Below are 72089 nucleotides of genomic sequence, written 5' to 3' on the forward strand. Positions count from 1 at the left end.
AATATATGTATTGCACACAAATAAATTAAAAAATTAAATAATTTCTTAACAAAAAATATTTAAGGCATGACCCGATCCAATTTATTTAAATCAGTTGAGTCGAACCGAATTTAAAAAAAATGGTTAATCGATTACTGATATTACTAATCACAATGTGACACATAAATAATTTAAAAAAAAGTATTTTAGACATTTTAATGTGAGTATTCTCCTTCTTTGTAACGCGTTTAAAAATATGAAGAATGAATATGTATTTTCAATGGTAAAAAATTACTTTATCTTTAAAAAAAATCAAAAATGTATTTATCCTTTGTTAGAGAAAAAAAAACGAGTAAAACAAAATATTTTTTTCACCTGTTATACAATTATCATTCGATGAATTGCGTCAAAATCATTAGAACCACTTCAAGTCAAACACTAAAAAAGACTTTTTTTTTTCATAATTGTATTTCTATAAAACAAAATTTAAAATATTTTAAAGACGCTCGTTACAGAATCAAATGAGATTTTTTTTTTTTTTTTTTTTTTTTTGTAAAAAGTACCCCAAATGTCTAACGCATTACGAATTAAATTCTTTCCTTATATTATTTTAACCATTATCATTGAAAAAATTCATCCTAAATATCAAGCATTCCCCTACTACTAAAAAAATAAATAAATGGCGGGAGTAATTCGGGAACTATTGTGCAAAGACCAAAAGTGACTCTTTGATTGGTGGATAAGTCACTAAATAATTACTAATAATAAATAAAAATAATATTTCAATTTTTTTTGTTACTCCCAGTATGATATGTTATAGATAAAAATTTTATTTTAAAATTTATAATAAATTAATAAATTACTGTATATACAAAATAAAATTCGAATGGTTGATACTTGAACAATACAGAAATTAACTACTTGACTAATCTAAGTTAGTTATTATATCCTAAAAAAATAAACTACTAAAATAGTACTTCAAAGTTTATATTATTAACAAAAAGAGCTCAAAAAAATGCTAATAATAAATAAGTCTTCAAAAAATTTAAAAGTATGATAAAAAAAATTAAATATTAAATATATATTCTAAAAAAATTTTAAAAATTAGATTTTGATACAAATTTTTTATCATTAGTAAAAAAATAAGATTTTTTCATCTTTAAAATTTGATAATTTTATGTCAAGTGAATTTTTTATTATGAATTATCATATTTTTTTAAAAATAAAAAATTTAGAGATTATATTTTGTTTTGAATTTTTTTGTACATTTTTTAAATATTTATTTAAATGTTATGATAAAAATTCAGATGAAATAAATAAGTTGTTTGTAACAAATTTTTTTTATCACTTACAAAAATTATAATAATTATGAGTTATCTTTATTGCATTTTTTAATAATTTACGGCCTATTTTATCGATAATATCTTTTAATTTTTTTGTTAATAACTAAATCTTTTAAGTATTAAATTAATAATTAATCCTATTCTAAAATTGAAACATTAGGATTAGAATTTAGGACCCAATTGAGCCATGAAGGGTCAACCAGAGTCCAAAAGCCACATCACAAAAAATTAATAATAAATGAAACTAGTTTATTACCTCATTCTCACTCTCACACACTATATTATAAAAGTGAGCATATTGCTTAATGTGAGTTTGAATTAATGTTTGTCAAATTGGAGTTTGAATGAAAGTAATTTTATATAATTAATTTTGGATAAAAATGAGTTTGTGTCACTATAATTTATGTTTGGCAACTTTACAGCAAAATTGATTTTGATTAAATAAATATTCTTTGGATAGTATTAATTAAAATCATTTTTAGATAGATATTTATTAAAAAAGATGAAATTTTTAAATAAATAAAATAAATATTTTATTTACCAAAATAAACAATTTGTAGCGATTTGACCAAAATACATTGGATCACTTATCATATAATTTTATCTCGTTTACACTGTAAAAGAAATAAGAGTGGAGGAGGCCTATATATATATATATATATATATATATATATATATATATATATATATATATATATATATATATATATGCATTTCATCTATAGCCACCTTCAAGAGTTTTTCACTTTTATTTTTTGGCCTTTTCTCCCACTTTTACCCTTTTTAAATCATATTTCCAAATTACTTAAAGAATATGGCGCGCATTGATAATCACGATGCAGATATTAACAGACTGAACACGACTTGGCACATTATAGGGCAGTCCACTTTGAGGTTGGTGTTGTTTTTCGTTTTATATTTATGTTAAAGTATAAATGTATTGCCATACTTATAGTACTTTTATAGAAATAGTATGCAGTATATGTTAGGTGAATGAATATATAGTCACGAATGGTTTAAATGTTAGGATATAATGTTAAGCATACTTTAAAATGAATTTGTTAGTTAAATAGTTGTTTAGGTTTATTTTTCTTTAATCTAAGTTATTATTAAGCATATGTTTATTAATTTAGTTATTAATTTGGATTATTAACAATTTATAACAAATTTAATTAAGTAGCAAAATGTTTATGTTTCTATTTACTAAATATTTAAGTAAATAATTTTTTCTTAAATTTCTTATTACCTAAACTAAGTTATCAAGTTGATAATATACTTGTTGGTTATTCAAGTAAATATTTTCACTTAATCTAACTTTTGAAGGAGATGCGAAATAAATTTTGTTATTCACTATTTAACTAAATAATGTTATCTAAATTAAATAAAATAGACGTTTCTTAGTTTAGTTATTATTTATCTTACGAAATATTTTTATTTGCATTATATTATACAGACATTTAAATTAGTTATTTTACTAAAAATTTTCATTATTTAAGTAAATTTTTTATTTAAATAAATTTATAATTTAAATGTTTGTAGTTATTTGTTAAAATAGTTTACTTATAAGTCAAATTAATTCATTATGTATACGTTTATCTATAGAATGTTTACGTTGAAATTCTTATAGTTTTATATGTTTACGCATTCTTGATTTGGTTATTTTATTGTTTACCAGAGGCCTTGCCTGCTTCTTTCCAGGAGAGTGAGTCACACACTCCCACCACCGAACGCCATTGTCCTATACCTGAGGGAAGCTAAGTTCGGTGACGTGTTGCCACTCAGGGATTTTGTGTTCGACAACTCCCTGATCACAGCATTTGTTGAGTGATGGCGTCCAGAGACCCACACCTTCCACCTGCCATGGGATGAATGTACAATCACCCTCTAGTACGTTGCATACAACCTCGGGTTACGCGCTAATAGAGAGCTCATGGGTGGTTGCTTTCGTGATTTCCATACATGGTATGGGACCGAGGCCTGGAAGTTGGTTGAGTGGCTACTCGATGCCAGGCCTCCTATAGTCCAGCAGTAGGGAGCGCAAAGGAAGGAGTCTTTCTCCCTAAAGCTGACATGGCTTCGGGAGCGTAATCGATAGATGTCGTCCGATACTAATGATCCAGCCACCCTCCGATAGTATACGAGGTGCTACATACTGTTGATGATCAGGGGTTACCTGATGACTGATAAATCCAATAATCAGGTTCATCTCTGGTGGTTCTCACTACTAGACGACTTTCAAAAGTGCCGATCTCTGTCTTGGAGATCTACGGTGCTAGCATGGACGTACCATTCTCTATGCTCTGCAGCACACCGCTCCACCACAGTCATCACAGGCTGCTGTCCTCTGCTGGTATATTGGATATACCAGAGGTTTCCTAAGTGGTGTCTACCTGAGTGACAGATTTACATGTACCATATGGATGCAAGGTAACTGTCTAGTTTTGTTTCACTATTCTTCATTTTTCGAATAACAATATTATGACAGATTAACTGAATGGTTGTTATTCTTGCAAATGTCCACAGGTTGATCGGCATGACACAGCAAAGCAGGAACCAGCATAAGTAGTGAGTCCTGCGATGGTGTCAGGAGTTAGATCAGTTACTGTGGGATGAGGTAAGCGAGTTACCCTTTTATTTGGTTTAACCTGTAGAGATTACTCAAACTTTTATAGCACTGTCACTGATCATTCTTTCACTGCGTCCATTGTAGTTCACGTGGACACTGTACAATGACCCTGCACTGCAGGATATCTGCTCGCTATGGTTGAAGGAAGAGGTAGAGTGGGGGACATAGATGTCTGTTGTCCCCTTCATCTGCTTCAACATAGTTAAATTCTACCATACCAATTGGGTGAAGTGGCATTTCAATGGCAAGCAGCCAATGCCAAGGGACCCAGTTAACGTCAACAAGTTCCTGACTAGCACGGGGCGGAGAGAGGATGTTTAGTGGCCTACCAAGCTTCGTGAGTGGTACGACCGGTGAAGGGATCACTTTGGGGAGCAACACCAGATATCTATTCAGCCATGCTTGGACTATCGGCCAACGCGGAAGCACTGGGATTGGTATCAAATGGCTTGTCGTGTCAGACATTTGTCAGGGGCAGGATGTGCTTGATGACCCCAGGTTGTTGGACTTACTAGGAGACGTGCAACCTTCTGCCAACCAGCCAAGGGATGTCCTAGACCTTCTCCAGGATGTCCCTAACCGTCGTAGGCGGGCTAGGGAGGATCGTTCAGACACTCGAAGGCCTACCAGGCAAGAAAGCGGTGTCAAAGAGGTGGAGGTGCTACAGGATGCCACAGGGAAAGGGTTAGGTCCCGCAGAGAGCGCTTGGATGTGCAGTCCGAGGAGGAGGCAAAGTATCACCGATAGGGTCAGGCTCACAGGCTGGTCGGGATGATTGGGACGTTGGCCCCTGGTTGGCATGACCTCGGTGCATCCAGCATTCGTCAGGAGGCATCGTTAGTCGATGAGATAGACTCCAAAGAAGTTTTCCATATTCACACCGCCGACTAGCCCACCATGTAGCACATTGTGGAGCAGTTCCACACAGGTAGGAAGCAGAGCATGGGTCAGCCATACCAGCATTCGTTTGCGCCTATGTCTGCCACTGTTTTAAGTCCCACACATTTCCTCGGGTTCTGGCACATACTTTGGCACACACTTCCAACCCGGTGCTCAGTATGCAATACCACCGTTGGTGGATTATGGCTGATTGATGACGGCGTCCCAGCCGATGCTTGCACCACCTCTTCCTCCGCCTTACCACCCTCCATATCCGTTGGTGACCTACTCGAATAGTTATACTATCCCATACCATCCGCTCATGGGTCAGCCGCCTACTCAGCCATAGGAGCCCTCTCGTCACCCACAGCCTCCGACAGACCCACGTCCTAGTAAACCTCAGCGATAGGCACAGCCTTTGTCATGTGGCACTGGCCATCGGCGTCATTTTCCGAGTGATCACCGTCAATGACATCATTATTATTGTTGTATGCTGTTATATTATATTTTACCGTTGATGTATTTTGATGTATTTTGATTAACTATCAACAGTTATATCATGGAAGAATATTATAGTTATATTTCAATGTATTTTGATAAACTCTCCATAGTTGTATTTTGGAACAATATTTATGTTATATATTGCTTGTATTGTGCATGTTTCATGTCACAAAGTTAACCTTAGTGAAAATATCCTTAGTGAAAATAGCATAAAATTAACCAAGACTTGTACCACATAAACACATGAACTACGCAAACATAAACCCCAAACCAAACACATACAAAGTAATACCCGTAAACTAAGCCTCGTCCGTTTGCTGGTTTTGACAACCTCTTTGGGTATGACCGATTTGCCTGCATAGACCACACCTTTTCTCTTGGTGCTCGCCCTCGTCCATCTCATTACGAAACCTGGTGAAAATAGGTCTGCTAGTAGACTTTCTGCGCATGGCACGGTTAGAACTAAGGTGTGTCCCATACTACTCCGGCCAAAGCTTCTCATCTGGTATTGGCGGAAACTCCAACTCATACACCTTAAACACAGCCTGCTACACGTACACTGGATGGACGTATGGACCCCATTCGATATTCGCGGCAGCACAGGCGGCAAGTGTATGACGACATGGGAAATGGAGTGACTGGAAAAGGTCACAGTCACACGTGCCTGCTGTCAAGCTGGTATGCGAAATTGCTACTCAGGTTGTGAATTGTTGTTCGAAATTGATTCCCTGGCAATGGCACCAAAAACGGATGCACAGGACCATGGTCTAAACATATCTTCACAACTTCACATAACTAACCAGCAAGTGCACTGGGTCGTCCAAGTAATACCTTACGTGAGTAAAGGTCGAATCCCATGGAGATTGTCGGTATGAAACAAACTGTGGTCACCTTGTAAATCTCAGTCAGGCGGATATAAAACATTAATGGGTTTTCGAAAATAAATAATAGAATAGGGATAGAGGTACTTATGTAAATCATTGGTAGGAATTTCAGATAAGCGAATGGAGATGCTTTTCGTTCCTCTGAACCTCTGCTTTCCTGCTATCTTCATCCAATCAGTCTTGCTCCTTTCCATGGATGGCTTTATGTGATACATCACTATTGTCAACGGCTACTTTTAGTCATCTCTCGGGAAAATGATCCAATGCCCTGTCACGGCACGGCTAATCGTCTGGAGGCATCACCCTTGTCAATGGCTTCATCTTATCCTCTCAGTGAAAATGATCAACGCACCCTGTCACGGCACGACTATTCATCTATCGGTTTTCGATCATGCTGGAATAGGATTTACTATCCTTTTGCGTCTGTCACTACGCCCGGCAATCGCGAGTTTGAAGCTCGTCACAGTCATTCAATCATTGAATCCTACTCGGAATACCACAGACAAGGTTTAGACCTTCCGGATTCTCTTGAATGCCGCCATCATTCTAGCTTACACCACGAAGATTCTGGTTAGGAGATCTAAGAGATACTCATTCAGTCTAAGGTAGAACGGAAGTGGTTGTCAGGCACGCGTTCATAGGGAATGATGATGATTGTCACGTTCATCACATTCAGATTGAAGTACGAATGAATATCTTAGAAACGAAACAAGATGAATTGAATAGAAAACAGTAGTACTTTGCATTAATCTTTGAGGAACAGCAGAGCTCCACACCTTAATCTATGGAGTGTAGAAACTCTACCGTTAAAAATACATAAGTGAAAGGTCCAGGCATGGCCGAATGGCCAGCCCCTCTGATCTAAGAACCAGGCATCCCAAGATGGTCAAAAAGACTTCTAATACACTAGTAAAAGGTCCTATTTATAATAAACTAGTCACTAGGGTTTACATGAGTAAGTAATTGATGCATAAATTCACTTCCGGGGCCCACTTGGTGTGTGCTTGGGCTGAGCTTGAGTGTTGCACGTGTAGAGGTCCTCCTTGGAGTTGAACGCCAGCTTTTGTGCCAGTTTGGGCGTTCAACTCTGGTTTTAGCTCCTTTTCTGGCGCTGGACGCCAGATTTGGGCAGAAAGCTGGCGTTGAACGCCAGTTTGCGTCGTCTATTCTTCGCCAAAGTATGAACTATTATATATTTCTGGAAAGCCCTGGATGTCTACTTTCCAACGCAATTGGAAGCACGCCATTTCGAGTTCTGTAGCTCCAGAAAATCCACTTTGAGTGCAGGGAGGTCAGAATCCAATAGCATCAGCAGTCCTTCTTCAACCTCTGAATCTGATTTTTGCTCAAGTCCCTCAATTTCAGCCAGAAAATACCTGAAATCACAGAAAAACACACAAAATCATAGTAAAGTCCAGAAATATGAATTTAACATAAAAACTAATGAAAACGTCCCTAAAAGTAACTAGATTCTACTGAAAATATACTAAAAACAATGCCAAAAAGCGTATAAATTATCCGCTCATCACAACACCAAACTTAAATTGTTGCTTGTCCCTAAGCAACTGAAAATCAAATAGGATAAAAAGAAGAGAATATACTATAAATTCCAAACTATCAATGAAATATAGCTTCAATCAAATGAGCGGGACTTATAGCTTTTTGCCTCTTGAATAGTTTTGGCATCTCACTTTATCCATTGAGGTTCAGAATGATTGGCATCTATAGGAACTCAGAGTTCAGATAGTGTTATTGATTCTCCTAGTTCAGTATGATGATTCTTGAACACAGCTTCTTTATGAGTCTTGGCCGTGGCCCTAAGCACTTTGTTTTCCAGTATTACCACCGGATACATAAATGCCACAGACGCATAATTGGGTGAACCTTTTCAGATTGTGACTCAGCTTTGCTAAAGTCCCCAATTAGAGATGTCCAGGGTTCTTAAGCACACTCTTTTTTTGGCTTTGGACCTTGACTTTAACCGCTCAGTCTCAAGTTTTCACTTGACACCTACACGCCACAAGCACATGGTTAGGGACAGCTTGGTTTAGCCGCTTAGACCAGGATTTTATTCCTTTAGGCCCTCCTATCCACTGATGCTCAAAGCCTTGGGATCCTTTTTATTTGCCCTTGCCTTTTGGTTTTAAGAGCTTTTGGCTTTTTCTGCTTGCTTTTTCTTTTTCTTTCTATTTTTTTTTTTGCCTATTTTTTTTCTGCAAGCTTTGTTCTTTGCTGCTTTTTCTTGCTTCAAGAATCATTTTTTATGATTTTTCAGATTATCAGATAACATGTCTCCTAGTCATCATTCTTTCAAGAGCCAACATATTTAACATTCTTAAACAACAACTTCAAAAGACATATGCACTGTTCAAGCATACATTCAGAAAACAAGAAGCATTGTCACCACATCAATATAATTAAACTAAGTTCAAGGATAAATTCAAAACTCATGTACTTCTTGTTCTTTTGAATTAAAACAGTTTTTTATTTAAGAGAGGTGATGGATTCATAGGACATTCATAACTTTAAGACAAAGTTACTAACTACTAATGATCATGTAATGAAGACACAAACATAAATAAGCACATAACATAGAAAACGAAAAACAGAAGAAATAAGAACAAGGAATGAATCCACCTTAGTGATGGTGGCGTTTCCTTCTTGAGGAACCAATGATGTCCTTGAGCTCTTCTATGTCTCTTCCTTGTCTTTGTTGCTCCTCCCTCATTGCTTTTTGATCTTCTCTTATTTCATGAAGCATGATGGAGTGCTCTTGATGTTCCACCCTTAGTTGTCCCATATTGGAACTCAATTCTCCTAGGGAGGTATTGATTTGCTCCCAATAGTTTTGTGGAGGAAGGTGCATTTGAGGCATCTCCGGGATCTCATGGTGATGAGCTTCATACGCCTCTTGAGCTCCATGAATGGGCTCTCTTGCTTGCTCCATCTTTTTCTTAGTGATGGGCTTGTCCTCTTTAATGAGGATATCTCCCTCTATGTCAATCCCAGCTGAATTGCATAGGTGGCAAATGAGGTGAGGAAAGGCTAACCTTGCCATAGTGGAGGACTTTTCAGCCACCTTGTAGAGTTCTTGAGGTATAATCTCATGAACTTCCACCTCTTCTCCAATCATGATGCTATGGATCATGATGGCCCGGTCTATAGTAACTTCAGACCGGTTGCTAGTGGGAATGATTGAGCATTGAATGAACTCCAACCATCCTCTAGCTACAGGCTTGAGGTCCAATCTTCTTAGTTGAACCGGCTTGCCTTTGGAGTCAATCTTCCATTGAGCTCCTTCTATACATATGTCCATAAGGACTTGGTCCAACCTTTGATCAAAGTTGACTCTCCTTGTGTAGGGGCGTGCGTTCTCTTCCATGTTTGGCAAGTTGAACGCCAACCTCACATTTTCCGGACTAAAATCTAAGTATTTCCCCCGAACCATTGTAACATAGTTCTTTGGATCCGGGTTCTTACTTTGATCATGGTTCTTGGTGATCCATGCATTAGCATAGAACTCTTGAACCATTAGGATGCCGACTTGTTGGATGGGATTTGTTAGAACTTCCCAACCTCTTCTTTGAATTTCATGTCGGATCTCCGGATACTCATTTCTTTTGAGTTTGAAAGGGACCTCAGGGATCACCTTCTTCTTGGCCACAACATCATAGAAGTGGTCTTGATGGGCTTTGGAGATGAACCTTTCCATCTCCCATGACTCGGATGTGGAAGCTTTTGTCTTCCCTTTCCCCTTTCTAGAGGATTCTCCGGTCTTAGGTGCCATCAATGGTAATGGAAAAACAAAAAGCTTATGCTTTTACCACACCAAACTTAGAATTTTGCTCGCCCTCGAGCAATAAAAGAAAGAATAGATGAAGAAGAAGAAGAAATGGAGGAGAGGGAGAGTGGGAAGTGTTTCGGCCAAGAAGGGTGTAGAGGGGTGTGTTGTGTGAATTTGATGAAGAATGGAGGGCTTTATATAGGGAAGGGAGGGGGGAAAGGTTTCGGCCATATGGGTGGGTTTGGGTGGGAAATTGGTTTTGAATTTTGAAGGTAGGTGGAGTTTATAAGGTAGGTTTATGGGGAAGAGTGGATGGATGTGAGTGGTGAAGAGGTGATGGGGAAGAGAGATTGAGGTGATTGGTGAAGGGTTTTTGGGGAAGAGTGTTTATGGGGTTGTGTGAAAGAGAGTGGTGAGAAGAAGTGAGTGGAGGTAGGTGGGGATCCTGTGGGGTCCACAGATCCTGAGGTGATCCTGTGGGGTCCACAGATCCTGAGATGATCCTGTGGGGTCCACAGATCCTGAGGTGTCAAGGATTTACATTCCTGCACCCATTAGGCATGTAAAATGCCTTTGCACACAACTCTGGGCGTTCAGCGCCAGGTTGGTGCCCATTTTGGGCGTTCAACGCCCATTTGTTGCCATTTCTGGCGTTGAACGCCAGAACCATGCTTGTTCTGGGCGTTCAGCGCCAGAATGCTGCCCATTTTGGGCGTTCATCGCCAGAACCATGCTCTGTTCTGGCGTTGAACGCCAGGCAGATGCTCCTCCAGGGTGTGATTTCTCTTCTGCTGTTTTTGATTCCGTTTTTAATTTTAATATTTATTTTGTGACTCCTCATGATCATGAACCTATAAAGACATATAACTAAGAAAAATATAGTTAGATAAATAAAAATTGGGTTGCCTCCCAACAAGCGCTTCTTTAATGTCAATAGCTTGTCAGTGGGCTCTCATGGAGCCTTATAGATGTTCAGAGCATTGTTGAAACTCTCCAACACCAAACTTAGAGTTTGGATATGGGAGTTCAACACCAAACTTAGAGTTTGGTTGTGGCCTCCCAACACCAAACTTAGAGTTTGACTGTGGGAGCTTGGGTTGACTCTGCTTTGAGAGAAGCTTTTCATGCTTCCTCTCCATGGTTGCAGAGGGAGATCCTTGAGTTTTAAACACAAGGGAGTTCTCATTCCATTGAAGGACTAGTTCACCTCTGTCAACATCAATCACAGCTCTTGCTGTGGCCAGGAAAGGTCTTCCTAGGATGATGGAATCATCCTCTTCCTTTCCAGTATCCAGGACTATAAAATCAGCAGAGATGTAAAGGCCTTCAACCTTTACTAACACGTCCTCTACTTGTCCATATGCCTGTTTTCTTGAATTGTCTGCCATCTCTAATGAGATTTTAGCAGCTTACACCCCATAGATTCCCAGTTTCTCTATTACAGAGAGGGACATGAGGTTTATTCCTGAACCAAGGTCACACAGAGCCTTAAAGATCATGGTGCCTATGGTACAAGGTATTATGAACTTCCCAGGATCCTGTCTCTTCTGAGGCAATGTCAGTTGATCCAGATCACTTAGTTCATTGATGAACAAGGGAGGTTCAACTTCCCAAGTATCAATGCCAAATAATTTGGCATTTAGCTTCATGATTGCACCAAGAAACTTGGCAGTTTACTCTTCAGTAACATCCTCATTCTCTTCAGAAGAGGAATACTCATCAGAGCTCATGAAGGGCATAAGGAGGTTCAATGGAATCTCTATGGTCTCTAGATGAGTCTCAGATTCCTTTGGTTCCTCAGAGGGAAGCTCCTTATTGGTCACTGGACGTCCCAGGAGGTCTTCCTCCTTGGGATTCACGTCCTCCTCTCCCTCATTTGGGTTCGGCCATTTTGCTTATGTCAATGGCCTTGCACTCTCCTTTTGGATTCTCTTCTGTATTGCTTGGGAGAGTACTGGGAGGGATTTCAGTGATCCTTTTACTCAGCTGGCCCACTTGTGCTTCCAAATTTCTAATGGAAGACCTTGTTTCATTCATGAAACTCACAGTGGCCTTGGATAGATCAGAGACTAAGTTTGCCAAATTAGAAGTATTTTGTTCAAAGTTCTCTGTCTGTTGCTGAGTGGATGATGGAAAAGGTTTATTATTGTTAAACCTGTTTCTTCCACCATTATTAAAGCCTTGTTGAGGCTTTTGATCCTTCCATGAGAAATTTGGATGATTTCTCCATGATGAGTTATAGGTGTTTCCATAAGGTTCACCTAAGTAATTCACCTCTGCTATTGCAGGGTTCTCAGGATCATAAGCTTCTTCTTCATACGAAGCCTCTTGAGTACTGTTGGATGCAGCTTGCATTCCATTCAGACTCTGAGAAATCATATTGACTTGCTGAGTCAATACTTTGTTCTGAGCCAATATGGCATTCAGAGTGTCAATCTCAAGAACTCCCTTCTTCATAGGCGTCCCATTATTCACAGGATTCCTTTCAGAAGTGTACATGAACTGGTTATTTGCAACCATGTCAATGAGTTCTTGAGCTTCTGCAGGCGTTTTCTTTAGGTGAATGGATCCACCTGCAGAAGTATCCAGTGACATCTTTGATAACTCAGATAAACCATCATAGAATATATCCAGGATGGTCCATTCTGAAAGCATGTCAGAAGGACACTTTTTGGTCAGTCCTTTGTATCTCTCCCAAGCTTCATAGAGGGATTCACCTTCTTTCTGTCTGAAGGTTTGAACATCCACTCTAAGCTTGCTCAGCTTTTGAGGAGGAAAGAACTTGGCTAAGAAAGCCTTGACCAGCTTATCCCAAGAGTTCAGGCTATCCTTGGGTTGAGAATCCAACCACACTCTAGCTCTGTCTCTTACAGCAAAAGGGAAAAACATGAGCCTGTAGACTTCAGGATCTACTCCATTAGTCTTAACAGTATCACAGATCTGCAAGAATTCAGTTAAGAACTGAAAAGGATCTTCAGATGGAAGTTCATGAAACTTGCAGTTCTGCTGCATCAGAGAAACTAATTGAGGTTTCAGCTCAAAGTTGTTTGCTCCAATGGCAGGAATAGAGATGCTTCTTCCATGTAAATTGGAATTAGGTGCAGTAAAGTCACCAAGCATTCTCCTTGCATTATTATTATTTTCGGCTGCCATCTCCTCTTCCTGTTCGAAAATTTCTGAAAGGTTATCTCTGGATTGTTGTAATTTAGCTTCTCTTAGTTTTTTCTTCAGAGTCCTTTCCGGTTCTGGATCTGCTTCAACAAGAATGTTCTTGTCCTTGCTCCTGCTCATATGACAAAGAAGAAGGCACAGAAAAATAATAATAATAGAGATCCTTTATACCACAGTATAGGGGTCCCTTTGTGAGTGGGAGAAAAGAGGGAGACAAAGAATGTAGTGTAATGGAAGAAACACAACTGTGAGGAGGGTAGAGATGTGAGATGAGATGTTAGTAGATGAATAAATAAATAGAGTAAGATGGGAGAGGGAGAATTTTCGAAAATAATTTTTGAAAAAGGGTTAGTGATTTTCGAAAATAGTTTTTGAAAAAGGTTAGTAATTTTCGAAAAATTTTGAAATCAAAAATAAAAATAATTAGTTAATTAAAAAGAAATTTTGAAAAAGATGGAAGGGATTTTCGAAAATGAGAGAGAGAGAGTTAGTTAGGTGGTTTTGAAAAAGATAAGAAACAAACAAAAAGTTAGTTAGTTAGTTGAAACAAATTTTGAAAAGATAGGAAGTTAGGAAGTTAGAAAAGATATTTTGAAATCAAATTTTTTTTGAAAAAAGATAAGATGAGAAGATATTTTTGAAAAGATATGAGAGAAATTAGTTTTTGAAAAAGATTTGAATTTTTAAAATCACAATTAATGACTTGATTCACAAGAAATCACAAGATATGATTCTAGAACTCAAAGTTTGAATCTTTCTTAACAAGTAAGTAACAAACTTGAAATTTTTGAATCAAAATATTAATTGTTATTGTTATTTTCGAAAATTTTATATAAAAATAAGAAAAAGATTTTTGAAAAATATTTTTTAAATTTTCGAAAATAACTAAGAAATTTGAAAAAGATTTGATTTTTGAAAAAGATTTTGAAAAAGATGAGATTTTCAAATTGAAAATTTGATTTGACTCATAAGAAACAACTTGATTTAAAAAATTTTGAAAAAGTCAACTCAAATTTTCGAATTTAATTAGAGAGAAAAAGGGAAAGATATATTTTTTTTGATTTTTTGAATTTTTATGATGAGAGAGAAAAACACTAAAAAGATGCAATGCATGAAATTTTTAGATCAAAACATGTGATGCATGCAAGAATGCTATGAATGTCAAGATGAACACCAAGAACACTATGAAGATCATGATGAACACCAAGAACATATTTTTGAAAAATTTTTAATGCAAAGAAAACATGCAAGACACCAAACTTAGAATTCTTTAATGCTTAGGCACTAAGAATTCAAAAATGCATATGAAAAACAATAAAAGACACAAAACAAAAAATCATCAAGATCAAACAAGAAGACTTACCAAGAACAACTTGAAGATCATGAAGAACACCATGAATGCATGAAATTTTCGAAAAATGCAAGATGCACATGCAAATGACACCAAACTTATGACATGACTCTTGACTCAAATAAGAAACAGAAAAATATTTTTGATTTTTATGATTTTCTAAAAATTTTTGGATTTTTTCGAAAAATTAATTGAAAAATGAAAAATAAGGATTCCAAAATTTTTAATATGAATTCCAGGAATCTTGCATTCTTAGTCTAAAGCTTCAGTCCAGGAATTAGACATGGCTCACTAGCCAGCCAAGCTTTCAATGAAAGCTCCGGTCCAAAACACTAGACATGGCCAATGGCCAGCCAAGCTTCAGCATGTAATTCAGACATGACATGCATGACATACCCTACAGTCGTATAACAGCTGATGGTTGGAAGCCTCAGTCCAAAAGAATTTAGACATGGCTTTACAGCCAGCCAGGCTTCACATGCTTCATGAAACACTAGAATTCATTCTTAAAAATTTTGAATCTAAAATTTTTTCGAAAACAGGTGAGAAAATTTTGAAATATTTTTGAAAATTTTTTGAAAAGAAAACAAAAAGAAAATTACCTAATCTGAGCAACAGGATGAACCGTCAGTTGTCCAAACTCGAACAATCCCCGGCAACGGCGCCAAAAACTTGGTATGCGAAATTGCTACTCAGGTTGTGAATTGTTGTTCGAAATTGATTCCCTGGCAATGGCACCAAAAATGGATGCACAGGACCATGGTCTAAACATATCTTCACAACTTCGCATAACTAACCAGCAAGTGCACTGGGTCGTCCAAGTAATACCTTACGTGAGTAAGGGTCGAATCCCACGGAGATTATCGGTATGAAGCAAACTATAGTCACCTTGTAAATCTCAGTCAGGCGGATATAAAACAGTAATGGGTTTTCGAAAATAAATAATAGAATAGGGATAGAGGTACTTATGTAAATCATTGGTAGGAATTTCAGATAAGCGAATGGAGATGCTTTTCGTTCCTCTGAACCTCTGCTTTCCTGCTATCTTCATCCAATCAGTCTTGCTCCTTTCCATGGCTGGCTTTATGTGATACATCACCATTGTCAACGGCTACTTTCGGTCATCTCTCGGGAAAATGATCCAATGCCCTGTCACGGCATGGCTAATCGTCTGGAGGCATCACCCTTGTCAATGGCTTCATCTTATCCTCTCAGTGAAAATGATCAACGCACCCTGTCACGACACGGCTATTCATCTGTCGGTTCTCGATCATGCTGGAATAGGATTTACTATCCTTTTGCGTCTGTCACTACGCCCGGCAATCGCGAGTTTGAAACTCGTCACAGTCATTCAATCATTGAATCCTACTCGGAATACCACAGACAAGGTTTAGACCTTCCGAATTCTCTTGAATGCCGCCATCATTCTAGCTTACACCACGAAGATTCTGGTTAGGAGATCTAAGAGATACTCATTCAGTCTAAGGTAGAACGGAAGTGGTTGTCAGGCACGCGTTCATAGGTAATGATGATGATTGTCACGTTCATCACATTCAGATTGAAGTACGAATGAATATCTTAGAAACGAAACAAGATGAATTGAATAGAAAACAGTAGTACTTTGCATTAATCTTTGAGGAACAGCAGAGCTCCACACCTTAATCTATGGAGTGTAAAAACTCTACCGTTAAAAATACATAAGTGAAAGGTCCAGGCATGCCCGAATGGCCAGCCCCTTTGATCTAAGAACCAGGCATCCCAAGATGGTCAAAAAGACTTCTAATACACTAGTAAAATGTCCTATTTATAATAAACTAGTCACTAGGGTTTACATGAGTAAGTAATTGATGCATAAATTCACTTCCGGGGCCCACTTGGTGTGTGCTTGGGCTGAGCTTGAGTGTTGCACGTGTAGAGGTCCTCCTTGGAGTTGAACGCCAGCTTTTGTGCCAGTTTGGGCGTTCAACTCTGGTTTTAGCTCCTTTTCTGGCGCTGGACGCCAGATTTGGGCAGAAAGCTGGCGTTAAACGCCAGTTTTCGTCATCTATTCTTGGCCAAAGTATGGACTATTATATATTTCTGGAAAGCCCTGGATGTCTACTTTCCAACGCAATTGGAAGCGCACCATTTCGAGTTCTGTAGCTCCAGAAAATCCACTTTGAGTGCAGGGAGGTCAGAATCCAACAGCATCAGCAGTCCTTCTTCAACCTCTGAATCTGATTTTTGCTCAAGTCCCTCAATTTCAGCCAGAAAATACCTGAAATCACAGAAAAACACACAAACTCATAGTAAAGTCCAGAAATATGAATTTAACATAAAAACTAATGAAAACGTCCCTAAAAGTAACTAGATTCTACTGAAAACATACTAAAAACAATGCCAAAAAGCATATAAATTATCCGCTCATCACAAGCGAACACAGAACAACCCCTGCGACCAACCTTGGAAAGGCTCCAACTCATCAACCAGGAATACAGAAGCCCGTCTGTTGCAGTGAATGACACGCATCTTCGAGATTCCTCTCTGTTTTTCTCAATAGCAGCTATCAGCCATTGTGAAAACTGATTACCCGCCACTAGCTATGGGTGTGCCTCCCGACCCTTCTTGACGAACAACTGATGTAGCCTCTTGTAGGTGCATTGTACGATGGCTGATATCGGTAGATAGCTTGTACCCTTAAGAATGGCATTCATGCACTCGGAGAGGTTCGTCGTTATATGTCCAAACAGACGACCGCCATCGCAGTGTTGTAGACAGATCTCTTTGTTGAACCTACTAGCCTAATATGCCATCTCTTGCGACAGCAATGTCAAAGCATCCATGTACCGCTCGTACTCAGCCCTGCTTGGATTATAAGCAGCATTTATGAGATACCACTTTTTCTTAGCAGACTTGAAACGAGACATGAAGTTCACTGCCATATGCCGGACACAGTAAGCATGAAATGCTTTAAGAGGATGCCAACCACTATCCTCAGCTCTCAGTGCAGCCTTGATCGCTTGAGATCTATCAGAAATAATTAGCAGGCATTCCTGTGTGGTGACGTGTTACCTCAAATTGGTAAGGAAGAAAGACTGTGATTTCGTCGTCTAGGACTCAACAATTGCAAAGGCTACATGAAGGATATTGTTGTTACCATCTTGTGCCACTGTAATAAGCAAAACACCACTATATTTGCCATAAAAATGTATGTCATCGACGGAGACGAATGGCTTGCAATGCTTGAAAGCCTCCACACAGGCAGGGAAGACACAAAATACCTTGTCAAACATGCTGCAATCACGCACCATGAGGTGTCCATCATAGTACGGTACAACACTAATCTCACCCATCGATCCGGGACAACAACTCAGCTGGGCTTGCAACAACCTCGACACCTTATTGTATGACTCCTCCTAATCACCGTTTATCTATGCAATCACCTTTTGCTTCACCATCCAAACCTTTCTGTACGAGGGTTTGAAGTGATAGCTTTGCCTAACTGCACCTTGTAGGCCAGAGATGCTGACGGACGGGTTGGATTGTATCAACGGAAAGATGATATGGCAGATGAGACTGCTGTCCAACTGTTGGGGGTCCTGCGACATGGTGGGTGCTAAACACGTGTGCGCTCCTTCCACCCTACGCACCTCCCTAACGAAATAAAACATCCGTGGTTGACAGGTACAACAAGCATAACAATGACAATTGAGAATATAGAACACAATGGAACTTCAACTTACCAATATCCAAGATTCTGTCAGAGAGCAATACGGAGACTCCAGGGGCAGCCTGCTTCATGTTGTTGGTGATGCACATGGTACTTTAATCGATCTGACTCCACTACTCGATATTCAGCACTTCTACGAATGCTGTAATTCTTCACATCCTGCATTACTGCATCTCTGCTTTTGAATCTGTGGCCAACCCAAAACTTCACATCATCGTCTAAGTTGTAATCGTCTTCACTCGTGTTGGAAAATGGATTCTTCTCTTATATCGCGTCCAGATCCAACGTAGCGTAGTGACTGGGTACAGATGACAAGACCTGAATTGGGTCCAGGGCAGGCAAAAGATACCGACATGATGCCTCAACGGTCTCTAGTATAAACTCCTCCTCCTCATCATCCTCAGAGAAACCGCTCTCGTTGCTATCCACAACATACTCCTCATTGGAGTCCTTATCGTCAACGTCTATGTCTTTCACTGGACTTGCAACGTGCAGTGGTTTGGGTGCGAGAGGTGGGTCATCCTGGACGAAGTCTGATTAGCCAGATCTACTGCTACTGACGTCACCAACCTCCGCAAAAAGCTCCATCACTTGTTCCGCTATGATTTTCCTATGGATGTCAAACATTAGGCGGACATGCTTGTCGCCATGGAGTAAAAACAGACGAAAACGAAAAATTTCATTTTTTGTCGGTGCTAGCAACCTATAACCCACCCTTTCGATCTTTTTTCTCGCGCTACCACTGACACTACTCAATATCAGATTCTTCAACTCAGATAAATAACTTACTCGCGCGGGTACACCACAGAATGGAATTTTCACACTCAAATATTACCTCATTATCACTATTTCTCAAACGGCAATTCGGATTCACACTTACAACCAAATATCCACTACTACTAGACATTTTAGCTTATTTTCGGAAGAAATAGGTAGAGAGTGAAATATTTGTGGAGAATACAAAGGGTTACACATCCTTTTATAGTTGTTAAAAATTTGTCTTTATGTATCTCGTTTATAGTATAAACATAATAATTATTCACGTATCTTGTTTACAGTCTAAACGAGATAAGGCCACATAGAAATGAAGTGTATATATCGTTTACAGTTACCGTGTAAACGAGATACGTGTAATCTTATCTCGTTTATACTGTAAACAAGATAAGAGATCCGATGTATTTTGGTCAAAACGTTACAAATTGTTTATTTTGGTAAGTAAAATATTTATTTATTTTATTTATTTAAAAAAATCCTAAAAAGGACATGACATTAAATTATAATGTTATTTTTTTATGCATGTTTAATTTTTTTAATATTGTTTCTAGTATGTTTTTTATTTAGTATTTTTTTAATATTCTTAATACTCTTTTTAATACGTTATAATTTTTTACTATTATTATTATTTATAGTTGATTTTTTTGTTTAGTTTTTTTTTTATTTTTTTTGTGCTTCTGGAGCTTGTACTTGTTCTCCAAATTATCGACCTTGTTCTTGTACTGCTGTCATTTTAGAATATTTCGTTAATTATTTAAGTTTGACCTTACAGTGGAATTTCATTGAAGCTAAATGAAATTTTTTTAAATTCAAATAGGACACCTTAAATCTCAAAAATCAAAACAAAATTTCGTCCAAACATAAAAGACTAATTTAATACTTTACCCAAAAAAAATATTTAGTATTAAAGGCTAAATGTCCAGTCACCAAAATAAAAAAAAGGCTAAATGTCCGTTAATAAAACAGAGAAGTTAAAAAGTGTTATTTTATATGTAAACATCATTTTAAATACAAAATTACTTCTGTATTTAAGTAGAAAAAAATAGATAAACAAAAAAGTAAAGCTTTCAAAAAGCTTGGTGGTGTTTTTCTCCTCCCAAAAACAAAATCAAACGCACCCTTACTCTTCCTTCTATTCTTCCATTGCATTCCATGGCTTCAGAGAAAGAAGCCGCTCTTGCAGCCATTCCCTCTGATGCTCCCACCATGTGATCTCTTCCCCTTCCATCTCATTTGTTTTCTTAACATGCTTCTCAAACTAGCCTCTCCACTTTTTTGTTCATTTTTCCCTGTTTATGTTCATGTTTTCATTTCCTTTGTCAAAGTGTGAAATTCCTATAAAGTTTGCATTTTATGTAGTTTGGATAAATAGGTAATTTTCATTTTTGGACCCCATGATTTCAATAAGAGTTTAATTATGATGCAGTTACAACCTAAAACTTTATATAGTTGTGCAATTATATTCCTCTTTTAGACAACTATTCACGGTGTCAATGCGTAAAAAACAGTTATTTTTGCTGTAATTTTAAGAGATTATATCGTTGTATCCGTTTGCATTTTGAAAGTGGCAGGTTTTTTTAATTAATTCTTTTCTTGAGTTTTTGGCATATTATGAGATTATTACCAGTGTATTTTTACAAGGATTTATGGAAATTGTGGACCAAAATTCCCTCAATTGTTTGAATACCAGAGGCTCTGCATTTTTGTGCTGGAGGTTTAATTTCTAAGTGTTTATATCCTTTCTCTTTTATTCTGTGATGGGACAGATTTGACAAGATCATCAATAAGGAAATTCCTTCTACTGTGGTTTATGAGGATGATAAGGTACTCTCTGAGCCTTTAATCAACTCCTCAACTTAACTATGTTACAGCTTAAGTGAAGTCTGATAGTGCCGTGAATAAATGCAGATAGAGGTGAAAACAGTGAAACAAAGATTTAAAGATGTATTGGAGTTTTGTCTTTTGATCTCTGTTGTTTTTTCTGTCTGGCTCTTCTATATTGATTTTAAAATCTTATTAACATCTATATAGACTTTTTAGTTTATACTTTTTTGACCAGGTAGACATCTAAATTAGTTCAGTGGGCATTCAATGTTAAAATACATAGGTTGTTGTGATAGGATCTTTGAATTGGTTAAAAGAAACTAGTTTTACTTTTACTTGCGAGATTGCCCGTTATAAGTATGAGTCAAGTTCAGAAGTGAAAAATCAGGTTATGGATCTATTATAGGAATACTCGATTTTTTGTACTTAATGTACCTATCAGTTCTTGGTGCTTTGGCTACTACTTTACTATGTTTTCATAAATAACACTTAACCTTTGAAATTCTTATATAGCTAAGATATTTGGAGTTAAATATGCTTTACATTACATATACGTTTTGTTGAAAATAACTGGTTTCTGCTTTTATTGTCAGTCACATGTTTATTTTTTCAATATTTTTTATGTCTTCGTCTCTCTAAGATTGATTCTTTCTTGAAGAATTTAATTACATGATCAGATTGCGATAATGTCCTATCCTCTAGGAACTTAATTCTGTGTAGTTCATTGAACATATTATTTCGTAAATCGTTATTTTTATTAGCAGTTTGGTTGCTTTCTATATGAAGAATGACATAATCTGAAAAAGTAGATTTGCAGAAATTCTTCTGAATTCCATTTACATCTTGTGTGAAAATTTATTAAACTCCTTTTATTTAGTATTTGTATTTTTGAAGTCAGAAGCAAGTATTGATTGCGTGGTTTCAACATTGATTGTAATTCTGATCAAGCTTTGTTATTTGATTTAATGGAATAGGAAATTAACAATTGACACCTTTTAATTTTTACTTCCTTTTCCGCAGGTCCTTGCCTTTAGGGACATAGCTCCTCAAGCTCCTATTCACATTCTAATCATTCCAAAAGTCAGGGATGGGCTAACTGGTCTATCCAAGGTATTTTTTAATTGTCACATTCTGTCCCTTCAATGATCATCTGGACACATGCATCCTGCACAGGCACACACTTGCTCTCACACTCATGCACTCATGGGAAGAATTTCTATCAGTTTGTGCTCAATAACACTGCTATTTTCAATTATAATTGTAGTTATACTCAACATGCTTCATTGTTGTTGTTTACTTCTTCTTAGCGAGATAAATTTTACCATGAAAGCACTATCAGAAACTTATTGATCAATTTTGCTCCTTTGTCCATGATATGCATTTCATGACAATTTTCTTTATAAGGTTATATAACCTATGGCCATATCATAGTTTCTTGTTATTTTCCTATGCAATTTGACCATAACCTAATTAGTCCTGGTAGCAAATTGAGTTCAAAGTTGGACTCCATTCTGAGTTCTGTGTTGAAGTGGAATCTGATTAGCATCACTTGAAAGGAAAAGAACAGAATACAAGGCACTTTTTTATTTTATTGATTTAAGCATCCATCACTCTAATATATGTTGTCTGTTTGTCACATTAAAATATTGGTCTTCTATTTTATGCTGTTTGTTATTCCCTTTAAGGTATTTACAGACATATTTTAATTTGTAAATCCACTTCACATTGCATATGCATCATTCTGGCTGTTTCAATCATTAGCTTGACTTATTTACAAGCAACTTTTAGTATTATTATTATTATTATTATTGAATGGAAACCTTTCGATGGCTTGAAGTATCGCTTACAACTGTTCTACTGTGTCTAGGTTAGGTCTTGTGTTTATATATTAATCTATCAATTCTCATGGTATTGTTTCCAGGCTGAGGAGAGGCACACTGAGATTCTTGGCCGCCTTCTCTACACCGCAAAACTGGTTGCAAAGCAAGAAGGCCTTGACGATGGCTTCAGAATTGTAATCAACGATGGACCAAAAGGCTGTAAGTGTTCCCATCAATCTCAATATGAGAACTCTTATCAAATCATCTTGTATGAGTTATGGTTATTATTAATATTATCAATTTTGGGAACTTTTATGATCGTCTTCTTTGAAGTTTGGTCAAATTCAATGGCCTCCCATTTCTAAAAGCATACATTGACCTCCTTTAATATTTGGGTAACAAAACACTTGTTTCCACTCTTGTATTTTGTAAAATATTATACCAAAGACCTTCGAAAATATAACACTAAGCTGCTTACATTAAACTCTTTGGGTGAAGCACTTCCTGAACCCTGCTTACGCAGGATGCTTGTTTGTCGGACTGTCTTTATTGATGGTTTGTTTTTGGCAGGCCAATCAGTGTACCACATTCATGTGCACCTTCTGGGAGGGCGACAAATGAACTGGCCCCCTGGCTAAAACCTCCTGTGATTGAAGGGCTATCTATCAATAACGAATTCAAATTACCAAGACACTATGGTGATGAGTTGGATTGTCTATTCTAATCTATGTTTAAATTGGTGTGTTTAATATTTGATGAAGTGAAATTCTCTAGTTGTTACTATTATCTATGCCATTATATTGGTCAATCCAACATTAGTATCATGATTGTAGGTTGTTTGTGGATTACCAGATGCTGCAAACTTGTCTTGTATTACCCCCTGTTTAGGTAAAATAAGAAAAATGTTAGAGGGCCATCAGAATTTATTGTTTTTGGTCATCAATGTCTAAAAGTGTGGGATAAAGTATCTCCTTGGATTACTAAACTAAAAAAATTGGGTTGATGGTTAAAAACAATAAATTCTGATGATCCTCTAGCATTTCTTGGTAAAATAAATTTTAGATTGATCTAGTGACTAGGAGTTTTGAAAGTATGCATGATGCCTTAGATTTACTTCGCTATTCTCATGTTACACACTTGCAATCAATCAAGATTGAATTAGCTCATCAAGTTAACGGGATGGAATTAAAATGCTTGAATTGTTAATAATAATAAACGATTCATGGAATATTAGAAAAGGAGTTTAACTCATTTCAAAAATTAGTTAAGAGGTTAGGATTGTCTTTTGGACTTCATATAGAAATTGAAAAACAATGAAATTAAGTAACACATTAGTTTGGATTGATTGCACGCAACATTTAGCCAATAACTAGTATTTTTATTCGTAATAATATTATGCGAACATACATTTTTTAAAATTACGTCGGTCTTGACATTATAGATTATGGCACAAAAAATTTATAACATTAAATTACTTTTATAGAAAGGTCATAAGGGATAAAAGTCTCCATCGGTTAAGAAGGTTAGGATTTTTGCAGATAAGAAAAAATAAATAATAAATTTTTTAGTTATTATTTTCATATGAAAGAGTTTAATTTTTTACTAATAATTAATTTTTAACACTTGTTATCTAAAATTTGAAAAGAATTTAACATGTATATTTTTATATTTGATTATGTGTTAAGTCTATTGTATAAATAAAAATAATTAATTTTTATGCTTGCTGTTTAAAAATATTTTTTTCTCTCTATATATAAATTTAATTAGATATTAGCATAAAAAAAATTTATATTGATAGTTATAAAATTAATTTAAATTTATTTTTTTTTTAAATAATTGAATCTTGATTCTAATTATAATCACAACATTACTATTTTCTCTAAATTATATGCAATAAATATTTGAAGAAAAAGAAGTGAAAATATAAATGAGAAAGATAAGTAGTAAAAATTCAAAACTAAATAAAAAATATGCATATAATAATATTTTTATTTAAATTATATTATGTTGTTAATTTTATTTTTTGTAGAACATAAAAGTAGAGAAAAATAGAGAATGAGAGAAAAGAGAGAGAAAGATAAAGAAGAAAATAAGACAGAGAGTTTATTAATTTTGGAAGTTAAAGAAAAAATTTATTTTAATTATAATAAAAAAATCTGATGACGTATTTTAATTTGTCAAATTATTAATGTAAAATATAAATTATAAACTATATATATAGTGGGAAGGATAAAGAGAAATAGAAAAAGAGAGAGAGAGATAGATAAGAGAATGTAAGAAGGAGGTTTATTTTTAGAAAAAAATATTTTTTCTAAATTTTAATAAAAGAGTGTCATGTGACACATTTTAGTTATTAAATTAGTTAGTAATATATAAATATAATATATAATATAGCTATATTTTAAATTTAAATATTTTAATTTTAATTTAATTTGAATACAATTAAAAAATATCATGTTGTATATTTTAATTGTCAAATTTGTAATTAGTCTTTGAAAATGATATATAAAAGAGATAGAGTGAGTGAAGTAACGAGAGAGATAGAGAAAGAAAGAGACCGGAGAAAAACTCTTTAATTTTGGAGAAAAAGATTTGATTTCAATTGTAATAAAAAAATGATATGTGACATATTTTGGATATAAAATTAATAATTTTTAATAGATGAGAGTACAATAAATTTTTTACAGTAATGTTAGAAAAATAAATTATAATTTTATGTAAATAAAATTTATCATTATATATTTGTTATATTTAAAATTATATAATTATTATAACAATAATTAATGAATGTTAAATAAAATTTTAATTTGTTTAGAATGATTTTTATTATCTTTTAAATATTATTAATTTTTTATTTCCTGTGACAGAATAAAATGTTATTAGCTAACGCATAGAATTTTATTCCCTTCTTCATGATTAAGATTAAATGATCATAACTTTATGGGTGGCTTCTGCGGAGTAAATATTGGGTAGCAACCGTAAACAAGTGGTGGTTTTTTGGTTGTCTACTATATCTCCTAATTCGATAGGTTAAGAATTAATCCGTTGTAAATTTGATCTTTATTTAAGAATCTGTTACTAAGTGACCCTCAACCAACCCAAATTGGTCTAAATAAGTACTAGTATTAATCCGTCGCAGATTGAAATTCCATTTAAGAGTTTGCTACTAGTCAATGAGTTGCTGCATGTACAAAACGAGATTCGAATTCCCACACTTATTAAACAGACTAATGAATTAACCATTGTATCAATCCAACTTGGTTTTTTTTTTTTTTTTTTGGTCAATAATCCAACTTGGTTTAAGCAAGTACTAGTTATTAACAAGTACGTACTAGTTATTAGGGAACTATATCACCCTCTTAATAAGCCCATAAAACAGATGTTGACAAAAAAAAGGGTGGATTTAAGTCAACTACCCAACAACCACAACTAACTTTTGCAAACCCATATCCAAAATAATCCAAATGTATAGTTCTTAGCAACACTAATAATGGAACATTATTAACTTTCTAAGCCTATCACCGCCAGCATAATTCTCTGTATTATTTAAGCGAAGCATGCTTTAGTGAATTTGTTATATTAATTGAAGAGCTCGGGTTTTTCATTTTCATTTTATTTTCTATGTCATGGCTTCTCTTGTACTTCTTGTGTCTTCATTTGTAAGTCCAAAGATTAAAATCTATGCCTTAAATGTTGCTAGTGATACTATAAAAGATGATGCTTCAAGCTTGCATGGATGGGGAAAGCAAATACAGAGAGATGGCTGTGACAATGAGTTGGAGGAAGAGTTAATGGCGGAGAAGATTCTACAAGAGCCTAGAGTTTGTATAGATTTGATTTAGCCATAATACCCTCTCTGCCTTTTTAAATAATTGTCTACTTGGATGAAGTAATATATTAAATAAAGATGAAAACTTTGATGCAGTTATTTTCATATAAAGTTGATAGTTGAGAACTATTAGATAATAATTTAGTTAAACATATCAAATCATCTCATGATTTTTAACTAACAACTTTACCTAAAAATAACTACTAGTAAATTTTCATTTTAAATAAATCGATGCATCACCACTTGTTCAAATTGACAGTTATGCGGGAGTGTATACAAGGTTAAATGATCCTTCTTTACTTTGTAGAATCTATCATTTTAAAATATTAAGTTTGTGAACAATTTCACTGTTCAGTTCATGTAATTTTTCTTTAATTACGTATGGATGTTGTTTGTGTTGAATGTGAGTCTTAATGGTACTTTATGAGCCATATGAACATATCGTAACCTCTATTTTGATACAAACTAAGCCTGAAAATTGTGGCCATAGTTAAAACTTAAAACCGACAATGATGTGACACGGGTTGTGATAGTTATTACTTATTAGTCGCTTCATACAAGTTCATTAGCTGAAAATTATGGTGGCTCAAAATTTTTCATAACGTAGTGAGAATTCAGAGTTTCAGACGACCTGTAACTTGCCTTTGTGCTTTGTGGCAGTTTTACCGGCATAACATGATTCTTATGGTAGCCAAGAAAATGCCATATTTGTGACGAAATTGTGGTGGTTTGCACTGCCATTTTCATCAAGACCATAACTTGAAAGTTGTGACGTTTAAAACTGTCGTGTTCTTAAGCAAACTGTGGTGTTTAGAAACAATGAAAATGCTAGGGATCAATACTTTTTAGGGAAAAAGAAAAATAAAGAGTTGGTAGTGTTGACTCAAATAGAGTAAACCACAAAAAGTCTCTATTATCAATTGCTGATAAAAGTACCTACCAATTTTGAGAACGATCAAAATACCTTCAAATTTTTTAAAACGTGACAAAAGTACCTAATTATAAAGAAATGTACCGAAGTTTTTGTTGTCAACAACGTCAACATTTACATCATTCATCACTGGAGTTTTGAGGAATCATTATTTCTTGTTCTGATTGGTCATGTAACCACCAAGTATCTTCCTCCCCTATTTTGGTGTTAAAGGTCAAATTCTCCATTCTCTCAATTGATGGTTGATACTATTTATGGTTTAAATAGTGAGCTGATATAACTAGTTCCTACATCAATGACGGTGTTTAACAAGAGGAAGCCATAGACTACACTATACGACATGATAAAAAGGTGGAAGCATTATCAAAATTGGTTGAGAAATTAGTGGTGTTGAGATAGGGAATTTGTTTAGTGTCATGACTGGTTTTTGGGGGAGAGGAAGATTTGTTGTGCTCTGTAAGTGTGGTGGTGTGGAAAGAGAAAACGTTGGGTAAAGTAAGTGCAAAAGAAAAGTAAAACTGGAAAAGAACAAAGCAAACAAATTTTGTCTTTAGAAAATGAAAAATAAAAATAAATTTTTAAAAAATAAAAAACAAAATTTTTTTAAGAGTAATTCTCCACATACAAGTGATTTTCCATATAAGTCATACAAGTCATTTATAAATACGTCGTTTCACATTTTTTTTTTGTGCCTCTTTTTCTTCTTCTTCTTCTTCTTCTTCTTCTTCTTCTTCTTCTGTAACGCGCGTGTTAGGCCCAACTTGTAAGACTTGTAAACAAAAATGACTTGTATATGTAGCACTCCTCACCTACATCTTAAATTCTAAATTCTTATTGAATTTAAAAAATAATAATTTAATTTTTAGTGATGACAAACATCTATATTTAGTTGGATTAAAAGTCCAAAAATGAGTTTGATATGTATTTTATTATGTAGGTCCATATGAGAGTTGAAATTAGAAAAAAAATGATTAAACTTCATTGCGCTAATTTTTGGATACTATATTGGACTAAGAAGCTGCCTTTGTTGATCCAACACACACATTCATGAAGGCTTATAGCTGCTGCATTTTGTCCATGTGATTTTGGATAGGAAATGAAGTTGGAGAAATGGGTTCTCTTCAAAGTGAATTAAAAATAATTTTTATCGAATGGTTGAAGGAAAAAAGATCACAACTTAGAGTCAAAGCAATAATCAAATAGTTCTGATTCAAGCAGTATAACAAGATTAAATGGCCTCCAAGATAAAGCAGAAAACAGGGACAGCAAACCTGCTCTCTTTCGAAGTATGATCCTCTGCTGAAGTTGCAATGTTCCTATGCAAATTCGCACCTCCACTACCTTTACATTTCTTCTCTGATTCTAGGAGAAGAAGACAAGCTATACATCGTCCTTATAGTACGTGTGACAGAACCACGTGCTGGACGTATCAGAAAACACTGGGGCGATTTCTGGGCTCCTTTTGGCCCAGTTTTCGACCTAGAAAATACAGATTAGAGGCTGTAGAGTGGGAGAATCATTCATTCATTCATACAACAATTCATTCACAAAAATTTTAGGTTTTAGATGTAGTTTTCTAGAGAGAGGCTCTTTCCTCTCCTCTCTCTAGGTTTTAGGATTTTAGGTTTAACTTTCCTTAATCTCAAATTTCTACTTTGCTTTAATTTAGTTTTCTTCTACTCTTATTAGTTCTAGCACTTTAGTTTATCTATTTCTCTTGTTGGTTTATTTATCTTCCCAATTTAGTTTATGAATTCTCATGTTAGATTTGATTTTCTATTTAATTCAAGTTGAGGTATTTCATATTTATTGCTTCTTCTATTATTTGTGAGTTATTGATGTTTGCAATTGATCGTTTGGATTTAATATTCCTTGCTAGTTTTCTATGTTTTTATGTTGTGCCTACCAAGTGTTTGATAAAATGCTTGGTTGGATTTTAGAGTAGGTTTTTCTCCTCTTGGCTTTGGTTGAGTAATTGAAGACTCTTAAGTTATCAAACTCCTTTGTTGGTTGATAATTGAAAGTTGCTAGTTGGTTTGGATCCCTCTAAAGCTAGTCTTTCCTTAGGAGTTAACTAGGACTTGAGGAATCAAATTGATTCATCCACTTGACTTTCTTTCATAGTTAGAGGTTAACTAAGTGGGAGCAAAGGACAATTCTTATCACAATTGATATGGATAACTAGGATAGGACTTTTAGTTCTCATACCTTGCCAAGAGCCTTTCTTAACTATTAGTTTAATTCTTGCAATTTACCTTTCTTGTTCCTTATTCAAAACCCCAAAAATATACTTTTCCATAACCAATAATAACTACACCTCCCTGCAATTCCTTGAGAGACGACCCGAGGTTTGAATACTTCGGTTATTATTTTTATTGGGGTTTGTTTCTTGTGACAAACAATTTTTTTTGCTTGAAAGGATTCTTTGTTGGTTTAGATACTATACTTGCAACGAGGATTTATTGTGAAATTCTAAACCGTCAAAAATTCGTTCGTCAAAAAATGGCGCCATTGCCGAAAAAATTACAAACGTGTGCCTTATTATTGGTTATTGTGAATATTGTGAATAATTTTGCTTTTTCGTTTCTTTGTTAGTTGTTTCTAGTTTTAGGAGTTTATTCTCATTATTTTCTTATTAGTTTTTGTTTTTACTTTCTTTTGTTACTATGAATTCTCACCCCTTTGGCTATGAGTTTGGTTCAAATTATGTTGTAGGGAATGAAAGCTATAATGAGAACATGCATCAAGGTTAGAACAATCAAAGATGGGAGGAGTCACGAGGATTTCATCAACCCTTTCGGCAACAACATCCTCCAATGTGCCATGAGCAACAACCATTCTACGATGCATCCCAAGACAATGGTTATGGTGGACCTTTTCGTGACAATCTACCCCCACCAATTTACTATGAGCAAGAGCCATTCCGAGGTGCGTACCAAGACAATGGATATGGTGGACCTCCTTGTAGTTACCAACAAGCCCCACCATATACATATGAACCCCCTCCTCAACATAGTTTTGAACCACTATACTCACAAGCCCCTTTCCACCATTCACCTCCAGGTGACCCTAACCCTTATCCACCATACCAACCACCACACGAACCATATGAACCATACCCAGAACCACCACCTTAATATTCACCATCTCCATACCCTTACCAAGAAGAACCACCTTCCTATTATGAACCCTCTCTCCAAAATGATGAACCCTCCTATCCACCCAAACCCCCATTGGATGACAACACCCTTAATGTTATTCGCCAAGGGCAAATAAAGTTTCAAACCACACTTACCTCTGCTTTCACTGGTCTAACCTCCACTCTTCAAGCTCTTATATCCCGCATGGATCAATCCTTTACCCCCAATACTCAACCCTCAAGCTCTGGTGTACTTACTTTTCACCCATCTCCAGCAATCCAAGAGCAACATGATCCCAATTACGCTATTGACACAGAACAAGAGAGAAGGGATCGTCTTAGGGACGTAATGGATCGGTTTCACGCATACATACTTCAAGAGAAGCAAGAGGAGGCCAAAAAGGTGGAGGTAGGAGAGACCCTTGAAGAAAGTTGTCAAGAGGTGGAAGTTATCAAGGAGGAGCTGGATTTTGTACTAGAGCAAGTGGAGAATGCCAAAATTATTGAAGAAGAGGAAGTGGTCAAGGACTTAGGAGATGCAGAACCTCCATGGGAAACTCAAGTCATAGAACCTTTTTCCAAGACGTTTGAATTTGATGTTGAGGAGGGTGTACAACCTCTAAGACATGTCATGGTTGAAAACTTGGAGGAGGTTGATCATGAGATGGGTTCAATAATTAATGAGTTTTTACCTACAATTGAACCCTCTCCCATTGAACTAGAGGAAGAGGTTAATGTTGCAGAAGCTTGTCAAGAGGTGGAGATCATCAAAGAGGAGTCCAAGAGAGTGAAGCATACATTGGCAAGGCCGCCACTGGAGATACCTTCCCCCAAGCCATTACCATCCAACACAACATTCAAGTGGGTAAAATTCTTATCCTTAAACTCTACCTTTCCACTTGAATATGGTCTGCTTGAAACAGATGGACAACTTAGAGCTATCTACAGTTTTAAGAGTAAAAGGAAGATGGTTAGTGGTTGGCAACACCATCCTAGGTTCGTTATGGTTGGAAGCTCAAGGCCTAATTGCAAAGGTTGGTACAATTCTCAATTGATTGGGTCTAGGAGGATGTTTGGGTGCTTAAATGAGAATTTCAAGGCTAAACCACCTGGATGGGATCGTGATAATCAACTTAAAGACGGGTGTAAAAATAAGATTTGGGATGCCGGCATACAAGAGGATCAACTTTGGGAGCTCAAAGCTTGTGGAGAACTTCATCAAGGCTTGGTGAATTTATTTGGAGATGTTGAAGCTTATTGGAAGTCCAAGCATTGGTGGCAGTTTCAAAATGAGTTCAAGCACAAGCCACCATGACAAGGAGCTCACCAAATGTCCAACTTAAGGACTTTAACTAAAAGTGCTAGGTGGGAGACAACCCACCATGGTATGATCGTTACTTTTTTTTTATTATTAGTTTTATTTTATTTTTTTCAGTGTTTATTTATAAAATTCTGCATAATCACCTGCATTCTACATAAAAAAAACGCTTTCGACGCGCAAGCGTCTACGACGCGCACGCGTCATATGTGTATGCGCAAATGAACAGAGAGTTGCGATGGAGACGCACGGGAGGGGTGCATGGCGCACAAGCCACACCACGCGTACGCGTGCCTCATGCATACGCGTCCCCTGCAATTTTTTCAACCCACGCGTAAGCGTCAGCGACGCGTACGCGTGGGCATGAAAATCGGCGTAAAAAGCGAATTGAATAGAAAGTTGCGCTGCCACTATACGGGAATCCTGTGAGTTGTCACGCGTACTCGTGACGAACGCTCGCGCGTCACTTTTCTTCTTCGGGCACCCACGCATACGCGTCGCATGGCCATTTCAGTTTGCACGCATACGTGTGATGCGAGCGCACGCATCGCGCCCTGTTTTTCATTTCTTACTCCTTTTTCTTCTTTTCTCACTTTCTTCTCATCCTTATTCTCTTTCATTCTCTTTTACATACTGCATTTGCATACTTTCCTTCATTGCATTTTAATTTTATTCATATTTTTATCTCCTTTTCTAATTTCCTATTTTACCATTGGTGTTAAATGTTCTTATTCAACTATTGTATCTTTTCTGATATTATTTTGGTGCTCAGTGACTTGTTTTACACTGTTGGGTGATATTATTTATCTGTCAATGCCAATCTTTTATGATACCTGTGTTCCTTTTGCATTGACATGAATTTATACTGTCTTTCATTACTGATGAGCGGATAATTTATACGCTTTTTGGCATTATTTTTAGTATGTTTTTAGTAGGATCTAGTCACTTTTAGGGATGTTTTCATTAGTTTTTATGTTAAATTCACATTTCTGGACTTTACTATGAGTTTTTGTGTTTTTCTGTGATTTCAGGTATTTTCTGGCTGAAATTGAGGGACTTGAGCAGAAATCAGATTCAGAGGTTGAAAAAAGGACTGCTGATGCTGTTGGATTCTGACCTCCCTGCACTCAAAGTGGATTTTCTGGAGCTACAGAACTCGAAATGGCGCGCTTCCAATTGCGTTGGAAAGTATACATCCAGGGCTTTCCAGCAATATATAATAGTCCATACTTTGGCCAAGAATTGATGACGTAAACTGGCGTTCAACGCCAGCCTTCTGCCCAAATCTGGCGTCCAGCGCCAGAAAAGGATCCAAAACCAGAGTTGAACGCCCAAACTGGCACAGAAACTGGCGTTCAACTCCACAAATGGCCTCTGCACGTGGAACACTTAAGCTCAGCCCAAACACACACCAAGTGGGCCCCGGAAGTGGATTTATGCATCAATTACTTACTCATGTAAACCCTAGTGACTAGTTTATTATAAATAGGACCTTTTACTAGTCTTTTTGACCATCTTTGGTCTCAGTTTTAATCCATTGTTCATCTTAGGAGACTATTGATCTCGTTTAGGGGGCTGGCCATCTCGGCCATGCCTGGACCTTCACTTATGTATTTTCATACGGTAGAGTTTCTACACTCCATAGATTAAGGTGTGGAGCTCTGCTGTCCCTCAAAGATTAATGCAAAGTACTACTGTTTTCTATTCAATTCTTCTTATTTCGCTTCTAAGATATCCATTCGCACCCAAGAATGTGATGAAGGTGATGATTATGTGTGACGCTCATCATCCTTCTCCCTTATGAACGCGTGCCTGACAAACACTTCTGTTCTACATGAATTAAGCTAGAATGAGTATCTCTTAGATCTCCTAACCAGAATCTTCGTGGCGTAAGCTAGAATGATGGCGGCATTCAAGAGAATCCGGAAGGTCTAAACCTTGTCTGTGGTATTCTGAGTAGGATTCAATGATTGAATGACTGTGACGAGCTTCAAACTCGCGAGTGCTGGGCGTTAGTGACAGACGCAAAAGGAGGGTGAATCCTATTCCAGCATGATCGGGAACCGACAGATGAATAGCCGTGCCGTGACAGGGTGCGTGAGCATATTATTCACTGAGAGGAGGGGATGTAGCCACTGACAACGGTGATGCACTTGCATAAAGCCAGCCATGGAAAGGAGTAAGACTGATTGGATGAAGATAGCAGGAAAGCAGAGATTCAGAGGAACGAAAAGCATCTCCATTCGCTTATCTGAAATTCCTACCAATGATTTACATAAGTATCTATATCCCTATTTTATTATATAATATTCGAAAACACCATTATCACTTTATATCTGCCTGACTGAGATTTACAAGGTGACCATAGCTTGCTTCATACCAACAATCTCCGTGGGATTCGACCCTTACTCACGTAAGATATTACTTGGACGACCCAGTGCACTTGCTGGTTAGTTGTATCGAAGTTGTGACAATTATGTATTGAGATCAGAGCACCAAGTTGCTCACGTTGCCGGAGATTGTTTGAGCCTGGACATCACAATTTCGTGCACCAAGTTTTTGGCGCCGTTGCCGGGGATTGTTTGAGTTTGGACAACTGACGGTTCATCTTGTTGCTCAGATTAGGTAATTTTCTTTTTATTTTCTTTTCAAAAATTTTTCAAAAATATTTCAAAATCTTTTCACCTGTTTTCGAAAAAAATAAAAATGTTTTCAAAAATAAAATATTTTTATTCAAAATTTTTAAGAATGAATTCTAGTGTTTCATGAAGCATGTGAAGCCTGGCTGGCTGTAAAGCCATGTCTAAATTCATTTGGACTGAGGCTTGCAATTTGTTATCAAGAGAAAATTAGTTGTTGCTCATCCACCTGCTGCTGATCCATGATCACCTGCTGAAGCTTGGCTGGCCATTGGCCATGTCTAGTGTTTTGGACTGGAGCTTTCTTTGAAAGCTTGGCTGGCTAGTGAGCCATGTCTAATTCCTGGACTGAAGCTTTAGACTAACATGGCAAGATTCCTGGAATTCATATTAAAAATTTTTGGAATCCTCATTTTTCCTTTTAATATGCAAAAAATATAAAAGAAAAATCCAAAAAAAAAAAATTTAGAAAATCATAAAAATCAAAAATATTTTTCTGTTTCTTGTTTGAGTCTTGAGTCATATCATAAGTTTGGTGTCACTTGCATATGCATCTTGCATTTTTTCGAAAATATCATGCATTCATAGTGTTCTTCATGATCTTCAAGTTGTTCTTGGTAAGTCTTCTTGTTTGATCTTGATGATTTTTTGTTTTGTGTCTTTTCATGTTTATCATATGCATTCTTGAATTCTTAGTGTCTAAGCATTAAAGAATTCTAAGTTTGGTGTCTTGCATGTTTTCTTTGCATTAAAAATTTTTCAAAATTGTGTCTATGATGTTCATCATGATCTTCATAGTGTTCTTGGTGTTCATCTTGACATTCATAGCATTCTTGCATGCATCACATGTTTTGATCTAAAAATTTCATGCATTGCAATTTTTTTGTGTTTTTCTCTCTCATCATAAAAATTCAAAAATTAAAAAAATATCTTTCCCTTTTTCTCTCATCAAATTCGAAAATTTGGATTGACTTTTTCAAAAATTTTCAAAATCAAATTGTTTCTCATGAGTCAAATCAAATTTTCAATTTGAAAATCTTATCTTTTTCAAAATCTTTTTCAAAAATCAAATCTTTTTCAAAATTCTTAGTTATTTTCGAAAATTCCAAAAATATTTTTCAAAAAAATCTTTTTCTTATTTTTATACCAAATTTTCGAAAATAACATAATCAATTAATTATTTGATTCAAAAATTTGAAGTTTGTTACTTGCTTGTTAAGAAAGATTCAAACTTTAAGTTCTAGAATCATATCTTGTGATTTCTTATGAATCAAGTCATTAATTGTGATTTTAAAAATCAAATCTTTTTCAAAACTAATTTCAATCATATATTTTCAAAAATATCTTCTTATCTTATCTTTTTCAAAAATATCTTTTCAAAATATCTTTTCTAACTTCCTAACTTCTTATCTTTTCAAAAATTGTTTCAACTAACTAACTAACTTTTTGTTTGTTTCTTAACTTTTTCAAAACTACCTAACTAAATCTCTCTCTCTCAAATTTTCAAAAATATCTCCCCTCTTTTTCAAAAATTTCTTTTTTATTAACTAATTATTTTTATTTTTAAATTTTAAAAATTTTTCGAAAATTTCTAACATTTTTCAAAAACCATTTTTCAAAAATCACTAACTCTTTTTCAAAATAATTTTCGAAAATTATCCCTCCCCCATCCTATTCTATTTATTCATTCATATCCTAACATCTCATCTCACATCTCTTCCATCCGTACAGTTGTGTTTCTTCCTTTACATCACATTCTTTGTCTCCCCCTCTTTTCTTCCACTCACAAAGGGATCCCTATACTGTGGTATAAAGGATCTCTATTATTATTATTATTATTATTCTGTGCCTTCTTCTTTGTCATATGAGCAGGAGCAAGGATAAGAACATTCTTGTAGAAGCAGATCCAGAACCTGAAAGGACTCTGAAGAGAAAATTAAGAGAAGCTAAAATACAACAATCCAGAGATAACCTTTCAGAAATTTTCGAACAGGACAAGGAGATGGCAGCCGAAAATAATAATAAAATAAGGAAGATGCTTGGTGACTTCACTGTACCTAATTCCAATTTACATGGAAGAAGCATCTCCATTCCTGCCATTGGAGCAAACAACTTTGAGCTGAAACCTCAGTTAGTTTCTCTGATGCAGCAGAACTGCAAGTTTCATGGACTTCCATCTGAAGATCCTTTTCAGTTCTTAACTGAATTCTTGCAGATATGTGATACTGTTAAGACTAATGGAGTACATCCTGAAGTCTACAGGCTCATGCTTTTCCCCTTTGCTGTAAGAGACAGAGCTAGATTATGGTTGGATTCTCAACCCAAAGACAGCCTGAACTCTTGGGATAAGCTGGTCACGGCTTTCTTAGCCAAGTACTTTCCTCCTCAAAAGCTGAGCAAGCTTAGAGCTGATGTTCAAACCTTCAGACAGAAAGAAGGTGAATCCCTCTATGAAGCTTGGGAAAGATACAAACAGTTGACCAAAAAGTGTCCTTCTGACATGCTTTCAGAATGGACCATCCTTGATATATTCTATGATGGTCTGTCTGAGTTATCTAAGATGTCATTGGATACCTCTGCAGGTGGATCCATTCACCTAAAGAAAACGCCTGCAGAAGCTCAAGAACTCATTGACATGGTTGCTAATAACCAGTTCATGTACACTTCTGAAAGGAACCCTGTGAGTAATGGGACGCCTATGAAGAAGAGAGTTCTTGAAGTTGATACTCTGAATGCCATATTGGCTCAGAACAAAATATTGACTCAGCAAGTCAATATGATTTCTCAGAGTCTGCATGGAATGCAAGCTGCATCCAACAGTACTCAAGAGGCATCTTCTGAAGAAGAAGCTTATGATCCTGAGAACCCTGCAATAGCAGAGGTAAATTACTTAGGTGAACCTTATGGAAACACCTATAACTCATCATGGAGAAATCATCCAAATTTCTCATGGAAGGATCAAAAGCCCCAGCAAGGCTTTAATAATGGTGGAAGAAACAGGTTTAGCAATAGCAAGCCTTTTCCATCATCAACTCAGCAACAGACAGAGAACCCTGAACAAAACGCTTCTAATTTAGCAAATCTAGTCTCTGATCTATCTAAGGCTACTGTAAGTTTCATGAATGAAACAAGGTCTTCCATTAGAAATCTGGAAGCACAAGTGGGCCAGCTGAGTAAAAGGATCACTGAAATCCCTCCCAGTACTCTCCCAAGCAATACAGAAGAGAACCCAAAGGGAGAGTGCAAGGCCATTGACATAAGCAAAATGGCCGAACCTGTAAGGAGCGGAGAGGACGTGAATCCTAAGGAGGAAGACCTCCTGGGACGTCCAGTGATCAATAAGGAGCTTCCCTCTGAGGAACCAAAGGACTCTGAGGCTCATCTAGAGACCATAGAGATTCCATTGAACCTCCTTATGCCCTTCATGAGCTCTGACGAGTATTCCTCTTCTGAAGAGAATGAGGAGGTTACTGAAGAGCAAACTGCCAAGTTTCTTGGTGCAATCATGAAGCTGAATGCCAAATTATTTGGCATTGATACTTGGGAAGTTGAACCTCCCTTGTTCATCAATGAACTGAGTGATCTGGATCAACTGACATTACCTCAGAAGAGACAGGATCCTGGAAAGTTCATAATACCCTGTACCATAGGCACTATGATCTTTAAAGCTCTGTGTGACCTTGGTTCAGGGATAAACCTCATGCCCACTACAAGAAAAATACCCATTCAGCCACACTTTTTTTAAGCTACATTTGAAAAGTGTAGCCTATTCCTCCTTTTTGCGGGAGAATAGGAATCACATTTGTGGCATCACTTGAAAAGCGATGCCTTAGATATTATAAAGATCACTTATAAAGCGTAGCCTTAACTTAAGAGTTATGGGTTCACTTTTTACACCAAAGAAAACACTTTTAAAGTGTAGCCTATTTATCATATTTCAGGTGCATTTTAAAAGTGTTGCCTAATGTATTTCAAGTCAAATATGTCAACACTTAGTAAATTTTTTCACAATATTTCACCAAATATATATACAAGCACGCGTACAGTAGACACTAGACACTTAGGCAAATAAAAACAAAATAACACACTTAGGCAAATAAAAACAAAAATAACATGGCCATAGACACTTAGGCAAATAAAAACAAAATAACATGGCCACTGAACTCACGATCCCTAGCTAGCTAATCACACTCCCTTCATCACCCCCAAATCAGAGAAGACCACTGACGGCGTCAACCCTCACGGCGTCACCGCTCACGGCGTCACCGCTCACGGCGTCAGCATCTCCACCACTCACTCATCTTCATCACTCACCTCTCACCACGCCGCCACTCGTTTTCATCACCGGTTCTCGTCGCTGCGCGCTGACATCAGGAAGATCGACTGTGCGCTCGACTAAAAGCTTCTCTTTATTCGCTCACCGTCGTGAAGAAAGGTATGTATCACCTTCATTTGGTTTCTAAAATCTGAGAGGGTAGGATTCTGATTTTTGGGTTGCAATTTGGGGGTTTGGTACAAAATCCTTTGAATTCGTGAATTGATGAACATGCATGCTAATCTTGCGGCGCAGGAGAACTCAGAATTTGCTGGTTTCATTCCGTTATTGCTGCGGCACAGCAGAACTCGTGAATTTGGGATTGTTGCGGCGCAGGAGATCGAACTCGTGAATTTGGGATTGGGGTTTCATTCCGTTTACGCAGGTACTTTATAGGTTAAAGAAAAATAGCAAACATTTTTGCACCCCAATTTGATGAACGAATGATTGTAGGATCAATTTGTGGTCAAATGCTATAAATTAGTAGTAATCCATGAAAGAGTTCCCAAACTGTGAAATACACTTGTGAAAGTTGATTATATGTCTTAATTCTGGGTTTGATTCTCATAATTGTCTTTCGCTTGTTGCTTATCGTTCTCTACTCTTATAGAATTCTGCTCCACATTGATGAAACAAAAATGTTTTCCTAGTTCAAAAGTTTCCTGCGCAATCAGTGTTAGTGTTTCGTATTTTTAACACACGATTTCTTAGTATATTTTGTGTTGATTGCTTCTTGATCGAAGTACATTTCATGACTTGGCGATTGCCATTGAGGGAAAAATTGCTTCCCTGGTTCAATTTTTTTTTGTGCAATCAGTATTAGTGTTATGTTCTTAACACGGGTTTTCTTATTATTAAATACGTCCAATTTGTGTGGAACTCTTGCTTGATTGAAGTGCATTTGATGACTTGGTGACTTGCTTTAGTTGAACTCTGGAAAAGTTATCGCTGTTGGCCCCGGTCTTCGTGGCAAGGACGGGAACCTAAACCTCTTGGTTCAGTTATTATTGTCTATTATGAATGGATTTTGAGTGAAAAGCTTTGTTGTATATGATGATTGATGAAGAAGCTTCCCTTTCCATCCACAATTACTTGTTCTATTAGGAATACACAAGCTCAATTACATTCCAGCACTTCCTTTTTATTTTTTCCCTCTGATTTCTCCAATTCAAATCAATTTGCACTTTTTAAAACTTGAATAATTAAAATCCTGTGTGTAGAGCAGTGTCAAAATTCGGAAATAGATTTTATATATAATAGATTTTGATATGTCAAAGTAGTGGAGTTAGCTGTGTTAGCTTTTAGGGAAGTTTGAAGTTAGAGCCGTAGTGGCACTTAAAAGGCATATCTAGTTCTAGAAGACATGCAAACTTTTAACTAATTAAAAGGAAACTGTGATTTTTTAGAGATCTATTGTCATAAAAATAAAATTTGAGTTTCGTAATTTAATTGATTTGTAGTGTTTTCTGGGGTTTTGGTTGGACAACGACATTTTTTCTATTGATTCTATACTATCATGTTGAGTTTCTTGTAAAAGATGAATTCATCTTTTTTATTGAGTTGTTCAAGAGTTGCATCATTTTAGGATCTCAAATAAGTTTTTACAGGCGTAAAATGTTGATGTTAACTTGTCTCTTCTCTCAATAATAGTGAGTATGGTAAAGATAAATAATTGTGACGTCAGATTTTTTTTTTTATAACAATTTCGTCGGTTTTTGTTGTGTAATTAAGTCTGACGATTGCTCTTGAAAAAAATATTGTTTTAGCTCTCTCTTTATTTGGAATATTTTGCGTTCTGAATTTTTTTCTTAAAAAATTGGTTTTTGTTTAGAAGTGTGGTTATAAGATAGTTGATATTAAAATTGATTCTATATGAATACTTTCTTGTTGCTTTAATTTGATTCCTAACAACTGTCTTGTGTTGATAGTAATTTACTTGAAAATTAGAAAATTATCGTGTCTTAATTGAGAAGTTCAATTTAATCTTATTCAAAGAGAAGTTAAATGTTGTAGCTAATTTATTAACTTAAAAATGATCTAAAAATTATAAATAGAGAGGAGGGAGACAAGAAGTGAGAATATAGAATGATTAGGGGAGCTAATAAGAACTATGGGCTCTTATCCCTGAAGGTAGACCCTCACAGATAAAGCACCCACTTATTTCCTCTGCAATTGGTTGTCTTCTCAGTATCATAACATCAACTTACTATATAGATAAGATAAGAAAATAGTTTTTAGTTTGATTGAGATTGTTCAATATTCCAAGCAAACTGAATATACTCTTTAATAAGAAATTTGAAGCGTAGCAGTGAGCAGTGAAATCTAAACTGAAATCACAAATATTGATATTGTTAGGGATAAGTACTAACTTGCCTTGTTTTGAGGGCATCAGTGGCACAGATCAATAATAAAAAAGCCGCCTCAGAGAAATCTCATGAATTTTGGTCCCTTTTAAGTGGTAGTTTTGTTTGTTTATTACTTTTGAGAATAACTTTGATTAGAAAACATAATAGTAGTAAGTAGTAACAGAGCAGAGCAACACATGGAGGCAAAATTTTGGTAGCATTTATTAAGGTAATGGTAATAATGTGTTAATATATCAGTCTTCACGTTATTATCATACTCTATCACTTGATAATAATTCACATCACTCACTGTCTCACTCTGCCCACCTCCATCTATTTTCATAACTTTACTTTTATTTTTTAAAGTTAGAACTTCCAAGGTTATATTATATCACAGGATCTGCTCCGCAACAACTTCAAATTCGTGACTTATTGAGATTTATGATAATATTTTTATTCTTAATTATAAGTCGTTTAATAGTCAAACTGGTCCATGTGAAAAGATTTACGTTAAAGCATCCTGATTCTTTTCACTATTCTCTAAATGTATTTCATTGTCTGCTGCTGCATGGATGACCCATGTGGTTTGCATGAATGGCTGCCAAGTTCATGGCTTACCAGTTACCAGGATAATATTTTGATTAGCTCATGACTTACCATTAAATCGTCTCACTTCTACTGACCTGAATTGAGTTTTGAGAAGCAAGATTGCTTCCTTTTATTATTAGTTACTCAGTTACTCATGCTTTGGATTTGAATTTTGGGCTGTTATCAGATTGCTTTTATTTTCTAAATAAGTTACCGACCTGAATTGAGTTTTTTTATTTTTTTCCCCCTTACATTTTAATTATATCAGTTTAGAATTTATAAAAATAAATCAAGAGTAAATAATATCATAGTCTAATCTCTTAGAATTTTACTTGGTAACAAACAGATTGAAGTTTTTGGTTAAAGCTCTCAAGTGGATTTTGTCAAAACATTGATCGTGTCATGGCAAGGTACAATGCATACTTTTTTTTTTCACTTTATTATTATGCTATTAATTCATGTGTAGCTCCACTTTGATTGCTTTATTAGTTATGAAGTTGCAATTTAACTTATTATTTATGTACTATAAATTCTTTGTTTTCCTTAATTTGTTTTGCTTCAGCGAGTTTCTAGTAAAATGTTTAGAGAATTACTTCTAAAGATTAGGAACTATTTCCTAACCTAACTACAAGGCTATGAAGTCCGTCTCATAGCCCATGCCCCTTATATTTCATAACACCCTTCCTCCTCTACTCTTGTTATCTTCACTTTGCGACCCCTTATAAATTTTTCTCCAAAAAAATTTAATAATTATCGATTAGGTTTTATGATATGCCGAAGGATTGGATGGATCTACCGAGGTATAGCGAAGAGTATATCAATGGTGTTATTAGTTTCTTAGAGTTTGCATACTCTGAGGGAGAGCCGGACGGACAACAAATTCAATGTCCTTGTAAGAAGTGTTGTAACATTGAGTGGTATAGAAGAGATGTGGTATTTGACCATTTAGTAGCCGACGGATTTGTTAAGGGATATAGAACATGGATTAATCACGGGGAATGGACAATCCCGATGGTGGTTGATGATGACACGGATGATGAAGGTGCACGCGATGACATCGAAGGACTACTTAATGATGCATTTGGAGATCATGCTGAGGGTGTTACTGTAGGTCCAAATGAAGAGGCTAAAAAGTTTTATAATTTAATAGATGGGGCAAGTCAAGAGTTATACCCGGGCTGCAAGAAATTTTCTACATTATCTTTTACCATCCGCCTGTACTTGTTAAAGTGTTTGCACGGTTGGAGCAATGCCTCCTTCACTTCCCTTCTTGAGCTATTGAAAGAGGCAATGCCTGAAATTAACCTACCTCCATCTTTCCATAAGACGAAGGCTATGATAAGAGATTTAGGTCTGGATTATAAAAAAATTGATGCTTGTCCTAATGATTGCCTCCTGTATAGGAAAGAACTAAAGGATGAAACACAATGTCGTGTATGTGGTACATCTCGATATACTGAAAATTATAGTGATAATAGCGAGAACCAACCTCACAATAAAGGTCGTCCTATTCCTGCAAAGACTCTGAGATACTTTCCTATAAGTCCAAGACTTCAGCGATTATTTATGTGCTCAAAAACGGCAGCTAGTCTGAGGTGGCATGATGAGGAGCGCGTTAAAGATGGGACGTTAAAGCATCCTGCTGATGGACTGGCATGGAAGAACTTTGATGAAATGAATGAAGATTTTGCAAAAGAATCACGCAATATTAGACTAGGCTTGTCAAGTGATGGGTTCAACCCATTTCGTAGCATGAATATTTCATGGAGCACGTGACCCGTAATGCTGATGGTATACAACTTGCCTCCGTGGATGTGCATGAAACCTGAATATTGTATGCTTTCTTTGCTTATTCCTGGGCCACAATCACCTGGCAAAGATATTGACGTGTATCTACAACCATTGATGGAAGACTTGAAGTTGTTGTGGGAAATAGGGGTGGAAACTTATGATGCATCAAAGAATGAGACCTTTCAAATGCGGGCAGCTCTTTTGTGGACAATTAATGATTTTCCTGCGTATGCTATGTTGTCTGGGTGGAGTACAAAGGGAAAATTGGCTTGCCCTTGTTGCAACAAAAATACCTCTTCTCTACAACTAAAACATAGTCGGAAGACAGTTTATATGGACCATCGTGTCTTTTTACCCATGGATCATCTATGGAGAACCAATACAAGGTCTTTTAATGGGAAGCAAGAATTAAGACCCCCTCCACCTGTTATAGAAGGAACAGAAATTTTTGAGATGCTACAAAATGTTGAGAATGTTTTCGGGAAGAAGCAAAGTACATCAAATAGTTTCCCATGGAATTGGAAAAAAAGATCAATTTTCTTTGAATTGCCTTACTGGCACAAGAACCTGCTGCGTCACAACTTAGATGTCATGCACATAGAGAAGAACATACTTGACAGTATAATTGGAACTCTTTTGGATATCCCAGGCAAGACAAAGGATCATCTGAATGCTCGATATGACTTAAAAGATTTGGGGATCTGGAAAAATCTTCAACCAAAGGAGGTGAATAATGGCAAGAGAACAAAGTTGGCAAAGGCATGCTTTTCTATGACTGTTGCAGAGAAGTCAATTTTTTGTGGTGTTTTGAAGACAACAAAGCTACCTGATGGTAGTGCTTCGAATATATCACGGTGTGTACATCTAGCAGAAAGAAAAATTTATGGGTATAAGACCCACGATGCTCATTTTTTGCTACACTACTTACTACCAATACCGATTAAAAGCATCCTTCCTGATCACGTGGCCATTCCGTTGATTCGACTAAGTTCCTTTTTTCGTCGCATATGCAAAAAGTTAATAACACTGGAAGAGATAGATCGACTGGAGTTAGAGATTGTGGAAACATTATGCCACCTTGAGAGGATCTTTCCCCCTAGTTTTTTTGACATAATGGTTCATCTTCCTATTCATTTAGCAAATGAGGTGAGATTGGGTGGTCCGGTGCAGTTTCGTTGGATGTATCCTCCAGAAAGGTACATGTGTACATTAAAGTCATATGTACGCAACAAAAGTCGCCCCGAAGGTTCTATTGCAGAGGCATATCTGGCTGAAGAGTGCTTAACTTTCTGCTCAAGATACTTGCATGGAGGTGTGCGAACAAGACTTAATAAGCGACCTCGGAATGATGATGATCCTAATGACGACGAAGTTTTGCCTTCAAAGTTGTTTTCTAACAAAGGTCGTTCGTTAGGCGTGGGAAATGGAGAACCAATTAATCTCGATGACATATCAAGTGCTCAAGCCCATGTATATGTATTATACAATTGTGAAGAAGTCGCAGTTTATGTTAGGTAACTTAATATAACTTATGTTTATTCACTAAATCAAGTGCATTTAGATTTTTTCCGATCAAACATAACTATTATTAACTACAGAGAGCATGAGGATGAGGTTAACAATCAGCGGGGAACAAAATGGAGAAAAGCAAAAGTTCACAGTAGAACCTTCTCGCAGTGGTTTGAAACTCGGGCGAGAGATCTAGATGTGCCTGTTTGGCTAAAAGAATTATCTCGAGGTCCAAGCTCTGTTGCAAGAAGATTTTCTGGATATATAACTAATGGATATAGGTTTCACACTGTGGAGCGTGAGGCAAGGAGAAAAACACAAAATAGTGGTGTCACATTAACTGCTTTAACTTCAAGCTTTGCAAGTGCTAAAGATAAAAGTCCAATTCAAGACACTGTAGCTTATTATGGCAGGTTATTTGAGATAGTAGAGTTAGATTATTTTGGGCGTTTTAAGGTTGTATTGTTTCGGTGTGAGTGGTATGATGCTGGGAGAGACAAATATGGTCTTACATTTGTTCACTTCAATAAGAAATGCTACCAGAATGAACCTTTCATACTAGCATCTCAAGCACATCAGTGTTTTTATGTGCAAGATCCATATGAACATAACAAACATTATGTTATGGAAACTATCCCAAGAGACTTATTTAAAACAAATGACGAATCTGAGTCTGAGGCCAGTCAAACCTTCTATAGTGAACAACACGAGCATATAACAAGTCCTGCCATACCAGCTGCTGATGGTGAACTTATTCTGGAGAGGAATGATCTACGACCTACAGTTATTGAAACGGTTCCCCAAGTGACTTCTGCCCAAGAATATGAGGCAGATTTCATTGGAGATTCTGATTCTGATGGGTCAGCCTAAGCAATTTATTGCTTAATATGTACATATGTATAACTAAGTTTTCTTCACCTTTTTATTTGTAAGTCATATTTTTGTTTTAATTTCTCATTTTGTTAGTGTTTCTTATAGGATGTGTCACTTTATTGATTATATTAACTCGAGTTAACTAATTTATTTGTGTAGGAATAAAGAATTTATTGATCTTAAAGCAACATCAAGTAAGAATCTGCTTCGACAATTTGAGGCCAAGAGACAAAGGATTGTAAATGAACGCAAGTAATATGTGATGCAAGGTGCAGCACGTAATGACAAGGAGGAAACTATGCCAAGGTTGGATGTAGTCGAAAGTCAAAAAGAGTTGAGTGCAACCAAAGGAGTGAAGAAGTGTACGTCAAAGAAGCTGGATTTTACTCATTTACAAAGCACACTCAGCACAATCAACAAAAGGATGAATTTCACGCCTGAAACCCTGGAAGTACAGCCAAGCATTCCTGCGCAACAGCCAGAAAATAAAAAAAAGAAAGAATCACTTGACTGTGGCTATGGCTGAGAAAAAGAAGCATGAAGTACAACATGAACCGTTAACACAAGGCTTGAACAATTCTAAGCTTACAAAGGTGGGTGCAGATGAACTTAAAAGGAAGCTCGATGCAATTCGTAATATGAATAATAGCATGCCAACAACTGTAAGCCAAGATCGGAGTTGTGCAAATTCTACTCAGCCCACAATCAACCAAAGGCAGCAGCAGATTATTCAAGTCACACATGGTAGAACTCAAAAAAGGCAACATGACACTACTTTGCTGAGTTCAAACACTACCCCACAAGCTGAAGATTTAATGTCGGAGCAAGATGGATCAAGAAAGGAAAAGAGCAAGCCAAGGGTAAAGGCTACAACTATTGATGAATTTTTAAAAGAAAATGGGATAGATGTAGAAATTGACGGACTAAGCTCTGAACTAAGTGATGATGTGGGAGATAGCTTTCCACTTGATGAAAATTATTATTCACATGTGATGGAGGACATTGATGATGACGAAGGTAATTTATTTCTATCATTTTTTATATTTTTTTGTAAATCATAATGCTTAATTTTTCAATTGGCATCACTAATTACTCCCTAATTTTCCCCCTACTGCATGAAACTAGGAGAGCCAAAGAAGAAGAAAACTTGGGGAAAAACAACTTGCAAAGAGATTTATGCAAGAACTATGGAACAGCGGGAAGAAGTTATTTTTGATATTGGACAGCCAGTAGGACCAACCGATCAAAGTGTGTCTAATTTAACTAGTTTCGTAGGAACAATTGGGAGAAATAAAAGATTTGTGAGTCTTTTGTACACTAGCTGGCATGCTGTAACTCCTAAAGCTAAGAAATTCATGTGGAACTATGTTAATGTAAGACTCTTCTATTATTATTAAATGTTGATTATTTTAAATATAGCAAGGTGCGTATAACACTGTTGATATCATGCAGACCAAGTTTATCCTCCCAGACAGTGGAGAAAAGTGGGTGATCCAAGCAATTCGGGATGCTTGGAAGCGGTTCAAGGGAAAGATTAAGCAGAAGCACTTTGTTCCCTTTGATACCATCGAAGATATAGTGAAAAATCGACCGACACAAGTTCCAGAAAGTCAATTCATAAAATTGATCTATTATTGGAGTCATCCTACAATCCAGGTAAAATAGTTGGTACTTTAATTGCAAATATATTATTGTTTGTTAAGACATAAGCAAAATAATGAAATTTTAATTGATAATGTTGGAATCTGTCCTCTCTTATGCTGTACAAACACATATCCATTCTGATGTAGGTTCTTGAACTGAATTAAATTTTTTTAGGATATATTGCTGCCAGTTCCATTCTGAATTTCTGTATTTACATTTCTATTTTTGGCTACTTTGTTTGCTGTAATTTAAGTTGCTGCAATTCTATTTTCTATAGTTCTGTTTTGTGCAATTTTGTTTTCTGCAATTCTATTCTGTGCAATTATACCTGCTACTATTCTGGTTGCTGTAATTTTGTTTGCCGAAGCAAAATTTAATTATATTGTTCTCTGTTTCTATATGCTAACCTTTTATTCAATTATAGTCAATAAGAGAAAAAAATAAGAAACATAAAGAACAGCAAAAGTTTCCACATCGCATGGGGCCAATCAATTTCGGAAGAGTACGAGTGGCTCTGGTATACTTATTTCATATTTGTGCTGGGATTTGTTTAGTTAATTTTAGTTATGTTGTTATAGACTTACTTATTTAAGGCTTTATTTTATAGCGCTCGACAAAGGAAACAAATGAGGAACCAAAAAGGTTTGAAATGTTCCTTGCTACTCGAACAAGTCGGAAAAGGAAGGAAGTTGATCAGGAAACACAAGATGCAATTGTATGAGAATTCATTGAATTACTAATGATTATAAATCAAATTTAGGATACGGTAACTAATTCTATGTCAAATGTTTCTTTTAATTAGGATGAATTCCAAAACCGGCAAGCTGCTGGTGAAACAGATGAGGAAGCTTTTGAGTCTTTATTTGGAAAAGAACAACCAGGTCGGGTTAGGTGCTATGGAAGATCTATTACACGACGTGACTTAAAAAAGCATGCAGAAATTTCTGAACTCAAGCAACAACACCAGGAGGAAGTCACATCTTTGAAGGCTGAACTTGGAGACATGAAGGCCAAACAGCAGCACCAAGAGGCTGACCTTCATGGATTGCGAAACATGATTAAGTTACTAGTTCAGCGATCTGAACCTGGAATGAGGCCGGAAGAAATTGAAGCATTGTTACAAGATGCCCAACACTCTCCAATTGATGCAAATAGCGCTCATGGATCAACACATATTCCAAACATAAATATGGTATGACCAGTTTTTTCTTATTCCCTAATATTTGTTTATATATTGTTAATTGTTAATTAGGATTTTGAGTTTAAAATTTTTATTTGTTAGAACTTAGGAAGATGCCATATTTTTTTAATTTGAACTGAAATTGAAGAAGATGGAAGCTGTGATTTGGTTTTTTTGGTTTTGTTTTTTCATTATGTAATTTTAATATTATTGTTATCAGGATGAAAGCTGTAATTTTTCTGGTTTTTCTGATTTTTCTGGTTTTGGTTTTCTGATTTTTCTGATTTTAGTTCCCATTTAGTATGAAGTTGTGTTGGTCTGTTTTTTAGTTGTCCTTTATGGTGATTTATAGTATCCCCCTGAATGTGATTGTTATTTTAAAGCAAAAGACTTTGGTGATATGAAAATTAGAGTAGTTTCAATTATCTTATGCCTCTCGGATATTGTATGTGTTATTAATCTGTTAACTACTTTTTTCTTCTTATACTTTTTCAAATTATAATTATTTTTCTATATAATTATGCAGGATAATTCTGAAGATGTGAATGAAGATTGAGATGCTTATCATGATGGTTTATTGACAAAGGTGGAAATTGAAAGATGTATGGTTGATGATGATGTCTTTTATTAGAAGCTAAGATACATTTATATGATATAATATTTTGATTTTTCCTAGTTTATTAGTAATAAACTCTAAGTGCATTATATGAGTATACTTATTCTAGTTTGAGATGTATGAATGCTTAAAATTATGATCATTCCAATATTTTTGGTTCATTGTATACTTATATTTTGTTTCAGTATAATTTTTATTGTTTAAAGATTATTGTATGGTATTATATTATATATGTATACATTTTTATTTTATAATAATTAACTAATTTAATTAACAATACAGGATTATATATATAATTATATTCTCAAATATTAGAGTTTAGATAAAAAAATTGTTAGAAATTTCTGTTTATATATATATATATATATATATAAACAGAAATTTAAAAAAAAAATGAGGGACAAAAGGCTACACTTATATAGAGTAGCTATAGGTATACTATTTGCTACTTTTATAAAGTGATGCAGTAGCTCTGAAAAGTGTAGCCTATTCTTTAGAATTATGGTAACCATTAGTGCTGAAAAGCGTAGCCTTAGGTCCTGAACAGCATCACTTAAAAAGCGTACCCTATTCTCAAAGGCGAGAAGCGTAGCCTTTGCTACAGAAAAGCGTAGCCTTTGAGAATAGGCAACACTAGTATAAGCATCGCCTACAAAAGTGTCTCCGAAGCCTAAAAAGCGTAGCCTTTTCCTAAGGCATCATTTTTTTTTGGTTTTGGCTACACTTTTCAAGTGTACTTGAATGGGTATTTTTCTTGTAGTGGCCCCTCTCTGTAATAGAGAAACTGGGAATCTATGGGGTGCAAGCTGCTAAAATCTCACTAGAGATGGCAGACAGCTCAAGAAGACAGGCTTATGGACAAGTAGAAGATGTATTAGTAAAGGTTGAGGGCCTTTACATACCTACTGATTTCATAGTCCTGGATACTGGAAAGGAAGAGGATAAATCCATCATCCTAGGAAGACCTTTCCTGGCCACAGCAAGAGCTGTGATTGATGTTGACAGAGGTGAAATAGTCCTTCAATGGAATGAGAACTCCCTTGTATTCAAAACTCAAGGATCTCCCTCTGCAACCATGGAGAGGAAGCTTGAAAAGCTTCTCTCAAAGCAGAGTCAACCAGAGCCCCCACAGTCAAACCCTAAGTTTGGTGTTGGGAGGCCACAACCAAACTCTAAGTTTGGTGTTGAACTCTCATATCCAAACTCTAAGTTTGGTGTTGGAGAGTTTCAACAAAGCTCTGCACATCTGTGAGGCTCCATGAGAGCCCACTGTCAAGCTATTGACATTAAAGAAGCGCTTGTTGGGAGGCAACCCAATGTTTATCTAATTCTTATTTTTATTGTTTTTCATGTTTTCTTAGGTTCATGATCATGTGGAGTCACAAAATAAATAGAAAAATTGAAAACAGAATCAAAAACAGCAGAAGAAAAATCACACCCTGGAGGAGCATCTGTCTGGCGTTCAGCGCCAGAACAGAGCATGGTTCTGGCGCTGAACGCCCAAAATGGGCAGCTTCTGGGCGCTGAACGCCAGAACAGGCATGGTTCTGGCGTTCAAACGCCAGAAATGGCACACAGATGGGCGTTGAACGCCCAAAATGGCCACCAACCTGGCGCTGAACGCCCAGAGTTGGATACAAAGGCATTTTTACATGCCTAATGGGTGCAGGGATGTAAATCCTTGAACACCTCAGGATCTGTGGACCCCACAGGATCCACTCAGGATCTGTGGATCCCACAGGATCCCCACCTACCTCCACTCACTTCTTCTCACCACTCTCTTTCACACAACCCCATAAACACTCTTACCCAAAAACCCCTCACCAATCACCTCAATCTCTCTTTCCCACTAAACCTTCACCACTCACATCCATCTCCTCTTCCCCATAAACCTACCTCATAAACTCCACCTACCTTCAAAATTCAAAACCAATTTCCCACCCAAACCCACCCATATGGCCGAACCTTAACCCCCTTCCATTCCCTATATAAAGACCTCCATTCTTCATCAAATTCACACAACACACCCCTCTACACTCTCCTTGGCCGAAACCACATCTCCCTCTCCCTCTCCATATTTCTTCTTCTTCTTCTTCTATTCTTTTGTTTATTGCTCGAGGGCGAGCAATATTCTAAGTTTGGTGTGGTAAAAGCATAGCTTTTTTGTTTTTCCATTACCATTGATGGCACCTAAGACCGGAGAATCCTCTAGAAGAGGGAAAGGGAAGACAAAAGCTTCCACATCCGAGTCATGGGAGATGGAAAGATTCATCTCCAAAGCCCATCAAGACCACTTCTATGATGTTGTGGCCAAGAAGAAGGTGATCCCTGAGGTCCCTTTTAAACTCAAAAGAAATGAGTATCCGGAGATCCGACATGAAATTCAAAGAAGAGGTTGGGAAGTTTTAACAAATCCCATCCAACAAGTCGGCATCCTAATGGTTCAAGAGTTCTATGCCAATGCATGGATCACCAAGAACCATGATCAAAGTAAGAACCCGGATCCAAAGAACTATGTTACAATGGTTCGGGGGAAATACTTGGATTTTAGTTCGGAAAATGTAAGGTTGGCGTTCAACTTGCCATACATGGAAGAGAACGCACGCCCCTACACAAGGAGAGTCAACTTTGATCAAAGGTTGGACCAAGTCCTTATGGACATATGTGTAGAAGGAGCTCAATGGAAGGTTGACTCCAAAGGCAAGCCGGTTCAACTAAGAAGATTGGACCTCAAGCCTATAGCTAGAGGATGGTTGGAGTTTATTCAATGCTCAATCATTCCCACTAGCAACCGGTCTGAAGTTACTACAGACCGGGCCATCATGATCCATAGCATCATGATTGGAGAAGAGGTGGAAGTTCATGAGATTATACCTCAAGAACTCTACAAGGTGGCTGACAAGTCCTCCACCATGGCAAGGTTAGCCTTTCCTCACCTCATTTGCCACCTATGCAATTCAGCTGGGATTGACATAGAGGGAGATATCCTCATTAAAGAGGAAAAGCCCATCACTAAGAAAAAGATGGAGCAAGCAAGAGAGCCCAGTCATGGAGCTCAAGAGGCGCAAGAAGCTCATTTCCATGAGATCCCTGAGATGCCTCAAATGCACTTTCCTCCACATAACTATTGGGAGCAAATCAATACCTCCCTAGGAGAATTAAGTTCCAATATGGGACAACTAAGGGTGGAACATCAAGAGCACTCCATCATGCTCCATGAAATAAGAGAAGATCAGAAAGCAATGAGGGAGGAGCAACAAAGACAAGGAAGAGACATAGAAGAGCTCAAAGACATCATTGGTTCCTCAAGAAGAAAACACCACCATCACTAAGGTGGATTCATTCCTTGTTCTTCTTTCTTCTGTTTTTCGTTTTCTATGTTATGTGCTTATCTATGTCTGTGCCTTCATTACATGATCATTAGTAGTTAGTAACTTTATCTTAAAGATATGAATGTCCTATGAATCCATCACCTCTCTTAAATGAAAAATGTTTTAATTCAAAAGAACAAGAAGTACATGAGTTTCGAATTTATCCTTGAACTTAGTTTAATTATATTGATGTGGTGACAATGCTTCTTGTTTTCTAAATGTATGCTTGAACAATGCATATGTCTTTTGAAGTTGTTGTTTAAGAATGTTAAATATGTTGGCTCTTGAAAGAATGATGACTAGGAGACATGTTATTTGATAATCTGAAAAATCATAAAAATGATTCTTGAAGCAAGAAAAAGCAGCAAAGATCAAAGCTTGCAGAAAAAAAAAAGAAAAAAAAAAGTAGGCGAAAAAAAAAATATAGAAAAAAAAAGAAAAAGAAAAAGCAAGCAGAAAAAGCCAATAACCCTTAAAACCAAAAGGCAAGGGCAAATAAAAAGGATCCCAAGGCTTTGAGCATCAGTGGATAGGAGGGCCTAAAGGAATAAAATCCTGGTCTAAGCGGCTAAACCAAGCTGTCCCTAACCATGTGCTTGTGGCGTGTAGGTGTCAAGTGAAAACTTGAGACTGAGCGGTTAAAGTCAAGGTCCAAAGCAAAAGAAGAGTGTGCTTAAGAACCCTGGACACCTCTAATTGGGGACTTTAGCAAAGCTGAGTCACAATCTAAAAAGGTTCACCCAATTATGTGTCTGTGGCATTTATGTATCCGGTGGTAATACTGGAAAACAAAATGCTTAGGGCCACGGCCAAGACTCATAAAGAAGCTGTGTTCAAGAATCATCATACTGAACTAGGAGAGTCAATAACACTATTCGAAATCTGAAGTTCCTATAGATGCCAATCATTCTGAACCTCAATGGATAAAGTGAGATGCCAAAACTATTCAAGAGGCAAAAAGCTATAAGTCCCGCTCATATGATTGGAGCTATGTTTCATTGATAGTTTGGAATTTATAGTATATTCTCTTCTTTTTATCCTATTTGATTTTCAGTTGCTTGGGGACAAGCAACAATTTAAGTTTGGTGTTGTGATGAGCGGATAATTTATACGCTTTTTGGCATTGTTTTTAGTATGTTTTTAGTAGGATCTAGTCACTTTTAGGGATGTTTTCATTAGTTTTTATGTTAAATTCACATTTCTGGACTTTACTATGAGTTTGTGTATTTTTCTGTGATTTCAGGTATTTTCTGGCTGAAATTTGAGGGACTTGAGCAGAAATCAGATTCAGAGGTTGAAAAAGGACTGCTGATGCTGTTGGATTCTGACCTCCCTGCACTCAAAGTGGATTTTCTGGAGCTACAGAACTCGAAATGGCGCGCTTCCAATTGCGTTGGAAAGTAGACATCCAGGGCTTTCCAGCAATATATAATAGTCCATACTTTGGCCAAGAATTGACGATGTAAACTGGCGTTCAACGCCAGCCTTCTGCCCAAATCTGGCGTCCAGCGCCAGAAAAGGATCCAAAACCAGAGTTGAACGCCCAAACTGGCACAGAAACTGGCGTTCAACTCCACAAATGGCCTCTGCACGTGGAACACTTAAGCTCAGCCCAAACACACACCAAGTAGGCCCCGGAAGTGGATTTATGCATCAATTACTTACTCATGTAAACCCTAGTGACTAGTTTATTATAAATAGGACCTTTTACTAGTCTTTTTGACCATCTTTGGTCTCAGTTTTAATCCATTGTTCATCTTAGGAGACTATTGATCTCGTTTAGGGGGCTGGCCATCTCGGCCATGCCTAGACCTTCACTTATGTATTTTCATACGGTAGAGTTTCTACACTCCATAGATTAAGGTGTGGAGCTCTGCTGTCCCTCAAAGATTAATGCAAAGTACTACTGTTTTCTATTCAATTCTTCTTATTTCGCTTCTAAGATATCCATTCGCACCCAAGAACGTGATGAAGGTGATGATTATGTGTGACGCTCATCATCCTTCTCCCTTATGAACGCGTGCCTGACAAACACTTCTGTTCTACATGAATTAAGCTAGAATGAGTATCTCTTAGATCTCCTAACCAGAATCTTCGTGGCGTAAGCTAGAATGATGGCGGCATTCAAGAGAATCCGGAAGGTCTAAACCTTGTCTGTGGTATTCTGAGTAGGATTCAATGATTGAATGACTGTGACGAGCTTCAAACTCGCGAGTGCTGGGCGTTAGTGACAGACGCAAAAGGAGGGTGAATCCTATTCCAGCATGATCGGGAACCGACAGATGAATAGCCGTGCCGTGACAGGGTGCGTGAGCATATTATTCACTGAGAGGAGGGGATGTAGCCACTGACAACGGTGATGCACTTGCATAAAGCCAGCCATGGAAAGGAGTAAGACTGATTGGATGAAGATAGCAGGAAAGCAGAGGTTCAGAGGAACGAAAAGCATCTCCATTCGCTTATCTGAAATTCCTACCAATGATTTACATAAGTATCTATATCCCTATTTTATTATATAATATTCGAAAACACCATTATCACTTTATATCTGCCTGACTGAGATTTACAAGGTGACCATAGCTTGCTTCATACCAACAATCTCCGTGGGATTCGACCCTTACTCACGTAAGGTATTACTTGGACGACCCAGTGCACTTGCTGGTTAGTTGTATCGAAGTTGTGACAATTATGTATTGAGATCAGAGCACCAAGTTGCTCACGTTGCCGGGGATTGTTTGAGCCTGGACATCACAATTTCGTGCACCAATTACCTACTATCTCTTTCCCATTATTGCAATTTTTGCACTATTGATATGCCATTTGCTTTTATTGTTTTCTCACTTGCATGTTGTAGCTACCATGTAGTTGAGACCCTTATTATTTGGCATTAACCCATCCATACTTTATTTGTTTTCTTATCTTTTTTTCTAGATTACTTTTCTTCTTTTTTCTTTTCTTTCAGGATGGCCACCAAGAAGGGAAAGGAAAAGCTTCTCAATGGGGCGACCGACAAGTCCATCTGCACAATCTTTGGAAAAAAGTATCAGTTGTAACAGCCCGTCCACTTGCACATCTTAGCATGCACCGAGGACGGTGCAATCTTTAAGTGTGGGGAGGTCGATACCGACTTCCGTGGATTAGTTATTTCCTATTTCAACACCAATGTTTAATTTTTCTTGTTAAATTAGTTGTTGCATTTGCATGTTTGATTGCATGTTTGTTTGATTTTGTGCATGTTCTTCTACCACTACTTGATTGGAGTGATAAGTTCTTTTTCAAGACCTTTTTTATGGCATTTCACTAATTTAAATTAAAATTTTTTTGTTAAACTTGTTTGAAGATTGTAATTTGGAACATGGTTTATAGCTAAGAACACACAACCTATGAGATTTTGAGCTTAATTATATGGTTACACTATTTAACCATGATTTTTATTCTTGTGTGTTTTCATTTCTATGATTGCAATCTATGGTTTGTTCCATTCTATATGTCCATTGTTTAGTGTATTTGCATGCATACATATGATTGAGGCCATCATTTGTTATTAGCTCACTTATCCAAAATAGGCCACCATTTCATTTACCTTTGTTTGCCACTTTGAGCCTTTTTAACCCCCATTTGTTCTTTATATTACCACATCACTAGCCTTAAGCGGAAAAAATAATTAATTAACCCATTTGAATCTTTGGTTAGTTTAAGATAGAGATTGTGTGTCAACTAAGTGTGGGGAATTGTGGGAACTTAGGTTGATGAGAATGTGTTGTGTTTTTACTGAAAAATATTGAAAATTTGGGTGCTTGCTCATGTGAAATCAGAAAAACCATATGCATTGATATATTATGCTTTTTTTATTTATGATAAAAAAATGAATGAATAGGGGATAAAATCACCCCAATGCTAAGTTTAATAAAAGATCAATGCATATGTGATGGAATTAAAAAAAATTGATACATAGGTATGTGATACAAAAGTGGGATTTTTGGGTAGCTAGGCATGATTTTAGAATTATATAGAGTGTGTGTGTGTTAGGTGAGAACTTAGGTTAGTTAAAGATTCATATTATAGCTCACTTGGCCATACATATATCCTCACCCTTACCTTAGCCCCATTACAACCTTGAAAAGACCTCATGATGTTTGCATTTGTACACTAAATATTTGTTGATTGGTTAGATGAAGAACAAAATTTTAGAAAGCATGACTAGAGAAGAGTAGAGTGGATTAACCCTAGACACTTGAGCAATTAGAGTGCATATACACTTCCAGTGAGGGTTCAATGCTTGATTCTGTGTTCCCGGCTTTCATGAGCTATCTTCTTACAAGTTTACTTGTCTCTTATTGTGTAATTTGAATTAGTGGAATCTGATTTATGTTTGTCTTGGAGAATTTGTTTACTTTTAACCAAGTAGGTAGAAGTATTTTTGCATTTAGTTGCATTCATATAGATAGGTTGCATTTCATAAGTTTTACCATTCCTCTTCACTCCTTTATAGCTTCTCTTGAGCTTAGCAGAGGACATGCTAATTTTAAGTGTGGGGAGATTTGATGCACCACTATTTTGTGGTACATTTTGTGCTTAATTGAGTGGATTTTATCCACTATTCTCACACTTATTCATATAATTCGCATGTTTTACATTTTCCTTCCTAATTTTGTGCTATGATTGAAAACATGCTTCTTTGGCCTTAAATTTGCTATGTTTAATCCTCTCTTATTACCATTCGATACCTTGATATGTATGTTAAGTGATTTCAGGGTTTATAGGGCAGGAATGACTTAGAGGATGAAAAGGAAGCATGCAAAAGTGGAAGGAATACAAGAAATTGAAGGAATTGTTAAGCTATCAAGCCTGACCTCATCGTACTAAATCGACCATAACTTGAGCTACAGAGATCCAAATGAGACGGTTCTAGTTGCATTGGAAAGCTAACATCTGGGGCTTCAAAATGATATACAATTTGCCATAGTTGCCATACTGTTAGGTGACACGCACGCGTGACAGAACCACGTGCTGGACGCATCAGAAAATGCTAGGGGCAATTTCTGGGCTCCTTTTGGCCCAGTTTTTGGCTCAGAAAACACATATTAGAGGCTGCAAAATGGGGGAATCATTCATTCATTCATACAACAATTCATTCACAAAAATTTTAGGTTTTAGATGTAGTTTTCTAGAGAGAGAGGCTCTCTCCTCTCTCTAGGTTTTAGGATTTTAGGTTTAGCTTTCCTTAATCTCAGATTTCTATTTTGCTTTAATTTAGTTTTCTTCTACTCTTATTAGTTCGAGCACTTTAGTTTATCTATTTCTCTTGTTAGTTTATTTATCTTCCCAATTTAGTTTATGAATTTTCATGTTAGATTTGATTTTCTATTTAATGCAAGTTGAGGTATTTCATATTTATTGCTTCTTCTATTATTTGTGAGTCATTGATGTTTGCAATTGATCATTTGGATTTAATATTCCTTGCTAGTTTTCTATGTTTTTATGTTGTGCCTACCAAGTATTTGATAAAAATGCTTGGTTGGATTTTAGAGTAGGTTTCTCTCCTCTTGACTTTGGTTGAGTAATTGGAGACTCTTGAGTTATCAAACTCCTTTGTTGGTTGATAATTGAAAGTTGCTAGTTGGTTTGGATCCCTCTAAAGCTAGTCTTTCCTTAGAAGTTGACTAGGACTTGAGGAATCAAATTGATTCATCCACTTGACTTTCCTTCATAGTTAGAGGTTAACTAAGTAGGAGCAATGGACAATTCTCATCACAATTGATAAGGATAACTAGGATAGGACTTCTAGTTCTCATACCTTGCCAAGAGCCTTTCTTAACTATTAGTTTAATTCTTGCAATTTACTTTTCTTGTTCCTTATTCAAAACCCCAAAAAGATACTTTTCCATAACCAATAATAACTACACCTCTCTGCAATTCCTTGAGAGACGACCCGAGGTTTGAATACTTCGGTTATTGTTTTTATTGGGGTTTGTTACTTGTGACAAACAATTTTTTTGCATGAAATGATTCTTTGTTGGTTTAGATACTATACTTGCAACGAGGATTTATTGTGAAATTATAAACCGTCAAAAATCTGTTCGTCAGTAAGCTTCTCTTTTTTGCTCTGTTTCATTCTGTTCGTTATGAGATAAAATAATTTTGTCTCCTGCATAATCACTAACTCAGACACAATAATATCAACATTTCAATATATCTTGGTGATCAAATTTCTAAAGAAATAAAAAGTGATCCTAGATTTAACCCCCATTTTGTAGGCTATTAAGAACCTTCGATCCTAAACCTAAAGACACCCTAAAATTTTCTTCTCAAAATTTGTATTATTTCTCAAATATTTGCCACATATACTCTTTACCATGGTATACTATTCGCAAATTAAATATTCTCTATGTCTTTATTTGTAACTAAAGTGAATGAAGCTTTTTCTCTCTTGACTCAACAAGAGAGGCAATTAAGACTGATTAATGCTCCGACTCAAGAAACACAAATTCTGTTCACTTCTTCCAATTTTAATACAGGATTTTATCTTAGGTGGGAAAAGGTATATTGGGGACCTTGATGGTCCAAATAAAAATAAGTAAAAAATAATATAAATAAATTATATACATACCCTCATCTTCTTCTTCTTATTTTTCTTTATAACCATAACAACTATCATACCATTTACTACACCTTTATCTTTCTCTAAAACGATAGCAACCATCACATTACTTAATGCTATGCAACCAACGTTATAATATTTTTACTAATTTTTCCCTTTTCATATTATTATTACTAATTATGAAAGAATGGGTGGTGAAAGTTCTGACACTATAAATTTTTTAGCGAACTATTTTAAAATATGACAGTTTTTCATGGCACTCTTGATGGGCGGATATTTTATACGCTTTTTGACATCATTTTCATATAGTTTTTAGCATGTTTTGTTCAAGTTTTATTAAATTTTCATAGGTTTTAGTGTAAAATTCATATTTTTAGATTCTACTTTGAGTTTGTGTGTTTTTGTGCAATTTTAGGTATTTTCTCGCTGAAATTAAGGAGTTGGAGCAAAAGTCTGATTCAGAGACAGAGAAAGCACTGCAGATGCTGTCCGGATCTGACCTCCTTGCACTCGAAAGAGCTTTTCTGGAGCTACAGAAGTCCAAACAGAGCGTTCTCAATGGATATGGAAAGTTGACTTCCAGAACTTTTCAACAATATATAATAGTCCATACTTTGCTTCAGAATTGAAGGCGCAAAACTAGCATCCAACGCCAGCCTTTTGCCCTATTCTAGGCGTCCAACGCCTAAAAGAGGAGACCAACGTCCAAATGCCCAAAGAGGACCCCTTAGCCAGCGTTCAACACTCTAGAGGCCTCATAGCACATGGATCTCATCAAAGCTCAGTCCAAACACTCACCAAGTGGGCCCCAGAAGTGGATTTTAGCACTAAAAAGACTGTTTTACCCTTCTTATGTAATTCTTAGTCATCAGTTTAGTATTTAAGGGATATTTTACATAATCGTAGAAAACTTTATGCCATATTTTTGTTTCTCTTTGTGTTTCCTATCAGTATGAGTTTCTAAACCTCTTAGGTTGAGGGGAGGAGCCATGCTGAGTTTTATGGATTAATAAAAGTATTACTGTTTCTCTTCAATCCGTGTTTGATTCAATCCTAAGATGTATTTTCGTTCTTCAACATGATGAATGGGATGACCCATGACAATCATCTTCGTTCTTCATACTAAGACTGCGTGCCTGACAACCACCCGTGTTCTTCTTGGGTTCGTGTGAATACTTAAGTGGAAAGCATTGAACCGCCAGCTTTATTATACATCTCTTAGACAACTAATCCATGAATTCGTTGGGGACTTCTCGAGACACCAGTTCAGTCGAGGTATGGAGAGATTAGGGTCTCTGTGGTAGAGGCTAGAACCAAGGCGCAGCATCCTCTGATTCGGAAGATTGGACCTTGTCTGTGGTGTTTTGAGTAGGATCACCAAAGAGAATGAACTGCAAGAGCTTCACCCTCAATCAGAATGGATCCGCATTAACCCTGGGGTTCAGATCTAGAGGAGTATTGGCGGCTGCTCAAACCAGCGTCAATCACATACAGCTTGCCATAGAAGAAATCATTCACAATTGAAGAAGACAGTAATACCAGAGTTAATCCAGAAGGATAAATCATCTCCAAACCTTAACCAATTTCTTATCACTGGTTACATTCGAATTCACAATGTATTTTATATCCTTTTCTTTATTCCTTTTATGCAATCAAATAATCAAACCAATTCTTCTATTCACCTGACTAAGATCTACAAGATAACCATAGCTTGCTTCAAACCACAATCCTCGTGGGATCGACCCTGACTTGCTCAGGTATTACTTGGACGACCCAGTGCACTTGCTAGTTCAGTTGTACGAAGTGTGGGGATTCGTGCACCAACTCTATCACTTGTATTTGTAATTAAGCATTTGGAATTGTAAATTTTGGCTCTTGTATTCTGCTTCATCCATTGAATCTTTTTCTTAATTCAATGCAACTCAATGAAGCAGATAGAAAGGCATAGAAGATCTCTCTGTTGGAAGAGCATATGGAAAACCTCTGCTCTAGCTTGTATAGTGAGTTTTGTTGAAAAGAAGAATGACTGTGGTGAGGCCAAAGCCAAGGAGAAGACAAAGTTTGGGGTTGGAAGCATTATGCTTTAAAAGGTTGAGGACTTTGGACACAAGCAATAGATGGATGGAAAAAAGATAGAGAGAACAGAAAGTGGTGATTAGCAGTTGAGGAAGGGTGAAAGGTAGTAGAAGAGATGATGAAGGAAGAAAAATTTTAAAATGATAGAAGACATCAGAACAAAAATAAAAATGGACAAAAACGAGATTATATTTTATAATATTTAAATATAAATATGATTATTATATATTTAATAAAAAGTTTAAATTTTAGCCATTAGTTTAAATTTTCAATGGCCGTAATTTATAAGGAGTGTTGGTCCGTAAAAGACCAAAATATACTTTTTCCCTGATAACAATATGAATAAAGATTCTGGCTCAAAAAAAACCTTTCGTGAAAGAGATGGCAATGAAAAAGGTTCTTGAGGCAGAGTTAGTGGTGGTTTTTGAAGGAAATATTTAAAAATTTGCTCCTATTATAATAATAGATTTCTCCCAAATATGAGGCAACAACCGAAAGCCACCACAATCAATAATGTTACTACTGAGGAGAAAAGTGATGAACTCAGCAATCCAATCTCAACTCATCAACTTATAAGGCACAATGGCTCCAAGTCAATGTTCTCTCTAAACAAAGGTATTTTTTAATGAACCTTCTACAATAGGAGAATTCATGGTATCAAGGTGCCACATCCAAGATCCAACTCAAACATAAGCTCCCAAAACAATCTAGGTATAAATGTATATGTTTTGACTATGAGTTCTCATATAGGTTATTCGTTTTTAATTAAAAGTTTTTTTCTCTAAATCATGGATTGTTGACACTGGTGTCATTGACCATGTCACTTACACCAACAAATTTTTCAACTTATAGAAACATCAATCATGTTTTAGTGAAACTCCCAGATGGTTCATAAACAACTACAAATGATTCATAAATTGACTAAAACACTTCATTGAAAAGTTTCTATAGGTGACTCTATGTGTGACATTTGGAACTTGAAAACCTCGAAGATGATTGAGACAACTAAGGAAGACCAAAGTCTTTACATGCTGCGATATTCAACAAAGCAGAACCTGATTCTTATTTCTCTCAAAGGTTCAACACACTCTACACACACAAACTTGTCTCATGCATTTAGAAATAATGAAGGGTTATGGCACTTCAGAATAAGGCATATACCTATAGATATGATGCATAGTGTTCAAAAACAACACTACTTCTATGTGCAATGTAAGAATCTTGTAACCCTTTATGATTCTTGTCATTACTCTAGGAAGAAATTCATTGAGAGTCATACTAATATAAATAAAATTTTGCACTCATTCATATGAATACTTGAAATCCTACGTCTACGATGTCTATCAATTGATATTAATACTTTTTTACTATTGTAGAGCACAAAAGTAAGTTTACTTGGTTGTTTTTCATGAAATTGAAATCTGAAAAGGTCCATTGGTTAAGAATTTTATTACACATTAATCAAAGCTCAGTTTGGCAAAACAATTAAATCAATTAGAATTGACAGTGGACTTGAATTCAATCTCAAAAACTTTTATGCCAAATATGGAATAAAACATCAAACTACTTGTATGGAGATTCCGCAACAGAATGGTGTCATGGAAAGAAAACACCAAACCATTTTCAACACCACATGGGCACTCTTATCTCAATTAGATTTACCTAAAGATTTTGGAATTTTGCTGTAAGTCATGCCATATACCTTATTAATCATTTGCCTAATCATCAATTAATTGAAAAATCTAGTTTTTAATGAATTACCTAATTTGAGCAATCTGAAGGTGTTTGGATGTTTGACATATACTCCAACCATCACTGCTCATAGAAAGAAGTTAGATAGTAGAGCTAGAAAAGAAATTTTATTAGGATACAAGCAAGGAACAAAAGGTTCCATCCTATTTGATTTAAATTTTAGAAAGTTGTTTTAACAAAAAATGTGCAATTCTATGAGTTTTGTTTTCTTTATAAATCATCTTGCACTAACAAAAACAATGATATCATTGCAAATTCATGTAGTCCACAACATGCATCCTTAGACCATGTCTGTTTTGCATTAGAAATATCACATCCTCTAATACAACAACCACCTGCATAATAAAAAATTTCTTACTTACCTACACAACATACAATCACTCACGACACAACACAAAACACTTCACAGACTTTAACACAACTCAACACTTTACAGCACAAAATTCAAACCACTACACACCCTCTAAACATAAGAAGAACCAATCAAGAAAAAAACTTCCTTCTTACTTACAAGACTATCATTGCATGTTGATGTCTTCGTCTTGTACAGCCAAAGAACTAACCAAACAAAGGTATCCAATCTTTGGGGCAATAAGCTATGAGGCTTTTTAGACAAGCATAAACATTTTCTATTACTCTCATCATCAATCCTGAGCCAAAAACATACATGATGCTGTGAAGCACGATGAATGTTGGATAAATACAATTATGGATGAGAATTTGGATTTTGAGAGCAACAAAACTTGGCATTTGACTGTTTTACCAGAAGAAAAAAGAAGCATTGGATGTAAGTGGGTCTTTAAGACCAAATACAATCCTAATGGCACGGTGGAGCATTACAAAACATGTTTAGTGACCAGGGGCTACAAGCAGTGGCCAGGATTTGATTTCTTGGACACCATTAGCTAGGTGGTAAGGATGACGATCTTGTGAATGCTATTACCAATAGCTGTTAGCAGGGGCTGGTACTTACATCAATCAGATGTAAATACAACCTTCTTCCACGGTGACTTGCTGGAAGACGTGTATATGAAAATAGCACTAGGATTAGATGCACCAGACGAGATGGTTTACAAGCTTGAATGCTCTTTATATAGGCTGAAATAGGCGAGCAGGCAGTAGAACTTGAGGTGGAGTGCAGTTTTGTGCAATCCAAACATGACTATTCTTTGTTCAATAAGTATTGGATGATAAATTCAAGATTAAAGATATAAGTCTCCTCAAGTACTTTTTAGGCATGGAATTTGCTCATGGTGAAGTTGGACTCACTATCAGTCAATGCAAATGCACATTTGATCTTTTGGAGGATTTTGGTATGCTCATTGCTAAGCCAACAACAACTCTTATGAAGTATTTAGGGGCTCTCTCCAAGAATTTAGATAATAAACTAGATTATTCACTCAAATACATGCAACGTATTGAAAGACTACTGTATCTAACTAATACATGCCCTAACATCTCATTTGCAGTGGATTGTCTGAGCCAATTCCTTTGATTGTCCAACAGATCAGAACTTTCAAGTAGGCTACATATACTCAAATACTTTTTTTTTGGACTTGGTGAGAACTGGGAAGTCCGGTCACACCGAAGAGGAACCAAACCCCATACCCACCCAAACCCGCTCTCTCTAAAACAAATTATGTCTCCCTATTAACTTCGATCATTTTCAAATTGTGCCCCCCGTACAACTATGCCCAATTCCATTCAATTTTCAATATGTGCTTCCCGCATCAACTACGCTCACTCCCCAAATTTTTTCATTCTCTCTCTATAGCTGATTTCGAAACGGTACCAATGGTGAATCAATGCTACTTTGGCTACTGCTGTGCAAGATGAAGGAGATGGCTCGCTTGTCAGGGAGAAGGATGCAATTCCAAAAGTGATGCATTGCTTTGGTTAGGTACAAGGATTCTCAGGTTCCAATGACAATTTAATCCCACGGATGAGCATTACAGGCTCATGGCTGCGAGTTCCATCCTTGATTACAGAACGATGCGACTGGAGAACTCTATTTCCAACTCTGGTCTGTGGCTTCTGAACCCATCGCTGGGTTGCACTCAAAAGGATTGGACGAGACTAAAATAAGGGATCCCCGACCTCTCCTTTTTGATGATGTCTGCTACCTGAGCTTGTGGATTAGTAGTCCATGAATTGAGAAGCTGGTTCTGGTGATTTAACTGTGCCAATGTGTGCGCCAGCTTGTTTCCGTCACGAGGCGTCCAGGTAAAACCGCAATTTGACATTTTTCTTTAGATTGTTCTGATGTCCTGGATTATTGGGTCTACCTCCCAGATTGTACTTCCTGTTTTGAGAGTTTGAACTAGCACTTGATTGTCTGATTCAATGGTAACCTTTTGAATTCCTAGGTTGTTGGCTAGGATTATAGCTTCTCTATTTGCTTGTGCTTCTGCTGACAGTGTTGATCGAGCTGTGATTTTGTTAACTGTTCCTCCTAGCACGTTTCCTTGGTGGTCTCTGATCACTGCAGCTGCTGTACCTGTTTTGGTTACATTTGAGAAGGCCGCATCTGTATTAAACTTGAGCCAGCCTTGTGGTAGAGGTCTCCATTTAACCGGTACTTTGCTTCTTGTGCTTGGTTCCATTACTTTTTTGTTGACTTCCTCTGTATGGCTACTGTACTCTTGTTCTAGTTTCCTTGCTTGGTTAATGACTAGTTCTGGGTTAGGTTCTATGTAGTTGTAGACTTACATATTTCTTGCCTTCCATATTGACCACAATTCTGCTCCAATTTTAAGTCGATTCTGCCCTGTTTTCCGTCTTACCATTTTTGTACATTTGCTGGAGCTAGTCCCCTATTGATTTAACGTTCTCCTTCGAGGGAATGCACTGTGACTAAGAACCAAACCACACCGCTCTTGTCTAGTCGCATAAAAGCAGGGCATGATTGCTAGTCTCTTCTTCCTGCAAGCAAATTGTGAAAATATTAGAATTAGTAAGCTTTTTTTTCATTAAGTTTGCCCTTACTGGTATTATATTATGTGCAGCCTTCCAAAGAAATATTTTAATTTTCTGAGGAACCTTCATATTCCATATCCCTTGCCATAGCTCCTCCATTGAGTTGCTTGTTAAGGGGTTGTCTTTGGGTTTTTTTTCTTCCTCTTCTTGTTTTGTCGCATAGTACCCTGTTTTTGTTGAATATTCTCCATCCTTCCTGTACGGCCACATAAGCTTATCTGAATCTGAGGTTTTGCTAACTGGAGTCTGAACTATCATATTTGCCACAATCGGGAGAAAAATCATTTGAATTTTTGCTTTGTCCCATGATCTTGAGTTGGTGATAAACTCTTCCACTTTTTGGTTGTCATTGCATCCTTTTTTGAGAGGTTTGTTGATACCATGAATCCAATTGTCACCCCAAACTCTGACTTTGCTTCCTTTACCTAAGCTCTATTTTCCTTTATTTCCTAATAGATCTCTTCCCTGCAATATGCTATTCCACACCCAAGATCCATTCCGGTGCTTTTGCGCTTCCCAAAAATCGCAATTTGAAAAGTATATGGCTTTAAGTATTTGCACCCAAGTGGCTTTCGGATTTTTTATTATTCTCCATGCTTGTTTCGCCAGCTGAGCAGTGTTTTGATGATGAAATTCCTTGAACCCCAAGGCTCCTTCTTTTTTGCTCCTACATAATTTTGGCCAAGCTTTCCAATGCACTCCTCTTTCTTTTCCTTGGTTCCCCCACCAGAACTTCGCCACTTTAGCATTCAATTTATTGCAAAACAATTTCAGAAATCTGAGAATGCTCATGGCGTAGGTTGGTATCGCTTGTATAACTGCTTTGATTAGGACCTCCTTTCCAGCTTGGTTTAAAAGACTTTCCTTCCATTCTTCAATCTTTTCTTCCACTTTCTCCATGATCCATTCTAAGGACTTGCTTTTTGCTCTTCCCCATTGAGCCAGGAGCCCTAAATATTTACCTGGGTTGTCCCAAGATGGAATGTTCAAGATTTCTTCTATATTAACTCTAGTTTGTATTGGAAGTTGGTTGCCAAAGGTTATTCCAGATTTTTCCAGGTTGATCACTTGGCCGGAAGCTGAGGTGTATAGGTTAATGATTTGAATCAGTTGGTAAATCTCATCCTCTTTAGCTCCTGAAAAGATGATGCAATCATCAGCAAACAATAAATGTGTTATGGTTGGTGCAGTAGGAGCTAATTTAATTCCTAAAATCTATTTTTTATTTAAAGCATTCTCCATCAAGATTGTGAAAACCTCAGATGCAATAATAAAAAGGTAAGGGGAAAGAGGGTCTCCCTGTCTTAAGCCTCTTTGTGGAACTATTTCTTTTGACAAAGTGCCATTAATCTTAATCTTGTATGTCACACTTTTGATGCATTCCATGGCGAGCTTGATCCACTTTTGTTGAAACCCGAACCTCTTTAGGACCTCTTCCATGAAACTCCACCCCATCCTATCGTATGCTTTGCTCATGTCGAGCTTGATGGCTAAGTCTTGAGATGCTTTTTTTCCTTTGCTCGTTAACCTGTGGAAGGCTTCTTGCACAATGATTATATTGTCCTGGATGAACCCACCCCTGACAAAAGCACTTTGGATAGGAGATACAATCTTGTCCATGATCCCTCTTAACCTGGCCACCATCACCATGGCTATAATTTTGTAGATGTAGTTGTAACAGCTTATGGGCCTCAGCTGATGCAATGTCTCTGCTTGTTTGGTCTTTGGAATAAGTGATAAACCATTATTTTATGATTTATATTGTGCTTAATTGTGTGGTTTTATTAATTCTTCACCTACTTATTCATATGATTAGCATGATATTACAAGTCCTTCCCAAAATTATTCCATGGTTGAAAAATTGCTTCCTAAAGATCTTTTAATTGTATATTTTTATTCTCCTCTATACCGTTCGATGCCGTGATCTGTGTGTTAAGTGTTTCAAGCTTCATAGGGTAGGAATGGCTTAGAGAATGGAGAGGAAGCTGGAAAAAAATGGAAGGAACACAAGAAATTAAGGAGATGACCAGCGAGAAGCGACGCGGACGCATGGCTCACACGACCGCGCGAAATGGAGGAAATCGCAGTGACGCGCTCGCGTGCCTGACGCGAACGCATGTATTGGAAGCCGCACGAGTGACGCGAATGCGTGGATGGTGCACGAAATTGTGATCATCAACAATGGTGCCAAAGGACTTGGAGCTCTTAAACGTGAATCACGCTTTGTCACAATTTCGCACAACTAACCAGCAAGTGCACTGGGTCGTCCAAGTAATACCTTACGTGAGTAGGGGTCGATCCCACAGAGACTGTCGGCTTGAAGCAAGCTATGGTCACCTTGTAAATCTCAATCAGGCGAATTCAGATGGTGATGGAGAATTGATAATTAAAAGATAAATAAAACATAAAATAAAGATAGAGATACTTATGTAATTCTTTGGTTGGAATTTCAGATAAGCGTATGAAGATGCTTTGTTCCTCCTGAACCTCTGCTTTCCTATTGCCTTCTTCCAATCATTCATACTTCTTTCCATGGCAAGCTTTATGTTGGGCATCACCGTTATCAATGGCTACTTCCCGTCCTCTCAGTGAAAACGTTCCAAATGCGCTGTCACCGCACGGCTAATCATCTGTCGGTTCTCGATCATGCTGGAATAGGATCCATTGATCCTTTTACGTCTGTCACACGCCCAAGAATCGCGAGTTTGAAGCTCGTCACAGTCATCCCTTCCCATATCCTACTCGAAATACCACAGACAAGGTTTAGACTTTCCGGATCTCAAGAATGACCGCCAATAATTCTAGTCTATACCACGAAGGTTCCAATCTTAGATTAGAAACCCAAGAGATACACATTTAAGCTTGTTTGCATGTAGAATGGAAGTGGTTGTCAGTCACGCGTTCATAGGTGAGAATGGTGATGAGTGTCACATAATCATCATATTCATCATGTTCTTGGGTGCGAATGAATATCTTAGAGAAGAAATAGACTTGAGTTGAATAGAAAAATAATAGTACTTGTATTAATTCATGAAGAACAACAGAGCTCCACACCTTAATCTATGGTGTGTAGAAACTCCACCGTTGAAAATACAAAAGTGATAGTGGTGTAAGCATGGCCGAATGGCCAGCCTCCAAGCTCTAGGGACTAAACGTCCCAAAGATTGATGAAAATACAATAGTATAAGGTCCTATTTATAGAGAACTAGTAGCCTAGGGTTTACAGAAATTAGTAATTAATGCAGAAATCTTCTTCCGGGCCCGCTTGGTATGTGCTTGGGCTGAGCATTGAAGTTTTCATGTGTAGAGACTTTTCTTGGTGTTAAACGCCAACTTTTGTGCCAATTTGGGCGTTTAACTCCAGCTTTTGTGCCAGTTCCGGTGTTAAACGCCAGAATTCTTGAGCTGACTTAGAATGCCTGTTTGGGCCATCAAATCCCGGACAAAGTATGAACTATTATATATTGCTGGAAAGCACAGGATGTCTACTTTCCAAAGTAATTGAGAGCGCACCAATTAAGTCTCTGTAGCTCCAGAAAATCCACTTCGAGTGCAGGGAGGTCAGAATCCAACAGCATCTGCAGTCCTTTTTCAGCCTCTGAATCAGATTTTTGCTCAGGTCCCTCAATTTCAGCCAGAAAATACCTGAAATTATAGAAAAATACACAAACTCATAGTAAAGTCTAGAAGAGTGATTTTTAAATAAAAACTAATAAAAATATAATAAAAACTAATTAAAATATACTAAAAACATACTAAAAACAATGCCAAAAAGCGTATAAATTATCCGCTCATCACAACACCAAACTTAAATTGTTGCTTGTCCCCAAGCAACTGAAAATCAAATAGGATAAAAAGAAGAGAATATACAATGAATTCCAAAAATATCTATGAAGATCAGTATTAATTAGATGAGCGGGGCTTTTAGCTTTTTGCTTCTGAACAGTTTTGGCATCTCACTTTATCCTTTGAAGTTCAGAATGATTGGCTTCTATAGGAACTCAGAATCCAGATAGTGTTATTGATTCTCCTAGTTAAGTATGTTGATTCTTGAACACAGCTACTTTATGAGTCTTGGTCGTGACCCTAAGCATTTTGTTTTCCAGTATTACCACCGGATACATAAATGCCACAGACACATGACTGGGTGAACCTTTTCAGATTGTGACTCAGCTTTGCTAAAGTCCCCAGTGAGAGGTGTCCAGGGCTCTTAAGCACACTCTTTTTGCTTTGGACCACGACTTTAACCGCTCAATCTCAAGTTTTCACTTGACACTTTCACGCCACAAGCACATGGTTAGGGACAGCTTGGTTTAGCCGCTTAGGCCAGGATTCTATTCCTGTGGGCCCTCCTATCCACTGATACTCAAAGCCTTGGATCCTTTTTATTTTACCCTTGTCTTTTGGTTTAAAGAGTTATTGGCTTTTTCTGCTTGCTTTTTCTTTTTCTTCTTTTTTTTTTCTCTTTTTTTTCGCATATATCCTTTTTTTCTGCAAGCTTTTCACTGCTTTTTCTTGCTTCAAGAATCAATTTTATGATTTTTCAGATCATCAGATAACATTTCTCCTTTTCCCATCATTCTTTCAAGAGCCAACAATTTTAACATTCATAAACAATCAAGTTTAAAAATATGCACTGTTCAAGCATTCATTCAGAAAAACAATAGTATTGCCACCACATCAAAATAACTAAACTGTTTTAAAATTTGAAATTCATGAACTTCTTTTTCTTTTTCAATTAAAAATATTTTTCATTTAAGAAAGGTGATGGATTCATTTTCATAGCTTTAAGGCATAGACACTTAGACACTAATGATCATGTAATAAAGACACAAACATAAATAAACATAAAGCATAAAAATTCAAAAAACAGAAAATAAAGAACAAGGAAATTAAAGAACGGGTCCACCTTAGTGATGGCGGCTTGTTCTCCTCTTGAAGATCTTATGGAGTGCTTGAACTCCTCAATGTCTCTTCCTTGCCTTTGTTGCTCCTCTCTCATGGTTCTTTGGTCTTCTCTTATTTGATGGAGGAGGATGGAATGCTCTTGGTGCTCCACCCTTAGTTGTCCCATGTTGGAACTTAATTCTCCTAGGGAGGTGTTGATTTGCTCCCAATAGTTTTGTGGAGGAAAATGCATCCCTTGAGGCATCTTAGGGATTTCATGATGAGGAGTTTCCTCATGCTCTTGTCCATGAGTGGGATCTCTTGTTTGCTCCATCCTTTTCTTAGTGATGGGCTTGTCCTCATCAATGAGGATGTCTTCCTCTATGATAATTCCAACTGAATTGCAGAGGTGACAAATGAGATGAGGGAAGGCTAACCTTGCCACAGTAGAGGACTTGTCCGCCACTTTGTAGAGTTCTTGGGATATAACCTCATGAACTTCTACTTCCTTTCTAATCATGATGCTATGAATCATGATAGCCCGGTCTATAGTAACTTCAGACCGGTTGCTAGTAGGAATGATTGAGCGTTGGATGAACTCCAACCATCCCCTAGCCATGGGCTTGAGGTCATGCCTTCTTAGTTAAACCGGCTTCCCTCTTGAATCTCTCTTCTATTGAGTGCCCTCTTCATAGATATCCATGAGGACTTGGTCCAACCTTTGATCAAAGTTGACCCTTCTAGTGTATGGGTGTGCATCTCCTTGCATCATGGGCAAATTGAATGCCAACCTTACATTTTCCGGACTAAAGTCTAAGTATTTCCCTCGGACCATTGTAAGCCAATTCTTGGGGTCCGAGTTCACACTTTGATCATGGTTCTTGGTGATCCATGCATTGGCATAGAACTCTTAAACCATTAAGATTTTGACTTGTTGAATGGGGTTGGTGAGAACTTCCCAACCTCTTCTTCGGATCTCATGTCGGATCTCCGGATATTCGCCCTTTTTGAGCTTAAAAGGGACCTCGGGGATTACCTTCTTCTTTGCCACAACTTTATAGAAG

General features: G+C 36.7%; 3 protein-coding genes, 2 non-coding genes and 1 pseudogene across 5 annotated transcripts; 4 read left to right on the forward strand and 2 right to left on the reverse strand.

Moving 5' to 3' along the window:
- Positions 1–12645: 12645 nt before the first annotated feature.
- Positions 12646–12753, forward strand: LOC148562415 (small nucleolar RNA R71). Its single transcript, XR_015886679.1, has one exon. It is a non-coding gene; the product is annotated as a small nucleolar RNA R71 (small nucleolar RNA).
- Positions 12754–17298: 4545 nt separating this feature from the next.
- Positions 17299–17850, reverse strand: LOC148562416 (uncharacterized). The gene is made up of 2 exons (XM_088490883.1): positions 17635–17850; positions 17299–17550 (listed from the first exon to the last, which is right to left on the reverse strand). Exons 1-2 carry the CDS (start codon positions 17848–17850, stop codon positions 17299–17301), a joined length of 468 nt encoding a protein of 155 aa, XP_088347009.1.
- Positions 17851–20007: 2157 nt separating this feature from the next.
- On the forward strand, positions 20008–23815 carry LOC107604736 (adenylylsulfatase HINT1). Its single transcript, XM_016306395.3, has 5 exons — positions 20008–20209; positions 20768–20825; positions 21846–21935; positions 22747–22864; positions 23216–23815. Exons 1-5 carry the CDS (start codon positions 20154–20156, stop codon positions 23281–23283), a joined length of 390 nt encoding a protein of 129 aa, XP_016161881.1. The 5' UTR covers positions 20008–20153; the 3' UTR covers positions 23284–23815.
- A 13084-nt stretch (positions 23816–36899) lies between these two features.
- On the reverse strand, positions 36900–37007 carry LOC148562417 (small nucleolar RNA R71). Its single transcript, XR_015887396.1, has one exon. It is a non-coding gene; the product is annotated as a small nucleolar RNA R71 (small nucleolar RNA).
- Positions 37008–42514: 5507 nt separating this feature from the next.
- On the forward strand, positions 42515–46178 carry LOC148562418 (uncharacterized; annotated as a pseudogene).
- Positions 46179–46440: 262 nt separating this feature from the next.
- Positions 46441–49302, forward strand: LOC148562419 (uncharacterized). The gene is made up of 7 exons (XM_088490884.1): positions 46441–46939; positions 47048–47295; positions 47375–47578; positions 47991–48083; positions 48174–48281; positions 48369–48758; positions 49273–49302. Exons 1-7 carry the CDS (start codon positions 46441–46443, stop codon positions 49300–49302), a joined length of 1572 nt encoding a protein of 523 aa, XP_088347010.1.
- The last annotated feature ends 22787 nt before the right edge of the window (positions 49303–72089 follow it).

The sequence above is a fragment of the Arachis ipaensis genome, chromosome B6, assembly GCF_059453495.1.
Source record: "Arachis ipaensis isolate K30076 ecotype BB chromosome B6, ASM5945349v1, whole genome shotgun sequence".
Taxonomy (NCBI): domain Eukaryota; kingdom Viridiplantae; phylum Streptophyta; class Magnoliopsida; order Fabales; family Fabaceae; genus Arachis; species Arachis ipaensis.

Coding starts and splice junctions, on each gene's coding strand:
- LOC148562416 (XM_088490883.1), bottom strand. CDS start 17,850: ATGGGTGAGATTAGTGTTGTACCGTACTATGATGGACACCTCATGGTG. Junction 17,551..17,634: donor GTAACAACAATATCCTTCAT/GTAGCCTTTGCA, acceptor GTCACCACACAG/GAATGCCTGCTAATTATTTC.
- LOC107604736 (XM_016306395.3), top strand. CDS start 20,154: ATGGCTTCAGAGAAAGAAGCCGCTCTTGCAGCCATTCCCTCTGATGCT. Junction 20,210..20,767: donor CCCTCTGATGCTCCCACCAT/GTGATCTCTTCC, acceptor GTGATGGGACAG/ATTTGACAAGATCATCAATA. Junction 22,865..23,215: donor CAACGATGGACCAAAAGGCT/GTAAGTGTTCCC, acceptor TGTTTTTGGCAG/GCCAATCAGTGTACCACATT.
- LOC148562419 (XM_088490884.1), top strand. CDS start 46,441: ATGGCTGAGAAAAAGAAGCATGAAGTACAACATGAACCGTTAACACAA. Junction 47,579..47,990: donor GGAGTCATCCTACAATCCAG/GTAAAATAGTTG, acceptor ATTCAATTATAG/TCAATAAGAGAAAAAAATAA. Junction 48,282..48,368: donor AGGAAACACAAGATGCAATT/GTATGAGAATTC, acceptor TCTTTTAATTAG/GATGAATTCCAAAACCGGCA.